The sequence below is a fragment of the Phalangium opilio genome, unplaced genomic scaffold (genome assembly GCF_054372755.1).
Source record: "Phalangium opilio isolate 3A_F unplaced genomic scaffold, DU_Popi_V2 ptg000042l_1, whole genome shotgun sequence".
NCBI lineage: Eukaryota > Metazoa > Arthropoda > Arachnida > Opiliones > Phalangiidae > Phalangium > Phalangium opilio.
In genome coordinates this window covers 4148106-4211382 of record NW_028324166.1, presented here as the reverse complement: position 1 = coordinate 4211382, position 63277 = coordinate 4148106, and the positions used below count along the sequence as shown (strand labels likewise).

At 36.3% G+C, this 63277-nt stretch overlaps 4 protein-coding genes across 7 annotated transcripts; 3 read left to right on the top strand and 1 right to left on the bottom strand.

Annotated features, from left to right (window-relative positions):
* The first annotated feature begins 2700 nt into the window (after positions 1 to 2700).
* Positions 2701 to 3391, top strand: LOC149678507 (uncharacterized). Its single transcript, XM_089837164.1, has 2 exons — positions 2701 to 2974; positions 3144 to 3391. The coding sequence occupies exons 1-2, from the start codon at positions 2709 to 2711 to the stop codon at positions 3358 to 3360; spliced, it is 483 nt and encodes a 160-aa protein (XP_089693290.1). The 5' UTR covers positions 2701 to 2708; the 3' UTR covers positions 3361 to 3391.
* A 13049-nt stretch (positions 3392 to 16440) lies between these two features.
* LOC149678505 (protein O-mannosyl-transferase Tmtc3-like) lies at positions 16441 to 44458 on the top strand. Of its 4 annotated transcripts, none has more exons than XM_089836440.1 (23): positions 33482 to 33885; positions 33945 to 34970; positions 35035 to 35187; positions 35814 to 35925; positions 36815 to 37152; positions 38318 to 38454; positions 38636 to 38717; positions 39445 to 39559; positions 39630 to 39760; positions 40134 to 40279; positions 40359 to 40605; positions 40686 to 40837; positions 41546 to 41623; positions 41770 to 41907; positions 41978 to 42071; positions 42240 to 42457; positions 42521 to 42593; positions 42657 to 42743; positions 43006 to 43079; positions 43202 to 43322; positions 43389 to 43490; positions 43551 to 43634; positions 43698 to 44458. In XM_089836440.1, exons 5-23 carry the CDS (start codon positions 36901 to 36903, stop codon positions 43896 to 43898), a joined length of 2532 nt encoding a protein of 843 aa, XP_089692566.1. In that variant the 5' UTR covers positions 33482 to 33885; positions 33945 to 34970; positions 35035 to 35187; positions 35814 to 35925; positions 36815 to 36900; the 3' UTR covers positions 43899 to 44458. The 4 variants fall into 4 exon arrangements, with proteins under 4 accessions (XP_089692567.1, XP_089692566.1, XP_089692565.1 ...); XM_089836439.1 differs by having other exon boundaries at positions 35035 to 35231; XM_089836441.1 differs by lacking the exons at positions 33482 to 33885; positions 33945 to 34970; positions 35035 to 35187; positions 35814 to 35925 and adding an exon at positions 16441 to 16648.
* LOC149678506 (uncharacterized) lies at positions 23770 to 24988 on the bottom strand. The gene is made up of 2 exons (XM_089836438.1): positions 24099 to 24988; positions 23770 to 24034 (listed from the first exon to the last, which is right to left on the bottom strand). The coding sequence occupies exons 1-2, from the start codon at positions 24723 to 24725 to the stop codon at positions 23834 to 23836; spliced, it is 828 nt and encodes a 275-aa protein (XP_089692564.1). The 5' UTR covers positions 24726 to 24988; the 3' UTR covers positions 23770 to 23833.
* Positions 44459 to 44994: 536 nt separating the features above from the next.
* LOC149678504 (coadhesin-like) lies at positions 44995 to 49584 on the top strand. Its single transcript, XM_089837163.1, has 7 exons — positions 44995 to 45852; positions 45939 to 46112; positions 46246 to 46431; positions 46508 to 46693; positions 47327 to 47497; positions 48204 to 48235; positions 49024 to 49584. Exons 1-7 carry the CDS (start codon positions 45789 to 45791, stop codon positions 49120 to 49122), a joined length of 912 nt encoding a protein of 303 aa, XP_089693289.1. The 5' UTR covers positions 44995 to 45788; the 3' UTR covers positions 49123 to 49584.
* The last annotated feature ends 13693 nt before the right edge of the window (positions 49585 to 63277 follow it).

Here is a 63277-nt window from a genome sequence, read left to right as displayed (position 1 = left end):
ATTTATAGTGAAACGTTGCCTGAGAAAAAACAGTAATTTTCATTCTCTTCTATTTAATGTTAGAAATAAATATTTGAACGTGCTGTGAATGTGATGAATCGTTTCTATTGAAACTCAATTCACAATTTATAGACCTGCAAAGATTCGATGGCTGCTGAGATAAGGGATACGAACTGATCAAGAAAAATGATAATTCATTATTCCGAATCTGCCTTTTAAAAGATGTTGCACATATTCATTTAAATACGTTTACTAATGAAAATTTTTTTTGAACAATTTCTTAATTGGGTGATAGAAACAATAACAATTTTGATCTCATTTATGTATTCGATTTAAATATTTCATTTAAGTGTTTTTTCTAACGTATTTTTATGTTTTCTCAAAGATATTACCTATAATTCTAACGATTTTAATACCAACTTTGAATGTTGAATTTAGTTTTATCTCATTATGAGAACTTCTTGACGTATCATCAATCAATCATTTTAATTTCTTACAAATGTGACAAGGCCAAGATTTTGTACCAACTTTCGTTGCTTAAAAAAATTCAACCTATGAGCTGAACCCATTCCATAAACCACGTTACCGAATGACTTTAAAATGGAATTTAACCATTTTCCACACGTAAATTTTTACATTTAAGACTCAAAACAAGAATAACAAAAACCAACGTGTCAAAAACAGTACAAGTGTTTTTTTACGGTTTTTCTGAGCCTACATGTTTATCAGGTATACATTTCATCGATTTCCGGTTTTACATGATATAAGCACTTGTTAGCCTAGTTATATTTGGTACTTAAACAGTATGCTATTGATCGAAATTTCATACGCACTTTGGCTCGGGGATTAAGTGCAATCCATTTTATGATCATTAAACGTGTTACAAAGACATTATTTTAACAAGACTGTTGCTAACCTAAGAGTGCTTTTAAAGATTTAACACGTTGTCCAATGAAATTGTGAGGAGTTTTGGGAAATTTGGTGTTGTAGGTTAGTGATTTTTGATAGTAAAAGCAGTTTTTGTATTGCTTTGAAATTTTTTAAATTAAAAACTTTAACTCTTTAATACCATTAATAGACCACAAACACAAAAATTGTAGAACCTAAAATAATTGCTTGAATAATATTGCTAAAATTAAAAAGCTTTATTAATGCAATTGTCAAATAGAGTCATCGCTCAGAAAATAACTATGATTTAGAAATATCGGAAATTAATACAACTACCAGTAGTTCAAATACTTTTGCTAATTTATAAGTGTTATGTGCAATCTAATTCAATCAATATACGAGTGGACAGAAAATTCATTGAAATTCTGATTACAAATTATTATCTGGAGATGAAGTATTACCATGAAGAGAAACAATATATTATCGCCTATTTAAGAGCTAGGTAATAACATGAGACTTTGATGGTCAAAAACTATTTACATATTAATCTCTTGAACAAAATTTAATTTTCTGTTAGGAACTTCATTTGTTTATGCGGATGCAAGTTGGGAGATACAATCCATAAATTCGTTGTAAGTACCTTTAGTAGCATTTTGAGTTTTTGTAGGCTTTGTTTGCCCCATAGTTCCTCTTAAAACTGGGTTTTGAGTTGAAATTTTGGTATTCAATAAGCCTCAACAGGTTTAAACTCGTGTTTCCTATAAGCGAAGTTTGAGAATATTTGTTTAGGAAAATTCTGACTTGGCAAATAAATTAATCCTTAATAAGACTGAGGCATGCAAAAAATTAACAGTAAAGGAGTATGCCAATCTCTCCGATAATGTAAGTACAAAGCTAGAAATAAATTAAAAATACCGAATCAAAAATTCTACTTCTTTCCCGAAATTTACTATTTAAAAGTGCATATATTTTTTTTTCAGATTTTGCACATTCCCAGTAGAACTTTTGCTCTTGGCAATGTTTTGGAAAACCGGTATTCGAAAACCCGAAGAAGTGACTTGCCAATTTTCTTTGATTATGAGGAAGCCATAACTATTTCTAATCCAGTCATAAAAGAAACCACAAGTCTACAGTTCTTAATGATCGACTGGAAAGTTAGTAAATTTTAGTATTTCTATTATCCAATAATATAAAGGTGGGTCTTCAAAGGGATAGGTACCCTTATCAATTTTTTGACGTAAAAGTATTACAATACATCAAGTTTAATTGAAACAGGCTGGTATTCTTCTGCTATCCGCTATTTTACTCTTTTGTCTCTTGATGTGGAAAACCAGGGATAAGGGTGACTTCAAAAGGGGAAGAACATTTCAGTTTTCAGAAATGGTTCTGTTGCTATTGGAAATTCTTTCCACATTTTTTGCAAAACGTAATAATTAGTATTGAATGTTTAATGCAAATTTTTCACAATATTACGATGTGGATGTTCAGCTTTCAACGGACTTTCTAAGAACCTTCCTTGGATAATTTTGTGCGGTTCTTGGCTACTCGGAACCCTTCTTTTGTCCTTCGAAATTTCTGGACACATGAAAACAAATTTCGCTCTTAAAGAATATTTGGTAGTTGACAGCTTAAATGATGTTTTAAACATGTCGACTAAACGGATATATCTGTCCTTTGATCAATACTTCTCTGAGGCAGCATTTTTTTGCAACACGGAATTCCCAGTGAGACAGAAAGAAAGAATCAAAGATAATTTAAAATGTGATTTATGAAATTTCCCGTTCTAGCCCTCGTACGCGTACAAATATTTAGATCCTGAAATGAGAATCTGCAGGTTGAACATATTGGTGTATGACGCCATTCAAGTTTTCAACTGCGAATACGCTCCACCCATCGAGAATAAGGCGTGGTTCGGCTTAACTACCAAAGATGAACTGCATGATTTGATGAAGAAAGAGTACTATTGTCGCAAAAAGAACAAGTTGGAGTTTTACATCGGAGAACACAGTTACCGGAGAGAATGTTTTTTCATTTACATCAAGTCCATCCGTGTCAGGCACGATATCAAGGAAATTGTCATCAGATCGTAAGTGCTTTTCAGACGGATTAAGTAACATCAGAATTTTATAAGCTACACCGAAGTTTACATTAGAAGCCTCTTCAAGCTTCGCGATGAATATTTCTAAAAGTGGCTCTCTTAAGATACATACTCCGTTTTTAAATCATGAACCAATATTTAATTTTAACATTCACAGGGTCATGAATATTATGGAGCGCAACTTTATCCACTTTAAGTCAATACCGAAGAAAATCATTTATGAGATGTCGAAATGGAGGCGACCTCCGGAGGAATTGTCCCCTTTGACAATCAAAGTTGTCAGTGGATCTCTAATCTTGTGGCTAATTGGTCTTTCTATTTCAACCTTCGTATTCATCGGAGAAAAGTTTTCGATCAACAAAAATTATTACTAAGGAGTGCATATTGGGATTCAAATAAATTTACGGCGCTGATAGAAACCAACATTTTTCCAAGTCATATTAATGAATGCGTAAATAAAATACTTGTATAGAAATTGACGGCACAGTAGAGCAAATCATGCACCTCCATATATTTACTTATAAAAGCAGCAAAATTATGAACCCAGAGTTGAACATCGGGAAATTTTTCTGCTCGCCATTTTAAAAGATGGCGGATAATTGAGCTCTGAAAGCCATGCGGCAATAGCTATTAGCGAACCAATGTATTAAATTTTAGTGAAATCGGTTGAAAAGCGCGAACGTTATTCCGTAAGCGTTTTGTTACATTTCTGGTCGCCATTTTAAAGTATGATTTCAAATTGAACCAGAAAAGGCACAAAGCTGTTGGAAAAATTGTATGGATAACGTCACTGCAAAATTTTAGCTTTTAGGTAAAGTGGCTTGGGCTGGGAGTTGATTATCTGTCAGTCAATCAATCAGTGTGCCAGTCAGGACTATGACTTATATAAATATTAATCGATATATTTGTGAAATCAATTTGCAGATTTACTAACCACGTTGTCCTCAGAACGCCTTGAAGTTTTATTAGGAAATTATACATTAGTTGTAAATGTCCAACAGATTCAAGGCAATATTGTAAATTTACCCTATTAAACTACTGTAAATACATACATATTACCACAAGTAGAATATTACCTTTAGTCTCACTATTTAAAGCAAACCAAATACGTTCGCAATGGCATTAAATTAAATTTGTTGTGATTATATAATTCAGAATTTTTGAATGTAATGTACGCCACCATCATAAATGAAATGAATCCACGAAATATATTTGTGAAATCAATTCATCACTTACCTTTCACTGTATCTCAAAAGCCTCTTCATTTTAGACGCTCCTTAAAAAGTATCTTAATAATTCGTTGGAATCCTGAAAACATATTTAAACAAGACGGTCCAAGGGCTCGTAATAGTAGCCATATCGTACGAGTGAATAGCCCCTCTATACCCTACCTTAATGAGTGGATAACCCCTCTATACCTGACCCTAATGAGTGAATAGCGCTATCTTTTTCAATGCTTAAATGATTTACCGTGCATAAAATCAGAGTGAATAGCCCCTCGATTCCCTACTCTAAATAGTGATTAAATTATAACCGTATAAATTTACTTATGCTGTAATTCTAATATTCCGGCGAATCGAAGAACAGATAGTTTTTAGTGATAATCCCCTCGATGAGTTTACAACATAGACTTATGCCGATGCACACTTATCGCATCTTATAAATTTCTAACAAGGACTTATGCCCAGAAACTTTTGAAAGAGGAAGTTTAGTTATAGTGATTACGCATTTTAGTGATTATCCTCGAATTACCTTTAATTACCTAAAATGATCAAACGCATAACGCTCATTTAACACTATGTTAGCTCTATCTAAACCCACATTTGAATTTCACCGCCAAAACGTTCCAGTCAAACATAACATAGATGACGATAGCTACCGAACGAGAACGAAACACATGAGGAGCGCGGTAGGAAACGGGGAAAATCGTTATCTATTTAATTAGCAAATACATAAAAAGAAAATGAATATAAAAACCCCAAACATACAAATTCATAAGTATCCGACCCCACAGATAAAAATTCAAAAGTATCCGACCCCACAGATTAAGAGGTACCCCACCCCACATCACCCCGGCATTTTAGAGATAAAAATAAATAATAAAAAACTCGGAGTTTCTATCAAGTCTCTATGGTTCAGTTGGTAGAATGTCTGCCTATTGCGCTAGCGACCCGGGTTCGATTCCCGGGTCTGACCTGAAAAAATTTTAATTAAAATTAAATCTCTAACCGAGCCCAGTAACCCCTATGGGTGGGTTGTGGTAATATAAAGTTCCTTTTAAGCTAAAATCTGACGATAACGAAGCGACAACCCCGGCCACTACTACTACGACGACGACGGCTCGGGTCAAACTAAGAGCCTATCGTATACTACGATATGGCTAAAAAGTGGTGACTCAAACTCAAATGAAAAAAATTTATCGCTAACCCTAAAAGGTGTGATTTTTCCCCCTTTTAACTTGTAGATATGTCAAGTCATATCTTCAAGGGCCTACCGGCCCTGTAGCCCTTGTAGAATAACTGCTGTAACCCTGTAGAATAACTGCTATAAATATTTTCAATACTCAAATCATTATTTTTGCTTTCAAAGTAAGTGTTATATATTTCTTATAGTTATTTCTCTTTAAAAATATTTGAAATCTTGTACTGAAAGGTCACCTACAGTAATTTCAAGCGAGTGAAGGAGCTTTCATTGTTGTTATCTTGTTTTGAAAATTAGCAGTAGAGAAAATAAGTTAAATGTAAAAGGTTTGTAGTAAATACAGAAAGCCATAAGTTGTCTTAAACAAAATAAAAACTAATGTGTCTTTATGTAATGATTTCGTAATTATCGGGATTACGGCCCCCAAAACATTGGCCTCTAAAACAAGGAAATTGGTACGCAAAAGGAGTAAGGCATATCAGCCTGCCCATCTTGTTTAGACAATTTCAATAGCCTCCAATCTAAGGACCGTAATGAGCCTTTATCTAGCACGAGTGTACGTTAACGTTTAAAGGTAGAAGTGTGCCTAAGCTGTTAATATGAATGTATTTCAAAGTGTAATATCACAAATGTTTCCTTTTAATGTTTCTTTTATTCGTATCAAGTTAACATCGTTATTTAGAAGTAATGTTCAAAATGTCAACTCTTGTGCTATTACACTTTACATTATAAGCTAAGGCACACTTTTGGATTGAAGACTATTGGAATTGTCTAAACAAGATGAACAGGTTGGTATGTCTTACTCCACCTGTGTGGCAATATCCTTGCTTTTAGAAAATAATGTTTGGGACATGTACCTCCGAAACAGAATGTTTTAGACCAAATGTTCTTTTGACATTTTTCACCCAGTCTGACCCGAAGATCTCACCTTTTAAATTTTGACATGATTATCAGAAACATCCTGTTTAGGCAAAATTAACGCTATTTTTATCACATTTATTTAAGCTCGAGAGTTTGGTGTCTATACTTTTCAGTTTAATCCGAAACGATAAGACATCAATCAATGGAAGGAATCATATTAAGGATTACTATTCATTGCATCTTCATTCTGTTATTTCTTCTCGACTTTGATATCAAGTTAGTAAACCTTATTGTATATATTTTTCTTTCCATCGACAAATTTGTTGAAATCTATATCATATACGCGTATTTGAAATTGAAACAAACTGGGAAAACCTGAAATAGCTTTGAGACAGAAATTCATGGGTGTTTGCGAATTTCTGCCTGCCTTATTGATTTTTATCAGACTTTACTTTTAAACTTAAACTAGGCCTACCTTCATTTTGCGAAAGCAACCTGCGTCGCTAAAATCAATTTCAAGGGAGAATTACCAACTTTTCAACAATACTGTACTTGTGAAAATCGACTTGTATTTACAGTGAAACGTTGCCTGAGTTTAAACAGAAATTTTTACTCTTATACTTCCTTTAAGGTGAAACGAAATGGAAAACTTTCATTACGTGCTCTAAATCTTAATCAATATTTTTAATTTAATAGCAATCCTTGCAATGAGAAGTTGGTTACTATACCCAACTTTCGAGAAAGTCGAATTTAGTATCATCTCAATATGAAAGCGCGATATCAACTCTCATGAGAACTTTACTTATTACTAAGTATTATCAATTATCTGAATTTCTTCCAATAGCGAAAACTCAAAGAATTTGTACCAAGTTTCGTTGATAAAACAATTCAGAATAAGAGCTGTTTTAATGAACTAAAAACAATTGGAATTACCAAATGACTGCATTTTGTTTATTGATCAGTAATATGTTAACTTCCACTTTAAGGCTACAAAACCAACCTTTCAATAACAGTGTCAAGTATATTTCATGGTTTTATACGAGTCTAGAGGCTCGTTTAAGTACACCTTTCATTGTTTTATTTTACAAAATTTAAGTGCTTGTTTGACCGTTTATGTTGAATAATTAACACAGTATGGTATTGATCGAAACTTTGAATGCGCTTTCGGCTCGGGGATTTGGTGCATTTCGTGTTCGTCAAACGTGTTACAAAGATACGAGATTATCCAAACTGTTGCTAGCCTAAAAGTACTCTTAAATTTTAGGTCGTTGTCCAATAAAATTGCAGAGTTTAGTTTAGGGATTTCATAGTGAAACCTTTAGTTTTTAGGGGCGTTTTTTTTTTGGTTAGTTTTTGGATAGGTTTGAAATTCGTTCTATAAAAACTACGGGATTGGTTGAATTCCTACAGGCTGAGAGAGGTAAGGGTAAGTGGTTCGTTTTAGCAGACGCCACTAAAGCAATGGCGCATGGTGCAGTAGTCCTCGTTTTTAAGACTAATTAAATGCTAATTATCTTTTAATAAGAAAAAATTTATTTCTTTACTTAAACGTTTCCTTTAAATAATATCAGATAGATCTTAAAAGGGCTACGTTTCAAATAGCGTCATCGCTCAGAAAATAACTATGATTCAGAAATATAGGAAATTTATACAACCATGAGTAGTTCCATAAGTTAATTATACCTCTAAGTACACAAATCGCTTCCACTTCTATGGCAATAGTGTTTGTCTGGCTCCCTTTAATGAAACCCTATACTCTCTCCGTATCATTTATCACCTCAACTTCATAACAAAATTGTACTGCCAAGCCTAGCGTTTCTTTTATCCCTTTTAGAATGTTTCAGGACTGAAACCGCCTCTATCTCACGAGAGAGAGAGGGATTTGGGGTTGCTTAAGTAAAATTCGTTCCCCCCCAGTGCCTGCCTATACGAAACGTAAAACTCTCCTTTATTCCACTGGATGATTTTATTTTTCGTCTCGACCGCTTGGTGGCTGCACCGCGACAGAAATTTTAAAATTTTCTCTCTTCGGATCTTAGCGCTATACGAGTTCTGACGTCACAGTAGCCTGCCAAAGATGCCCAGTCGTTCCCCGAATTTGTGTACTTAGAGGTATAATTAACTTATGGTAGTTCTCATATGTATGCTGATTTATGTCCATTAATTGTTGAATAAAATTACATGCAATCTAATTCAATCAATCCACGAGTAGCCAGAACATTCGTTGAAATTCTGATCACAAATTATTATCTGGAGATGAAGTATTACCTTGAAGAGAGACGATATATTATCGATTATTTTAGAACTAGGTAATAACATGAACCTTTAAAGGTGAAAACTATTTACATATTAATCTGTTAAAAAAAACAATATTTTCAATTAGGAACTTCATTTGTTTATGCGGGTGCTACCTCAATGCTTCTGTCTCTAAATTCGTTGTAAGTATTTTTACCTCTCTGAGTGACGATGTCTCGGAGACGTATTACACTTGACTTTTCTCTGTGTGAGTGTGTCTGCCACCGCGTTCGCAGTAGACGTGTTCGCAATTTCCGGACCGAGCAGAAATTCGGAAAATTGTACTTCATTACGCTACCTACATACACCATGCATTCGACATTCGTATATACCCTAAATTTCCAAAACTTGTGAAAACGGGGAACGCTAGAAGTCAAAAGTAAATAATACCAATGTTTAAAATCATTTTAGGATTAACGTTTCTTAAAACGACTAAACTAGAATTAAGCTAAAATGCTGACGATTAAAATAATAAATATCAGTTATATTTATTTAATTATTTAAGAAAAATATCTTAATTGGGTAAACATCCCTCGTCTCAACTCGGAGAGGTTTATTTTCGATGATAATGGAGTGGAAGCCAATATATGTGAATTGCGAACGCGGTCCCGATATTGCAAATACGTTTGCTTCGATTTGCAAACTGCAAACTCTGTGACAGACAGACAGACACGTCTAGTGTAATACCTCTTCGTGAAGTCATCGTTACTCTGAGAGATAGAAGCAGCAACCCAGCTTTTATGATAGTGACCTTTCGGTCTGAAAAGAATATCTCATTCTAGCTATTGTGCCCGCATTCCCTATGCCCCCGCGCTAACCCCCAAAACCAGAGTATAGAGAAAATATTTCGATTTTGCACCCTTTCAAAAAGTCGGCTTCGATACAGCAGTACATCAAATTAATCCTAAACTTGAGAGTTTCAGCATCTAGCCGGGTGAATTATTTGACGATGACAATGTTGTTTCTTTGGCAATACTTCCCAGAGCGGTTCTCAACAAGGGCCCCGATAAACGAATCAAAACTGCTGCAAACTTATACCATAGCTGTAACGTATATTCTTTCGCAATTCTTTCCCATTACGATCTCCGAGCTGCTAGTGGATTTTGCCTAATTCGGTTTCTATCCAATCTTTATTTTTTTCGTGTACCCGGGGCTACAAACACACACACAGACACACCCTTATACAAAACACCATCGCAAAGCTAGGTTTGGTTACATAAGCAAACTTGAAATTTTGGTATGAACAAGGCTCTAAATTTTTAAAGTCGTGTTTCATGTAAGCGATATCATACTAAGTTCAAGAATATTTGCTTAGGAAAAGTCTGAATTGGCAAATAAGTTAATCCTTGACAAGACTGAAACATGCAGAGATTTAACAATAAAAGAGTATGGCAACCTCTCGGACAACGTAATTACAAAGCAACAAATAAATGTGTTTCGAATTTTTTAATTTACAAGTGTATACCATTTTTATTCAGATTTTGCACGTTGGTACAACAGTTTATCCTCTTGGTAGATTATTGGGAAAGACTTTAACGGAAGCTCGAGGAAATCACTCGCCAATTTTCTTTGATTATGATGAAGCCATCGTTATTTCTAATCCAGTCTTAAAAGAAACCACAAGTCTACAGTTCTTAATGATAGACTGGAATGTTAGTAAAATTTACATTTATTCTTTAACGAGTTAAATGCTTTAAAACTAAAGATAAGGATTAGTATAAATTCTACGTATCATGGATTCCCCATTAGGACAAAATGGTGGCCACCAAATACGCGTTACACTCGCGGATGGGAAGTGCTTCTAAATTCAGTCGGAAATGGGTAGGGCTGGAGGGAAAACGAACTATAGCTCTCTGGTGAATCGTGAGTGTTGAGGTTTGAAATTCGCCAATGCCCAATTTTAAGTACAAATTTCTCTCTTCCTCTCCTAGTCAGGGGTTATTTCTCTGCTGACTGGGCGCCTAAGGGTAATGCCTTGTGGAATCCATAATACGTTAGTATTTATACATATCCATGGTAGAACGGCTCTTCATGTTTTATTGTGTCTCAAAAAGTTTCGATATAATTTTCAAATTGACTTAGTAGTACGTCAAACCCTCTTAAATTTTGCCGCAGTTTTTGCAACCATAATTGTGAATTCCAGCTTTCCTTTTGTATTCAACCCTCCAGTATGGCTATAAAATTATCTCACGAATTTTTAGCTCCCCCAACTGAGAGCTTTCAATTCGAATATTATATCTAAAGGACGAAATATAAATAAAACTATTTATTCATTAGCAGAAGAATATAATACTTCTCTTCGAGAGAAGTATACCACAAAGCGGGACAAGTGTAAAGTCATTCTTCGCAACATCATTTTACATTTGGAGCACGGTTATAAATCGAATCTCATACGCGCTAAATAGTTCCCTCATTATTACTCTATTTGCGTTTAACTATTTGACAAGACACATTTGTGGATTTATTCCCACCCCAAGACGAGGTTTGAGGGTTGATTGCTGGGGATTTAGTGAAAAACAGTTATAGAATTCACCCTGGACGGTGCGATTCCCATCTGAAGTTTCATGAGCAGGAAAGCAAACAAAAAGGGTCAGCCTGGGAAGAATGACGTTACGTAACTAGAGAAAATACAGAGTGTAATCCTTCAATTATTCAATTGTTATTAGCTTATTTTACTGTTGTAGAATAAAAAATGTTTAGATTTGCTATTTTGAGTGTTTTCCAAAAGCATAATTTTCGTAACAAAGTTTTGATATTTGGGGAGTGACTCCATGGGGACACTCGAATTCGTCATGAGAAGTTTTTCTACACTGCGTTTTTCTAGCAGATTTTGTATTTTTTGATTGAAAAGTATTAAATTGCATCAAGTTTAATTGAAACAGGCTGGTATTCTTCTGCTATCCGCTATTTTTCTCTTTTGTCTCTTGATGTGGAAAACCAAGGATAAGAGTGACTTCAAAAGGGGAAGAGCATATCAAGTTTCCGGAATAATTATGTTGCTATTGGAAATTTTTTCCACATTTTTTTTAAAATGTAATAATTAGTATATTGAATAATTAACGTTACTTTCATAGTTTTAACACTGCTAAATATGACAATATGGATTTCTAGCTTTCAACAGACTTTCTAACAACCTACCTTGGATAATTTTGTGCGGTTCATGGCTACTCGGAACCCTCTTTTTGAACTTTGAAATTTCTGGTCACATGAAAACAGATTTCACTCTTAAAGAATATTTGGCAGTTGATAGCTTAAATGATATTATAAACATGACGACTAGACGCATATTTCTGGCCTTTGATCGATACTTCTCTGAGTCAATATTTTTTTGCAACAACGAATTACCAGTGAGACAAAAAGAAACAAACCAAGATAATTTGAAATGTGATTTATGATTTCTCGTTCCAGCCCTCGGATGCTTACAAATATTTAGATCCTGAAATGAGAATCTGTTTGAAGAACATAATGGTGGACGACGCCATTGAAGTGAACAACTGCGGAGACGATGCACCCATCGAGAATAAGGCGTGGTTCGGTTTAACTACCAAAGATGAACTGCATGATTTGATGAAGAAAGAATACACTTGCCACAAAAAGAACAAGTTGGAGTTTTACATTGGAGAACAAAGTTACCGGAGAGAATTTTTATTCATTTACATCAAGTCCTTCCGTGTCAGGCAAGATATCAAGGAAATGGTCATCAGATCGTAAGTGCTTTTCAGACAGATTAAATTACATCAGAATTTTATAAGCTACACCGAAATTCACATTAGAAGCCTCTCCGAGCTTCGCGTTTACGATGAATATTTCTGAAACTGGCTTGCTAACCGCTCCTCTTAAGATAAAGACTCCGTTTTTAAAGCTTGAAACAGTATCTCATTTTAACATTCACAGGGTCATGAATATTATGGAGCGTAACTTTATCCACTATAATTCAATACCGAAGAAAATCATTTATGAGATGTCGAGATGGAGAAGACCTCCGGAAGAAATGTCCCCTTTGACAATCAAAGTTGTCAGTGGATCTCTAATCTTGTGGCTAATTGGTCTTTCTATTTCAACCTTCGTGTTCATCGGAGAAATGTTTTCGATCGACAAAAACTATTATTAAGGAACACATAGGGATCAATAGACCATTCCATTATATACTTGCAGAGGGACCAACGCACAGGGAAGGGCCGCCATATGATGAGAGTTCCCTCGCACCAAGAGGCAACACCAGGTGGAGCTCGCTTTCGCTACACGCTGGAGGCTAGTCGACCTACACTGCCGCTTGCGGTGCTTCTTGGCGCGAGGGAACTATAGCCTAATAAGGCGGCCCGACCCCTGTTCTGTTTACTTTTTCTTTGGCAGTACAGGAATGGTCTATTACTGCGGTGATAGAAACCTACATAAATGATTGCGTTAATATAATACTTTGTTTGTAAACTAAAATTGGTGACATATTGGAGAAAATCAGCAGAAGGTTTATATCTGTGATATATACTAACATCAAAAGGACCCGGCGTTGCCCATCGGGACATTTTCCAACTGGATATTTGAAAAAATTGTTGAACACTGAACCCCAAGGGCTATAAAGTCCGTTTGTAGGACATGACGAATCAGTATACTAAGCTTTAATGAAATCGTTTGAAACGCGCAAACATTATTCCGTAAGGGTTTTCTTTTTCATTCCTGGTCGCCATTTTAAATATGGCGTCAAATCGAACCAAAAAAGCCATAAAGCCCGTCTATAGGATAAAAGGAACCAATTTTCTAAATAGGAGAGACGTCGGTTGTAATGGGCTAACGTTATTGCATGAATCCGCCGCCATTTTAAAAAAATGATGGCCAGAAATGTAAAAGTATGTGCTTGCTGCTAAAGAGTAACATCCCGGCAAAATTTCAATCTCTTTGGTGTTGCGGTTTGGGCTGGGCCTTCATTAATTGTCAGTCAGTCAGGACAAATATATTTGTGAAATCCATTTGCTGATTGACTAACCACGCTGTTATTTGGAAAATGAACATCAGTAGCAAATGTTCAGCAGTTTCAAGGCAATTCTGCAAATTTGCCCCCACGTAAAACTGCTGTAAATAGTAAATGCTAAATAGTTTCAAGGCAATCTTTCAAATTTGCCCCTCGTAAAACTGCTGTAAATAGTAAATGTTCAACAGTTTAAAGACAATCCTGCAAATTTGCTCCACGTAAAACTGCTGTAGATAGTAAATGTTCAACAGTATCAAGGCAATCTTGCAAATTTGCTCCTCGTAAAACTGCTGTAAAGAATAAATATTCAACAGTTTCAAGGCAATACTACAAATTTGCTCCTCGTAAATGTGCTGTAAATAGTAAATGCTAAATAGTTTCAAGGCAATCTTTTCAAATTTGCCCCTCGTAAAACTGCAATAAGTAGTAAATGCTAAACTGTTTCAAGGCAATCTTTCAAATTTGCCCGTCGTAAAACTGCTATAAATAGTAAATGCTAAACAGTTTCAAGGCAATCTTTCAAATTTGCCCCTCGTAAAACTGCTATAAATAGTAGATGTTCAACAGTTTCAAGGCAATCCCGCAAATTTTCCCCTCGTAAAACTGCTGTAAATAGTAAATGTTCAACAGTTTCAAGGCAATCCCGCAAATTTGCCCCTCGTAAAACTGCTGTAAATAGTAAATGTTAATCATTTTCAAAGCAATCCTGCAAATTTGCTTCTCGTAGATTTTCTGTAAATACTAAATGTTCAACAGTTTCAAGGAAATCCAGAAACACCGTGTATAATATATTTATATATCGTCACGCAATGGTTTAAAAAAAAATAAGATAAAACCAAAATTAATCAATAACTAGACTTCACAATCAGGTTAACTTCACGATAGGCAATTTACTTGTCCCCTATAATTAATTATTGCTGCAAATTAAAATATTTACATAGTTACAACATATGTTATCTGTAGATGATTCAATACAAATGCACGTAATAAAGGTTACATTGAATAGTTCATTGAAATGGCTCGAGTCGCATATTTATTTGCGTTTGCAAATTAATAGACCCAGGTTTCAAAAGTCTGTGGTTAAGAATAGGCTATCTGGTGTTTGATCACCTTGTTTTCACAGACCGAACCACTTACCTCTCTGAGCCTGTGAGAATTGAACCAATTCCGTAAGTTCTGGCTAACTGACGCCACTAAAACAATGGCGGCGCAGTAGTCCTCGTTTTTAAGACGAATTAAATGCTAATAAGAGATCATTTACTTTTTAATATTTTACCATTTATATTTACAAAAGGGACGCTCTTTTAAGGTATGAATTATAATAATAACTTTTCCTTTAAGTCCATATTATCTTATTTAAAATTTTAGATATGAGAGGGACTCAATCAAATCGAGGATTGTTTTCAAGGGCAAAAGGAATTGTATAATAATTTCTTCAATAAACAACCCTATTGGCCTACAATACGTTTTCCAAAGTTCAATTCTTAATTTCTAGAGTTTGAACTTTGGAAATGGTTATTTTGTACATCTAATGTAGGTTCTTGATCGAGCTAATACAATTCTTTGGATAAATAATTTAGTCCGTAATTTTCATGTGTCATTAAAATATAAGCGACTTTCAATGACAGTCCTACAGGAGCCGTATATAGCTCGAGTAGCACGTACACGATAAATTATGAAAGGCTCGTGACTACCTTCTATTAGAACCATTTGTGCAATCATAAGCTCATTAGACATGTACCATAAGTTTTTGACTGGTTACAAACGGGAACTTGTCATGACGTGACGTAGATGAAACGTCATAGATTCTCGTAAAACGATGTCTGGTAAGGGGCTTTCAAAGGTTTAGTACCGACTAAATAGGAGGATGGACTGCAAAACTAACCGAGGGTAGTCTAGAATTCTCGCTTGTCGTTCTCGAACTAGCTCGAGCTGTAAGTCTCTTGCATTACGAAGTATAGGTAATGACATACTTATGCAACATATCTTATAAACTTATGGTGTAATCAATATACTCAAGTTTCGAGCCAAACTATTGTAACTCAAACACGTATTTGTTCTGCAAACTTGGTGACAATCAGATATGAGTGTAAACCTGTGATAATTGATTACTGATCAAATATATTAGATCACTCTGTTTTCAATAGGAAACATACAAACATATATTTTTATTTGAAGAACTTATAGCAAAGGCACCCGGTGTTGCTCGTTAGTCCGTCGGCGCATTTTTAGGGATAGACTAATCTGCTGAATGTCTGAAGGTCTGAACTGCTGAAAATAGTAGAATTCCTACTATTTTAAAATTCTGCCATCCTACCAAACGCCAACTGTCTGAACCTTTTCGACTATTTTTCTGAAATGCCGAATTCTGAACAGTGAACTTAGAAATTAATGTAAGTAAGAGACCGACTGAACCTTTTTGACTATTTTGCTGAAATGCTGAATTCTGAACAGTGAACTTTGAAATTAATATAAGATAGAGACCGTCTGAACTTTTTGGACTATTTTGCTGAAATGCTGAATTCTGAACCGTGAACATTGAAATTTATGTATCCCGCATTTTATTTGTTATCTTGCTGTGATTTTTAACATTAGATCATCCCCCTTAATTTATGCCATGCAGACTTATTAGAAACACGGTGTATAAAAATGTAGATCACTCTGTTGTAAGTCAATAAGAAATATACTTATTTCTTCGAAGAATAACTTCTTAAATTTTTCATTTAGTGACATACGACCATTTGTCCTTAAGTTCGTGTGTCCTCATAACATTGATAGTTTTCTTTCATCGCGCTCTTGGAGCTGTCTCTTTTCTGCCACTAGGGAACTGTAGCGTAACACCAGTGTTACACCAGTACTACTCGCACCATTACCCTCGTACACTCTTCATTCCTCTCTTTTCCAGAGTAGACAGTCTGCTACCAAACCTTATCTCCTGTGAGTCCTTTTCTACTTCTCTCCGCTCTCGCCATTCACAACATGGACATTCACGAACGCGGTTTGGTCAGAATTCCTTTCCGCTGTCTGTAAAATGCCTTTGAAACGCGAGAGTTTATGGAGCGTACTTTGGACTTCTAAAAATGAATCCGTTACAAAATATTTGAAATGCAAACTTTAAGGTAGGGTTTTCAGTATTATTTTGCTTTAAAAATAAATTATTCACCAATTTCAATAACAATTTGTGCTTTAAAAAACCGAATAGAATAACTTCCTTTGACATTACCAGCTTTAATTTAATTTTACTTGTAAGGGAAAGTTTTTATAATATCTTGAAGTAATTTCACATATCTATACAAACGGGTGTTAAGTCATATCTACAAGAGCCTACCGGCCCGGGCCTGTAGAATACGATGAACTCGCAAGTCCTAATTAAATATGCGTGTCAGGTCTTTTTGAAAAATGGCAACTTATCATTATAAGTGTGCATGCATGGTGTAAATAAAGCCGCGTTTACAAGAGACACTTTGGAACCGTTTTCAACCGTTTTGGAAAGGCCTTACACTTTTTAAAAAAACAATATTTGCATTTTCTCGTGAAAGATCTCTGGTTTTATCAACTTAAAATTCTTTTTTGTACATTCCAAAACGGTTTAAAACGGTTTCAAAGTGTCTCGTGTAAACGCGACTTAAGTATTTCAGTTATGATAATTTATATGCAAATGTTGCATTATTTGTTGTTCTATTGCGATAACGAGTTTTCTGCCCCGAGTTTTGACATAAGGTTTTAAGAAAAGTGAAATCACTTCAAAATCATGTCGGGTGCCAATCAGATTGAATACTATTGTAATTTGCAAACACGTGCTCTAATCGCTCGAGAACTGAAATGCGATAACTCATGATTAAAACAAGTTGGGAAAACCAAAATATTACCTCTCCGAGTCGGGGAAAAGACTAGTATAAGACTCAATATCGAAATACTAGAGCAACATTTTCTCGCTTTGTTTTGTCTAACGAGGCTTAAGCCATTGAATAGTTTTCTCTACATTGTCAAAATATATAATCATCCGCTAATCCTAGGTTTCATATCATTCTACAGGGCCGGTAGGCTCTTGTAGATATGACTTGATACTCTTTTGTAACGTTAAAGCAAAATTCACATGCTTTTACCAATTTTCCTATGGAGATTAACATGGGGTTTTTCGTGATATTTAACCACCTCTAACTGAAAAACTAGAGCGAAGTTACTTTTCGGAATACTCTTAATTTAACAATTAAGTATTCAGGGTGTGCGATCGGCTAGTCTAATCAGAAAAAGTTAAGTCTAAGTATGTTAATTTTAGTTAATTACGGAAGTATTGCTCTTGAGTTAAACGTCAGGTTAACCTGTTAGCGCGCTGATACCCATTTCTTCAATTTCCAACCAGATTGAGAACAAGGGAGGGCCTAGCTTTGTGCCTGATAACAAGTAAAGTTGACATTTTCAGTTTGCTTCATTCTGTGGAAGTTGAACCTATAGCGCGAGCAGCCTGCGTCCGCGAGTCGCGTGATCCAGTAGGCTATGATCTTAAGAACTTGTTTTTGAGCAGTCGACGCCAGGGCCGGAAATAAGAAAAAATTCTTATAGGACATACGTCCAGTGACCCCCTGTTTGACTTGAAAATTTATAGGACATTGTCCACTGGAGTGTGAAAAATAGTGTCGAATCTCCATAATCAAGCTATCAAAACTTCTGAAAATTTATTGGTCAAACTGTCCAGTGACCCCCTTATTTTTTAAAAAAATTATGGGACATTTTAAAATTTTATTGGACAATGTCCAGTGTCCTGTGCTTATTTCCGGCCCTGGTCGACGCTTGTTTAGTATTTTCCGAGCTTGAACAACTTTATTTGGATTTTCTAACTAACTATAACACCCTTAGAAACAAATACTTTGTTATCAGGTCGAATTTTCGTCTAAAAAAGTAATTCAGTTAAATAATTACAGTTAATAGAGGTTTTTATATCGTTTGAAATACGTTTTTCGACGTTCTTTACGGCCAAGGCTTAGTAAGTCTCTGTAAAGAGCAGGGCCGGAAATAAGCATAGGACACTGGACATTGTCCAATAAAATTTTAAAATGTCCCATAATTTTTTTAAAAACTAAGGGGGTCACTGGACATTTTGACCTATAAATTTTCCGAAGTTTTGATACCTTGACTATGGAGAAGCGACACCATTTTTGAACACTCCAGTGTGCAATGTCCTATAAATTTTCCAGTCAAACAGGGGGTCACTGGACACATGTCCTATAACAATTATTTCTTATTTCCGGCCCTGGTAAAGAGTAGTCTTTATAGTGTCAACTGTCATTTCTCTTTAAAGATTATTAAAAAAGCTAATTTCCAGCTCCAAAGTTTTTGGAATTCTGTTGTCTGTAGTCTGCTTCGTATCCTGCTAGAAACATATCCTAGATTTTACCGGATTTACTGGGCCCTTCCAATTTGAAGTAAAAATGTTATATCTATTCAATTTCTTAACGTGTTGATACTTGAAATAGAGTGTTTTCACCTTGTGAAAAGTTAGAAAACCTCAAAATACTACTGGAAGTGGAATGATGACAAAAAGTTTATTGTGTTTTCGCTAGGTAAGTTAAACGAGTGGTGTTTACGTTAGCTCAGTTAATTCAACCTTCCCATATGAGGTATACAGGGTTTCATTATTTGTTAATCTCACTAAAATTCTACTAATTTGAAGGTGTGTGATATAATTCCTGAAACTCAACCAACGCATCATCATTCGTTAAAACAGTTTTTAATCCTAATGCTGTTACCAGAAATACATGAACCGAAATTATCGGAGACATATTCCTCTAACGCTAGAGGCAAGTTCTCTCTGTTTCCCCTCCTTAGGCGCCGTATTTTATAGCCCCCTGTTAGAAATACAATCATCTCTGATTCAAGAGGGAGCTTTGAATACGCTACCTAGCGATTGCTACAAGAAGCTTTGTTTATACACAGACTAAAAATATACTGTGGGAAAGTGTCTCTTTTAGTCTTTGTAATAATGGCAGTCTGCTCTTCTTGTAGGGATTAGCCAGAAGTGAAAATTTAATCAAGTGCCATATTTTTTAATCAAAATGTCGGGTAAAGAGGTTTATACGCAGTGTAATTTGTTTTTAATGAACAAACCAAAAGTTAAGCGTAAGTCCGTGGTTTGCAACTTAATTAAAACGCAAGAAAACCCACAAAAATTTGAACTTTCCTCTAAGCCTTTGATCAAAACTGTTAATGTAGCAACGCAGTACTTTTCATTGCCCTTAAATATTATAAACAAGGCAAAAACAATAGACAAATCTACTAATACCCCTGCTAATAGCAAAGCTAATAATGATCAGAAACGCGAGAAAATAAGTGTTTCAACAAAAACTGCTTCTACTCAAACATTGATTTTAAGCTGGCCACTTTTATTTGAGCAAGTGGCTAAAACCGTTGATCTTTATTTTTCATCAGAATTGTATTATCAGGTATGTATTTTCTATTTTATTTTATTCTTTGACTGATCAATTGAGTAATTTTGTTACCAATTATTGTTAGATGAAGGAAGGCTACAACAGCTCATCAATTATGCAAATAACTACTAAACGCAGTATCAGTCTTTTATCTGGAGAATTCGGCGAGGAACCTATCACTCTACTTCTTTGGGGTGATGGGCAGTGTGTTCTTAATATAATTTTTAAACGCCCATTTAAGTTTAATATTGTCTCGGATGGAAATGTAAATTTTGACACTTTAATTTATACAAGTCATCACTGGTCAAATGGGTCATGTGTTCTGTACCGGAATTAATGCCGCCATGGTTGAAAATGCAATTTGCACATTACCAAAGAGCTTAATTACTATTGATTATCCATTTACTCGTTACCAATCCACAAAATGCGATGTCTATTTTGAGTTATTGATAGATGAACAACCTTTTAGAAAAAGGAAAAAGATTCAATGTAAACATTGCTGGTATGTAGGAAATTGCATAGCCAAGAATAAAAAGCGTAAAGCTATGGAATCACCAAACCGAAGGTGCAAACGACAAAGGCTCTCAAGCAACTTTCCTATCTCTAAACTAACACCAAAAAGCAAGAGTGTGCGGTTATCCCGTATACGGAACAATCGTTCCTTTTTAAAACAAACTGTAACAAAGCTAAAAGAACAATTGAATCTTAGAGAAATCACTTTAAATTGTGAGAGCTCGCAAGAAATGTCGAATATAGTTCAAACTATAAATGAAAAATTCAGCTCAACCCTTGATGAAACTCTGAACCAGTCTACTGGCAAAACTCGGGATATTCTAAAGGCATCATGGGAAAAGGATTCAATTCAAAAACATTTAAAAGACCAAAGAGATTTTTTTTCGCAACAAGAAAAATCCATGAACTCTCCTCACGTCCGGAAGTGGAATGCTATAACTCTAAGGATTGCGTTAGTGGTTTCCAGTCGAAGCCCAGCAGCTTATGAAGCTTTAAGAAGCTTCAAAATTTTAAATCTTCCGAGTATGTCCACTTTGAGAGAAAATACCAGAAAACTTAACCACAAACCTGGGGTTAATGAAGAATATCTTTTAGAAGAACAAATTAAATATGAAAAATTTAAAGCTGGAAAGTTAGCTAAGGGTGAAAATGTCCCAACTGGAGTCGGAATTCTTATATTCGATGAAGTGAAAGTAATTGACAAGATAATGTGGAATAGCAAAACCCACGAGTTTGTTGGATTTGCTATGGATCAAAATGACTGGCCAGAATTAACAGATATATATAAGGATTCAACACCACAAGCACCTTCTCCCACTCATTATATCCTACAATATTTATGGAGAGATTTAACTTCCGGGATGGATATTATTGGGCCGTATTTTACTTCCTCCGGTACTTTTCAATGCAAAAAATTAGCTACAACTTTGTACCAGACTCTCGAGGCTTTTGAATTGTATTGTTTTAAATGCATTGGAATAGTTTGTGATGGTGCGGCAGGAAATCTTGCTCTCCTGAAAATTACAATGAGAGTGAATGGTGCTTTCGGGTTTAAAACTAATAGTGACCAATCGTACGACTTTTCCATCGATCCAAGTTTTCAAAACCCTTTTTCTGAAACACCAAGGTTAATACACTGGATAATTTGTCCATCCCATGAATTAAAAAATTTAGTTGGGCAACTCTACGCATCTAGGGCAGATGGACCAAAAGATGTTTTGAGACATGGGGTGTCCTTTGGCTGGAAAGATGTTGAAGATGTTTATAAAAGAGATGAGGATAGAACCAAAAATGGACAAATGACAGTAGCTAGGCATTTGTTAAAAAGTTACATAGAACGAGATGCTTGGACTCGCCTAAATGTAGCACCAAGTAAAGTCCTCCAACAAGAAGAAGTATTGAGTGAACTGTATGGATTTGCCCATGGAGAAACTAGCACCGAAGAGAAGAGAAATAGTGCTAAAGAAACATACAGTTACTTAAAGGCGTGTAATCAACTGTTTGAAAATGGTACACTGAGAGCCAAAAGGGTAGAGGATCTGACTTCTAAAGTACTGCAGTCCATGGAAAAAGGCTATCTTTTTTTTGAAGACTGGTTAAAAGAAATTTTAGACAATGATCCGGATATAAATTTGAATAAGTCTCAACAGACTGTATTCATATCCTGGCAAACTTGGGACTTATTACGAGTTATGTTCTACGGATTTAAGGGTTTAGCCACAGAATTTTTTAACCTATGCCCAGGTTACTTCTTATCGTTTATAAGAATCACTGGTAGCGCAATTGAAAGTTTGTTCTCTCAAATTAAATACGCGGCTGGTGGGAAAATTACAAGCGCATCTTATGTTAGCGGAAGAAGAGCCGTAACAATTAGAAGGAATGTGCAAGGAAAGAATAGTTCAAACAAATATCATCGTGATCAATTGCTACTAATTAATGAAGTTGATTTAACATCTAATGAAAAACTGGACTAACTAGATATATAGAAATATTTGCCTAAAATACTTTTTAAATTTAAGTCTCTGGATTATTTCTAACCATTCAATTTAATTATGAATTTTGATATTTTTCCTTATTGAAGTGTATTTTAATAAAATTATAAATGTAATGAAATTTGCAAATTTTTTCATAAAATTTGTACTAGTTTTATTTAAAATTTTAAATCCAAAACTGAATAGTTAATCGTAAACAAAATTTACGTCAATTTTTTTTTCTTATTTCTACTAGACCTTTTCTCTACTTTAATATCACAAGAAGATTCAAATTCATTAATCAACCTTCTGTTTACTTGACTAGTCTCACTTAACTTTCCAGACCTTCTAATTTTCTTATTGGTAGAAATCTCTATAAAGGCTACATCGGAAGTGCTGGCTACATGCTTAGTTGGACTAATATCACAATTTGAGGAACTTTTATTTTTGCAACGTTGAAAATTTTGAGAATTTTTCGGATTCGGTTTAAAGGACCACCGACAACAGAATCAAAATTTTCGTGTTTTCTGTACAGGGTGATAGATTTTATATCAAATATTATCACTCTTAAAGGATTTAATTATTAAAAATTTATTTAAAATGTTATTACAAAAAGTTAAAATTGTATAGGATAGCCGCTCAGATTTTAAAGATTCTAGGTTTAACCCCCGTGCAGCGCCTCTCTAGGGAATTTAGTGTAACTATCGACGCCAGCTGATCGTAACTTCCGCTCATTTCTAGGAGGTAGACCGTAGCTCCCGCGAGTGCGCGTCGGCCCGTCGGGTCTAGCGACTCTAGCCAAGGCTTACAGGATTTGTCAAGGGAAATTTTTCGGATTATGTTAGTTTTTTCTGTTAAACAACTTGAACATCCAAGAATCGCGCATCGTCTATTGTAAGGCATCGCAAAATAAATCTCGATCAAATGGTAATTAACTAGCGATAACGGATAATTGAAAAAATTAGCCGAGGCCTAATACCACAAGACCGCCGCCATAGAATGATAGAAATTAGATCAGTCAGCGGAAAACCGGGAATGAAACTCGACGCGAAAGAGATGGCGCTACACGTAGGTTCTTTCTGGCGGTCTAACTAAACTTTTTGTTGGGGGGTTGAAACTGTATCTTTCGTTGTTAATTACCCAATTAAAATTTTATCGTATTCTGATGAAAATTGGAGATTAACCATTTTTTGGTGTCCTCTAAATATTTTCATGGTTTTTAAACAAATTTTTTCTGGTGACTGTTCTCCTTTAACAGTTGAAGTTGAGATCCTGTTTTTCCCTTGTTTTTTCACTATATTCTTTGATAGAATAGTTTTCTCACTTTTTATTTTACTCTTTCTTTTTCGTTTTTCTTTTCCCGTTTTCTTCTCCTTTACACTATATAGTTGGTCTCTCAAGGTATGGCCCCCTTCCCTCGCTTTAGGTTACTTGAGATAAATTCCTGAATTCTTGCGTGAATCATCTTTCTTGTCCATTCTGTGTAGAAATTGTCAATACCTTGTTTATCCCAATCAACACATTTAGGCAAAGCTTCGCGAAATAGTGTTTTGGCGTTATCACTTTTAAGCATCTCAAAGCTCTCTTCAGCACAATTCTAAAACAATTGTATTTCAATTAGATTACTTAATCAGAAAAAATTACAAAAATAGCAACGTTACCTTAATCATACTTGATCCATATTTCATTAAGGAATTTTTGTTGGCAAATTCACAAACCTTTGAGTTTACCAAACGAATGAATGGAAGTAATGGTTTCTTTGGAAAGACCAATTTGCCATTGTCTCTAATTTTTAAATCAATTGGTAACTCTTCCTTTTCATTATCGGTCATTTTAATAAATGATGCACACTTTAGTAGGTTGTGGTCAAATAGCCGCTTGGATAATGAATTTTTCAATTGCATTGAAGTTAAACAAGTTCGCTTAATAATTTCCCCGAGACAACCACCCCCAAGCCTATAAAGGGCAGAATCTGGTTCAGCAACTAGATTTATGAAGTAGTTCTGATCATCATCTTTTGGTTCAACAATCACATCTGCTTTGAGTTTGTTAGGAAATTTTTCGGCAATTTTACAAAATGTAAGCGTTTCAGATGTTAGAATATTAATAAGCATAGCTTCATCGTGACCAGAAGTTTCCAACATATCAAGTCTTACATTTCTTGCGTCATTGAAGTAATTGACTGTCAATTCTGCCATTGCTTTGTTACTTTTAATTTTTGAATTATCACATTTAGCATTCATTTGTGTTCCATCACTTGGGTCTTCATTTTTCTTTGGTCTTCTCATTTTTCCAGGCAGCCGCGTAGTTGGCCTAAATTTCTCACACAGACTGTTTTAAATTTGAAGAAGTTTTTCTAAGTATTTAATTATCCTATCCTCTGCTAATAATCCAAAAAAAACCTCTTTTTTTTGAGAAATAAATGGTCTTGAAAGGTTTTTTAAGTTAGTTACTAATTCTTCCACGTTTAACATAATTGCAAACTAACCACCAACCAACCAGTGCACCACTAACCACTAGGCCTAGGTTTGCAGACGACGTCACGACGATTTTAAAGGACCACCGACAACAGAATCAAAATTTTCGTGTTTTCTGTACAGGGTGATAGATTTTATATCAAATATTATCACTCTTAAAGGATTTAATTATTAAAAATTTATTTAAAATGTTATTACAAAAAGTTAAAATTGTATAGGATAGCCGCTCAGATTTTAAAGATTCTAGGTTTAACCCCCGTGCAGCGCCTCTCTAGGGAATTTAGTGTAACTATCGACGCCAGCTGATCGTAACTTCCGCTCATTTCTAGGAGGTAGACCGTAGCTCCCGCGAGTGCGCGTCGGCCCGTCGGGTCTAGCGACTCTAGCCAAGGCTTACAGGATTTGTCAAGGGAAATTTTTCGGATTATGTTAGTTTTTTCTGTTAAACAACTTGAACATCCAAGAATCGCGCATCGTCTATTGTAAGGCATCGCAAAATAAATCTCGATCAAATGGTAATTAACTAGCGATAACGGATAATTGAAAAAATTAGCCGAGGCCTAATACCACAAGACCGCCGCCATAGAATGATAGAAATTAGATCAGTCAGCGGAAAACCGGGAATGAAACTCGACGCGAAAGAGATGGCGCTACACGTAGGTTCTTTCTGGCGGTCTAACTAAACTTTTTGTTGGGGGGTTGAAACTGTATCTTTCGTTGTTAATTACCCAATTAAAATTTTATCGTATTCTGATGAAAATTGGAGATTAACCATTTTTTGGTGTCCTCTAAATATTTTCATGGTTTTTAAACAAATTTTTTCTGGTGACTGTTCTCCTTTAAAGAAAGAAGAAAAATTGTTTGGCTGTCACCATGGCAACGAAATTACCCACGATTCCAAAAATATTTTTCTCGCTGCCGCGGGAGGGTAAAATTTACTAAGCTTCCTTCTAGACTCCCTCCCCATTCACTCGGAGACATTGCCTGTGGCGAAAAAAAGCCTCGTAGATAATTTCGGTTCATGTATTTCTGCTGTTACGTAATCATTTTTTAAACTATTTGTTACCAACAGTGGATTGTTTAATCCATAAATAGAAGTAACAGTGGTGCTGGTTAATCCAGGAGGACAGTGTCGTTATGTAATTTTATTAGTGAAATAATTTTTATGTTTATATCAGCGGAGATTTTTCCAACGTACCCACGTGGGAGTCAAAGAAATACGCTGTTCGCCAATCGGTTACACGCTATTTCCACAGTCCACATTGCCGTTTGTTTATTTGTCTAAATTGTTATGAATTATTTACGCATTTGATGTAATTACTGACATAAAAGCCAAACTATAGAATAGCATCATTCATTAATTATTTCATAGATGTTCTTTCCGTTACCGCAAATTTAGCAAGGGTATGATAAAAATTGAACGCAATGTGTTGGAATAATCAAAAACTCCTCTAAACATTACAATAAAGGTCAATTATTTATTCAAACTCTTTTTATAACCTAAATGAACACTGTCGAAACACAATCCAGCTTTAATTTAAACTTAATTAAGTATAATTAAAGTGAAATTAAACCAAAAATATACATTTTTCTGGATAAAAACTGAAATAACTTTTAAATAAACTATTTAAATAAGATTAAAACGACCCAAGCCGTTGGTAAAGCCAAATGTTTAATGTTTTCTATTTCACGCTCAAATTAATTTAAATTTTAATTAAAGTACTTTAATAGGCGTGAAATCCAAAAGTTTAGGGTAAAATAGATAAAGTTCGGCAAGAATCAAAAACCACACCTAACATTTCAGCCTGTTAAGAGTTAACTACCGCCTTAAGACTGAAGTGACAGATATTATACAAAAATGTCTTGGTTTGAACCAAGGCCGAAAAACAAACGATATGAGTGAGGTTTATCAATTGACTGAAGTTTCAGATATTGCAATTTTTCTTTAATTATTATTATTATTAATTTAATCCTTAATCACAATTTATTTCTATCAACTGATTTTACTGTTAATCGATTTATTCCCTCTAAATTTATTCAAAAAATTGCATATCTACGCTTTTTCAAGAACAATTCCATTTTCCGAAAACATTTTACCATGAAATTATTTTGAAGGGATTTCGTATCGGTGTTCACTAACATGTAAGCACCTCGACGGACATAGTTTTAAATGTTAGTGGCTTGACAATTAATCTTCAAGTTTGCACCACTATCTTTTCAACGGTTACAATTTGCTGAGAAGACGGATATTCGATAAAAGAATTTGTTTTGCACGGACTAATTAATAAAATAATGCCGTTTACTTAAGACATAGGAACAACGTTTGTCCCTTGTGGTTTCTTTTAGTAGGTAGCGCTTCTTTCATGGACTGGAAATATATTATATAGGCATAACCAAGGTTAGGGTAAAGATTCTATAAAAAGGAAAACGTCTCAGTACCAATGATATTTATATTCTTTTCCTTCGGAATTAATACATAAACAACTCCATTCTAAACGAGTTATGCGAAGCCCGCCCCTTCCAAAATTTTCTTAGTATATAAAATTTTGAAATTATCAGTGCTTGCAGTGTATGGGTCATCAGAGCCGTCTCAAAACACGCGGTCAGATCCAAATCTTTCCACATTGTAAACGGTACGTGACTCTCTGGACTTTCCTGCCAACCTTGATAATCTATGACTACAAATTGTTTGCTCTTTTTAGGGAGTCAGCAGAATATTTCAAATATTCATTATTGATCCCTCAATACGTATTCCCTTCAAAATAATTAATTTCATGATATAATATTTTCGGAAAATGGAATTGTTCTTGAAAAAGCGTAGATATGCAATTTTTTGAATAAATTTAGAGGGAATAAATCGATTAACAGTAAAATCAGTTGATAGAAATAAATTGTGATTAAGGATTAAATTAATAATAATAATAATTAAAGAAAAATTGCAATATCTGAAACTTCAGTCAATTGATAAACCTCACTCATATCGTTTGTTTTTCGGCCTTGGTTCAAACCAAGACATTTTTGTATAATTATTTACAGAGAGTATATAAGTTCTATGTTAAATTTTATTCTCTGATGCACACCACTAACCCGATAACGATTAGCCCTTTCACTGATCTAATTGCTACCATGATGCTTTCTTCTATTATAAAATCTAAATCTGATTATTTAAACGTGTATTTAACTTTCGGCTCACTCTGAACCGTTAATGTCCCTTCACTACAGACACGATAATCAAAACCCAAAGTTTACTCCACCTCAGGTCTCAATTATTTACTCTTTGGTTCACTAAGCCTATTGCGGATCAAACTTGATTTACCCGACATAATCAAGGCCTTAGCTTTCTTCTTGAAATAACTAAACCAAGGATTATTCTATATACAGATGTAGTATAGCTTAAGTAATATGTAAACAGCCATTTCAAATAATAATATTAAAAAACATCCTTGGAATATCAAAATGAAACAGAGCTTTAAAGCTACAAAAGTACTAAATGCATCGTAATTAAGAAAAAGATTTCCACATATTCACTTTATATTATGGAAAAAGTGAAAATTAAGGTTCTGTAGGATTTCTTAACACATCAAAACAAAGCGAACTGCTAACTCGGAGCACTAGTGTGACAACGGACAGACACACACAGACAAAAAAATAGACTGCTTTTTAACTCTTTCCGTATTAATTTTGAATTGAGAAAAGAGATTATCTTAAATATTAAAATAAATATAATTAGTATTTAATATTTTCTTCGTTAGTTGTTCGCCTTATTGAGCGTTACATCGTTTTAAAAAAGAATAATTAAACAACCTTGAGAGACTTGACTAATATTGACGTTTGAATTGAAGGATATGACTGTTGTTTCGCCTTACTGAAATAGGTAGTATATAAAGGATTCGAATCGCAGCTGTAGATAAGAACATCGCAATTGCTTGAACCTTGGAGGAAGACCCCTCCATTGGAAGGCTAGACGTTTCTCGTAACCCTAGCCGATCGCCGCGTATGTCTTAACCTTAAGGATGATGGTGGTGTTAGAAGCCAGGTGTACAGACTGGTGTCCATGTGGGATGGACAAAAACAAAGACCAGAAGATGGTGGTGTTAGAAGCCAGGTGTACAGACTGGTGTCCATGTGGAATGGACAAAGACGAGAAGGTGGTGGTGTTAGAAGCCAGGTGTACAGACTGGTGTCCATGTGGAATGGACAAAGACGAGAAGGTGGTGGTGTTTAGAAGCCATTAAGTACAGACTGGTGTCCATGTGGAATGGGCACCAGTAAGTACAGACTGGTGTCCATGTGGAATGGGCGAAAGACTAGAAGATGGTGGTGTTTAGAAGCTAGTAAGTTCAGACTGGTGTCCATGTGGTGTGGACAAATGAACAGAGTTGTTAGACAGGCAATGGAGTAATAGCCTGTAAGTGGAATACAATTTCCGGGACTGTAAATGCGGTCTGGAAATTGAATACACGTTTGCTCCGATTTGCAAACTGCGAACGCGGTCACGTGGGTGTAACAACGGACAGACAGACAGACACACAGACACACAGACACGTCGAAATTAGAACCTCTCCGTGACATACGTCACTCGGAGAGGTAAAAAATCACCTGACCCCTGTGATCCCTAAGTGAAAAATCAATAGTTTTAGTTGCACCACGAGAAAAGCGTCTGAACCTCGTGTAAGCGATAAAATAGTAGAAAGTCGAAACATGTAAAAAAAAGTAAATTAATAGGCCAAGCTAGATAAAGATTAACTCATAAAAAATAAATTAGCTTACTAAATAGAGGTTTCCAGTATCGTGAAAATAGTAAGATAAGTTAGTACGGTTTTAGAGTTCTCACGAAGAGTTCGGTTGTAACGCTTGTATGAACAATCACGATTTTAACTTTTAATCCTGACTTAGTCTTAATGACAATAAAAGTATTTTAAGTTAACCAACGACTCATTATGATTATAGTACTAACTAACACGAGTGTCCAGTCAAAAGGGACCACACAATAACGCGGCGATTTACACTCCATTGTCCAAATCTTATATACGTGTGAAGAGGATATGCATTAGTAAACCTAGAAAATCAGGATATTTAATGGAGACCCCGTGGTCTAAAACCAGAATTTTATAAGAGTTGCCAAATTTACAGACGCAGAAACGTACGAAATTTAGTATTTCTCTAAGGAATGTGAGTAATATTCTCTAACCACATAAGGACAATAGATTCTATAATCTAAAAGTTTTCCTTATAGCTCCCCAAAATTAGATTAAATGGTACTTTTCATCTAAAACAATTCTGTTGTAGATCTAAATCCCATCAAGAAGTGATATCTAGTTTATTAGGGAGAAGGTATAAATTCACCACATTCCCAGCTTTATCTCCAGTCCTAACGTAGGTCCGGAGTTAATCCCTGCCTCTAAATTACAACCAGCATCTCATTGGTTCGTCAGCGCGACGTGAATGAGTACGAAAATTACGTATTTTCCGACTGAGGAGAGGCGAAATAGCGCGCCCTCCTTTACCTCCCCCCTTGCATTTTGAAAGAGGGACTGGGACTATGGCGCGCGAATACTTAGGCATCTTATACCTTCTCCCTAATAAACTAGATATCACTTCTTGTCCCACCAATTAGTCTGAAATATATAAGTTACCCTTTTATTCAAAAATATTGCAAATTTTGATACGAGCGAGTTTTTTTTTAAATGCCCATAAGTTTTTTCGAAACAAATCCGGAACTACCGATTGAAGACCCCACCCCAAACAGCGTCTGTTTAAGCTTATATTGAAATATGCAAATTTTATTATTTGCTTAACAAAACGTGCTCTAAGAGGAAATTTCCCTGCCTATTCGGCTTTACTCTTAGAATGCTCCGTAATAATTCACCACGTAAATCAGTTTTCGAGACCTTCTAAGATTGCGCAACTTTGGTCTCTTCAGTTGTGTGATTGACACCCTGTTCGTTCGGGGAAGGGATTTCTCGTTTGGACACAAAACAACATTGATTCTGATCCCAAGGGGGATATGGTCCCTATCTACTTCCAAATCAAATCTCTTGACAAATCTTGTTTCGATGCCATAGACCTTTTCGATTTCAGGATTAAGCCTAACTTTGCCTTGCCTTTCGAAGGATATCAGTTATGGAAAAGTAGATTACGTGCTTAGGTTGTAGTGTTAGCACTTGTGGATTGATGCTACGATTAGCTAAATATTTGTATTAAGTTCATCTGATTATAGTGGTTAGTTAAATCGAAGCACCTTCTAATGATCACCACTACATACCACTTTGTAGTGCTTGGTTTGATCAATTTTAGATAAACGCTGTGATCAAATACTACTCTATCGAATGGTTGATGATCAAAATGTCTCATTTGATCAAAATTAAAATGAAGCAAACATTTGAATTTCACTAATCTCAAGAAATGAACAAAAATTTATTTGTGTCAAAAAGAATTGATACCAATATTTTTTTCTTATATTATAACATGATTTTTCTGACCACTATAATGTTAATAATGACTAAAAATTAAAGATACAGAAGTGTTCTTATATAAATACTTAGTGCAAGTGCAAAAAGAAAAATAGATAAATTTTATAATTCGAAAACTATTACATTAATAATAATGATAACTAATTATATAGTAAATTTTAATTCGAACCTGAAAAATTAAATACAGAATGGTGAAGGAATCAGAGCAGGATATTTAAACAAATATTAGGTAATATAAACTGCCTCGATTTCAACTAAAAGCGGTACTTCCTTTGAAGACAGGATAGGTTTTCCTATTCTTTCGTAGAAGATGAAACGAAATGGCCTATTGGAGGAGATGAAGTCGGGTCTCAGTCCTCTCTGTCACTGGCGGCAAAATAAATTAGTATTGGGTGCTCTCAGGGGACAAAGAGCGCGACCTGTCATCCACATTTACTATTTTTTTCGAAATGGACATGGCCTAAGCCTAGTGGTTCTGAAGCAACCAGGCGGAAAACCGTGAAAGATACATTCGTTACTGTTTATATTTCAGCTACAAATTGATGTTGACGTTTCAATTTTTGGAAGAACTGTACGATAAATTTAAAGGCCCATTCATACTAACCTGAAATCTATTGTCAACGGCGGTCAACGGCGGAGATTATTAGACTATTAAAATGGTTTCCGTTTAGTGTTTCTTTTATTCGTACCAAGTAAGCATCGTTTTTCAGAGGCATTGTTCAGAATTTCCACTCTAGTGCTATTACACTTAGAACTAATTTTATATTACCAGCTTAGGTACATTTCTTCCTTTAAAAGTACACTGATGCTAGAAAAGACTGGTTATCGTTCTTAGATTGGAGGCTATTGAAATTGTCGAAACAAGATGGGCAGGCTGATGGTTGTACTCTCCATGCGTGGCAATTTCCCTGTTTTAGGGGACAATGTTTTAGATCCCATGTTCTTTGACAATTTTCTTTCAGTCTGACCCAAAGAACACGCCTTTTAATTTATGACATACGTAACTTATCAGAAACGCCATAGACACCATTTTAGGGTAATCAGAGTAGGAAAAAAGGTGATGTAAGGAATGATTCGGCAAATCAGCCCCAACAAAGTACGAAATTCAGTTTTTTAGCATCGAAATCGAATAAAAGCAGATTCGAAATTGATAAGACTTCATCGGAGCTAGCAAAAATATTGGGAACAGAGAGACAGACAAGAAACCCATCCAGAGTCATTGTTTCGTCTCAACTAAACGCTTGTTTTTATTATTGATCTTTCTTTAGTATGTTTATAATAGATCTGTCAATCGATCTGACACTAGCACACAATGCAAATAATCATTATAATTTTTTATGTTGATACTTTAAAATTGGTTCGAAGTGAAATGCATTTTAAAATACGTCTCTGTACACTGTAATGTGCATGCTCAGAGGTTGCAGTTTTCCAGTAGTGTATACTGCCGAATATAGACATAGATTATGCATTATGACATACGTTCGCTCTTATAGAGAGTGAGAGACTCTGATGGAAAAGTTATGTTGACGTTCCTAGAAGTGGTGTATCGTTCTGCGGGATGTCCAAGAGGGACTAAGCAGTTATCCGTAAATCCCATACTAAACCTATAGTATACCCAAGCCCGGCATTCGACGCGCGGTCGATACGTTTTTCAAAGTGAGTGAGAACCAATACTCTGCATTCAACCTCCCACGGTGCAATATACAGAGCGTGCGAACATGGGGCGAATAAAAGATGCATTTCATGGTTTGGACTTGAAACCATCGTTTAGTTTACAAAGAGGGATGAAAAAGCGGCGGAAGGAAAGAAAGGGAAACGAGATTTATGGACCCGATGGGATTACACCAGATAGAGTCTGTCGCTCTCGGAGACCAAAATAAGCTCAGGATATCTCAGACCTGATGCATGGGGGAAAATAATAAAACAACTCCGAGGAAAAACTTCCAAGAGATATATTTAATTTATAAAAAGAGAAACCTTGCATTCAGTGAGCTATGTTCTTTTATTCTAGGAATTGTTTCGAGAAGTTTTGTATTTTACAGTTTGTTTCTTGTATCTTTAGAGTTTGTTGCTTTGTATCTTGAATGTTAATTCTAGGTACAGTAGTACAACAATAGTTTATTTTCATGAATATATATTGTGTTTCTGATAAGTCTGTTAGAAATTAAGCGGCTTTTTCTTAGGATCAAGCTGAGTAAGTGTGTCAAATAACATGGGATCTACAAATTTTAATTATGGAAATAAGGGCTCCCAAATATTGGTCTCTTAAAGTAGGAAATTTCCGTACTTTAACAGCGTACCCACATTTGTACCCATTTAATTGAACACTTTCACCAGATAAAGGATTCAGAATGTTCTTAGATTGAAGATTATTTAAAACTGGGATGTCTTAGACCACAAGTGTGACAATTACCAACCATGACAAAACTAAATGTTGTATAGACCCTATCTTGAGACTCACTTTGACTATAGGAACGCACCCTTTAATTTATCATACAGTAAGCGCAAGTGAAAATGTTCCTTAAGGAAACCTCTTAGAGTCTTAGTTTCATTTCAGGTGAATTCTCATTAATTCTTCCGAACAAATATTGAATTACTACGTTGTTATTTCAGTAGCCTACATCTTACAATCAAATAGGCTGTCGGTGTTGATACCCTCTATAGAGTATCACATCAGTTTCGTTTCCCAACCAGAAATAAAGAGAAACGTTCGATCGATTTCTTCGCCGGAAGAAGAAACCACTAAAGTCTAGTGGCTTCCCTAGTTTGTAAGGAACTGCCAAGTTAAGTAGTTGCGGTCGCTTCTGTCTTTTTCTTCAACCGATCCCTCAGGTTAAAAACCAGAGAAGTAACAGGGGAAACGTGATCTTCGAAGCGGTGAAAGAACAGAGAAGGTTCATGAAATATTGAAAGCTAATTCTGCATTGCGGAAGAGAATTGCACATTTGAAGGGAAAGGGCCATGTTAGAATATATCTTTTTTGTCTTTCGAAATTTCACATAACATATTTGAATATTTTAAATTAAAATCATGCAGAAATCTTAAAATAAATTAAAGGGGTTTATGTACTGGACAATGTGTTAAATCGGGCATGTTAAGAACTTTACAATGTGTTTCTGATACGTTTACCATAAATACATGGTTCACGTATCCAGATTTAAAAAGCACTATTTAGTTAGAATTTATCATTATTTTATGAACCCGAAATGAATTTCTTACATGATTTATACTCTTTATAACGTGTTTTACAGATAAAAATATGTTGTTGGGCATTTTACCTATGAAGTGAAACTTTTCAAACAATATTTTAGACAATTAAAAAACAACCAAGAATATTTTTTTCTAAACGTATGCGGGGTTAATGAAATAATCTTAATGAATAATCACTTTATTGAGTGTTCAGTAAAAAAAACCTTTACGAGTCTGAAAAGCAGGCATCTGCTGTCATAAAATGACCTTTGTACGGCGAGAATGGTCTGGAAAATTTAATATTTTTGAGTGCTCTAGTATTATTTGGTCTAAGGGCTTAATCCCTCCATAAGGTATATATATGGAATAGCCCAAGTTGCGGATATCAAGCCAGGCAAGCTATATAGTGTGATACAATAGTATACAAGGGAAGATAAATGAATCCAATTTTTGATTAGATATCTTGTCATCACGGCCCCCTGGCTGTTCTGGCACCGCGGGGCAGATTCAGGGCGGACGGTGAACGTAATTTCTATGCTAGGCTTTCCCAAGGCTCCGGAAAAATAGCCAGTCTGAATCATTTAGACACCATGCCCTCGCTGGATCGTAGAGTACGTTGCCCATTCATAGACTATTCAACGAGCTCCAAAGTAGAGTAAGCCAAAGTTCTGGAACCATTGATATTCGTACAATGCAATTCTATAACCATTACTCTTCAGAAATGCTAATTACTATTTGAACTATTTGTATCTCTACAGTGTTAAAGTAAGATCAGTTAAGTTACATTACTGGAGGCTACACGTTAAGCCTATGTGTGAAGCAGATTCAGACGCAAATCCGTCAGATCGAGGGGTCCGACATTACGCGAAATCCCGTTCGCTTCTCGCAAAATCTTTCACACAAAATCACGAAATCTTTGAAGAAATAACTAAATTACGAAATCAAAGATTAAATTCCGAGATCTTTGGCGAAATCATGAAATCAAGAAAAAATCACGAAATCTTTGGAGAAATCGCGAAATCAATGAAGAAATCACGAAATCATTGGCAAAATCGTGAAATCAAAGAAGAAATCCCGAAATTTTTGGCGAAATCAAGAAAAAAATTACGAAATCTTTGCGAAATCGTGAAATCACGAAATCTTTGAGAAATGATGAAGTCGCGTACGCTATTTTGGGAATGTCGGACCCCTCACGTCAGATTGTTTTAGTCGTTCAATAATATTACCTCTATTACAGATGACTAATTACAGATAAAATAAATTAGCAAACCAGGTGCAATTCTTGACAGTTAATGGCGTGTGTTAATCTGATCCCTTTCGCAGCCTTGCACAACTCTAAATTACAAATGGTAATAACGTGCATAACATACTAGTTGGACAGAAAACCCGCAGAGTCTTTGATAACTTCGTAATATTCAGCGAGCTTGTAGAGTCTGCCTAAGGGGGGTCCTTATAAATGACATTCTTTTGTGGATCTAATATATTAAATCAGTAATTCGGTCCGCTTGCCCTTCTTGATATTGCCTGCCATGACGAGATAGACTTCAGACGCGGACTCAAGAGTTGGAGGGGAGAGGGGATGAAACTGGGGTAATAAAGGTTATTGCACGTCAGGAGAGCACGCGACCTATAATACCTAAGTCGCAATTTATCACCGTAAATATCAAAAGGCGCCCGCAACAATGTACCAATTTCGAAAGAAATATTTTTCTAAGCGGTTTATTGCATTCTCTCTGAATTCCAGACAGGAGAATCAGCCTGCAGGGTTCATATATCTTTTTAAAAACTGATTTCCCTGACATATCCAGGTTTTTCACCCCCCCCCCTAGTGTAAGGCCACCTAGTAACTGCAAGAGTGTGTTTTTCGAGACATAACTACGGGATTGGTTATTATAAGTTGTGGCAATTCTTTCAGGGCAAACTTGCTTAGACCTCGCAAATTTCCCTGAATTTTACAAAAAAAAATTATAAATTTCCTTGGGTTTTTCCTGAATTTTACTAAAAAATTGTGAATTTCCCTGAGTTTTCCTTGAATTTTCAACTCTTTAAATTAATTTAATGACTTCAAAATAATTTAAAAAGGCCTTTTGTAAACAAGAACCTTCTTTTAAAAGGATTTGCAAATAAAACATTTATTTATTAAAATGTTGTATGTTGCCAAAAACCTCGAACAGGTGTCACCACACTAACTCCACGTCAACCTAACGTTAATAAACATTTACCAATTTCTATTTTCAGAATATCACAAATCATATCATGAATTTTGAGAAAAATTTACTCGGACATTATTGACTTTTACACGTTTGTTCGGCAACTGGGTTACCATGGAACACGTAAAGACTAGAAAACGTCACTGGGCGGTGCTAGTATGGCAAACGTTTGGATGTTCTCAATCGAGACATATCTTAAACAGCTTCATTGTGACCTTATCAGCATTTCTGTGTTACTTCAACGCCTTGAATTGTGAATTAGTTTTCGATGACGTCGCGGCTATTAAAGAAAATAAGGACGTTAGAAACCGAAGCCCAGTTACAAATATATTTTTCAACGATTTTTGGGGAACGCCTTTAACTAAGGTACGTAGAAGTGAATATTTATTTATTTATTAATTTGATAAAGTGTAGGCAGGGATAGATATAATTTTAGAAGTAAGAATGGAGAACGGTTGGTATTTACTTCAGTCAGACTCATCGCCCAGTATAGAGCCCCTCCCTTCAACACGTAACGAAAAGTTTAAATTATCTTATTGGCTTACTTAAACTACGTTTTGAGGACGTTGCTGACGGGGACGGCAAAAAATACGTAATTCCTTTTTACCTCTATCGCTATGACTCGCCTCTTCTTTCATACCCCCCCTCCCAGGGAAGGGAGTCCGGGACTTTGACGAGCGCCCAGATTACTCTGTTCTCCATTCCTACTTCTAAAATTAAATCTATCCATGGTGTAGGTCAAGATGTGAGAATCAATATCTTAGGTCATTTTGTATTAGACTTAATTTAAAGTTAAATAAGGGCTACAATAACTCAATACCTCAACTACAAGTAGACATTTAAGTGATTTGCTTCATTGGTTTTTTGATAAGTGTGAAATTATCGTCAATGTTAAAACTGCAATTACCAGCAGAGTGTTTCTGATAAATCTTTCATAAATTAAGTGGGATGTTATTTGGGCAATTTTGAGTCGAAAATGTTCAATGACATTTTGCCACAAGGGCCACTGTTTTAGAGGTGTGATTTGAGTATTTTATGGATGACCCCTTAAATTTAATTAAGAAACTGAAAGACAATGATTTCTAAGTCAATTAAGGGGTCATCCCTAAAACACACTATTCAAATCATAGCTCGAAAACAGTGGCCCGGACGGCAAAATATCATTGAACATTTTCGAGTCAAAATCGTCCAAGAACATCCCCATTCATTTCTGCCAGACCTTTCAGAAACACCCTGTATTTTGAAATTTATTTACTCTGTGACACGTTGAGTGTCAAAGATCCATTTAGAACCGCGGTGAAAGGTTCAATACTTCAATTCGGTTTATCGCGTTTACTGTTAAAGGACGCGACAGTTAAATACACCCACACTACTTGTATTGATTTGCTCTCGATACTTCATTCATTTAAGACTTAAATAAAAAGCACTATTGGTAGAATAAACAAGGCGGCCTAATGTTTGATTGTGGGAGTCAATCGATAACCTTAATGTTATTTTAACGATATTGTTTCCTGATATTTCTTCATCGCAGGATGAGAGTCATAAGTCGTACCGGCCCCTTTGCACGCTAACATTTCGCCTAAACCATTATTTACACGGTCTGGATCCTTTTGGATATCATTTAACCAATGTCGTCTTGCATTGCCTCGTATCCATTGTATTTTACAGGTGAGTTAAGCTAAATCATTAAATATTAACGACGTACTTAACGTCAGCGAAGAAACATACTAGAATCATTGATGTAATGATGTTTTTGCACTAGCTACTCTTACGTGGGTTTTTAGTAGCTGTTAGGACTCGGTCTATGAGTTGCAACATTAACACAGTTTGCAATTTGTTTATTGCGCAGGTTATGTCTGGTTTTACTGACAACACGAACTAGCCTGATTTCTGCGGTGCTATTTGCAGTTCACCCTATTCATACTGAAGCCGTAAGATTATTAATAAGAATTTAATAATATAATAAGCCTATAATTCGCTCCATAAATCTGACTCTCCCGTATTGCCTTCAGTATGGGCACTGTAAATGAGAGACAAAACAAGTTGGGAACACCATAATATTACCTCTCCGAGACAAATGGAATATTATTTCCCCTTTATTTTCCCTGAATATGCATCTTTTATTGCTATTTAATGATAAGCCACTGCCGTTTAAATTATAATTATTTCATGCGTATGAAAAAGGTCTATTCACAACTAGGTTGGCATTTAAACAACATTTCAATAATTTTCCCAACATGATTGCATATGTTTGGTTAAGGATGAGTGTGAAAATATTCGAGGCTTTATAAGATGTGCTACTCCCATTTATAAAATGTAGGGCCAGTCGATACTAGCGCCACCTACCCACCAGCGCGCTGGAAAGCCTAGCGTTAAAAATAAATAATACTGGAAATACCAAAAAAACACGTGTTAATGTAGATAGTTTCCCTAAGCGTCTTCTGCTTGATGAAAAACAATGTATGTTTTCTTTTGTCCAGTACTTTTTTATGTTTTACCTTTGTCTAATCCCAAGACTTCCATCACTTAACCCATAACTCTAACTGAATACTTTTTCAATTCAGCGCCTTTTATCAGTTATCAGTGTTAAACCTCTTCATGACCTTAATTTTGACCAGGTCTAATGGGCCAAAAAAAATTAAAAAGTTATTTTAACAGGTAACTGGAGTTGTTGGGCGAGCGGAATTACTATCTGCCTTTTTCTACCTTTGTGCCTTGAATTTTTTTATCAAATCATGCCAAAAGAACAAAACATTTAAACGAAGAACTTCGGGTAAGATTACTACGAGTAAACAAAGATGGACAACTTTACCCTCTGAACAGCTTCTGTGTTTTCTCTTCAGGTACAACTTACAACTATTGCCTCTACACAATTTTCTTAACTATTGCGGGGACACTCTGCAAAGAACAGTGCCTGACTGTCTTACCAATATGTGCCATATACGAACTAAGAGCTTTTTATTTGACAACAAAAGTATATTGAAAGATTATACTAGGTGTTTCTGATAAGTCTGCCATAAATTAAACTGTGTTCCTTGGGTCAGACTGAGTGAAAAGTCTCAAAGAACATGTAGTCTAAAACATTTAGCTTTGGAGGTAAGGGCTCTCAAACATTGGCCCCTGAAACAAGGAAATTAACACTTGAAGAGTAAGGCATATCAGCCTACCATCTTGTTTTGACAATTTCAATAGCCTCCAATCTAAGAAAGTTAAAGACTTTATCTAGCAGAAGAGTACAGTGCGTTAAAATGTAAAGTAGTTCAAAGTGTAATTTATGAAGCACTTATCAGAAACACCCTGTGTATATTGGCATTTTGATTGTAATCTAATTGCTAATTTATTTTCAGAGTGCCCGTATAAAACTCAGACACAAGTCGAAGAACAAACATTTTCAAACAACATTTGTCAAAATCGGAATTTTAGCGATTGGACTAGTGACAATCATATTTTGTCGACTATGGATTATCGGTTCGAAAATTCCAATTTTCAGTCGGTAAGCTAGCATGAAGCTGTTTTACTGTTCATCTCGTCAAGAGATGGGTATAGTAGAAATTAAATTTTTTATTTTTCAGTTTTGATAATCCAGCCAGTGTTGCACCGTTCACCACTCGAATCATGACTTACAACTTTCTACTTGCCTTAAACTCCTGGTTACTTATATTTCCCTCAACATTGTGTTGTGATTGGACATTTCAAAGTGTACCCCTTGTAGAGGAATCAAGCGATATTAGAAACGTAGCTACGATAGTGTTATATGCTATTTTTGGATGTCTGTTATTGAAAACTTTGATCGCCAAACTACATATCACTATAGTCATGGTAAATGATGTGACATAAACAAGCACTTGTACAGCAGTCGTCTGTGGTAATTTAACGAGTTTTCATTTATACTTTTGTAGGGTGTATCAATGACTGTTTTGCCTTTTATACCCGCTACTAACTTAATATTACCAGTTGGTTTTGTGTTGGCTGAGAGGGTTCTGTATTTGCCAAGCATGGGATTCTGTATTCTAGTCGCTTATGGATACCAGCTTATCAATAAAAATCCAAAGTAAGTCCTACCAGCAATGTATAGGGAAACAGCAATTAGTATATCCCCTCCTTTTCTCATTAATATGTCAGCCAATAGAAAAGTGTTATATTTTCACTAGCAACATATGTACGCAATGATAATTGAAACGGGATCCATATACTTACTGCATGGTTCCGTAGATATTTATACATAAATACCAACACATTATGGATTCACGTCTCTTACGTTCCACAAGGCATTTCGCTTATACGCCCGTTACTCTTCGAATAAATATGATTTCCAAATTCCAACCCCCCTCCCAACCAATTGTGAGTGAGAGGGAAATTCGTATTTTTTTCTCTCTGCGCATGGGCGAAATTTTAAACCCACCACTCAGGATTCTCCGGAGAGATATAGATCGTCTTCCCCACGTGCCTTAGCTACTTCTTACTCGATTTACATCCGTCTCACATCGGGTGTAACGCGTATTTGGTGGCCACCTCTTTGGCATAGTTTTGAATCCATAATGTGTTAGTACTTAAGCATATCCATGATAGCACTGTAGATATAATTGTCAGTCAAACCGACGATTGTTAGAACCACATTCTGTTACCTTTCCCTCTAAAGGCGAATACCGTTAGTATTAAACGCCTCTATTTCTTGTACTGTACCTGCATCGACATCAAGTTCTGTCTACCGTCCATAACTTTATGAAACCGTAACTCTTTTCATTTATTTTGTATTCAGAAAGACTATTTGGAAAGTGTTCATGAGTTTACTCCTTGTTACTTTCGCTTCCAAGACAATTATCAGGAACGAAGATTGGTAAGTTTCACATTTTCAATCTAGAATTCCAGGTGGTGTACGTTCCAGGGTAGAGTGCTGTCCATATCCTTATTTTTAAATTAATATGTCGCATTACGACGACGTAATTTTATGAAAGTTACTAAATAAAAACAAATTCTGCTCAGGAAAAATGAAAAATCCTTATTCGCTTCGGGTTTGAAATTGTTCGATAAAAATTTGAAACTTCTAAATAACTACGGACGTGCATTGGAGAATATGGGGAAGCATGAAGAAGCTACAATTTACTACAGAAAAAGCATTCGGTGAAAACTTAAATTGGTTTCATATAAGATAATTAAATTAATTATAAACTAATGTTAAATTTTTCCCAAGGATTGAGCCTAAGGATGTAAGGGGTTATTTAAACTACGGCAAAGCACTGAACTTTCTTGGACGATACGCGGAAGCGGAAGATATATTCTCAAAGGTAATAACAAATTTCTCAAGGGTGTTTTTGATCAGTCTGTCATGATGGCAGAATTATCTTGAACACCCTGTATTTTGACACATTCGGATCTTAAAATGACATATTTTTAAGTATCTAATGGATATTAAGAGTACCATAAGGTTTAAGTTTTAGTTTTATTTTATTTAGGCAAAATGTTTGCTTCCGAGGACTGGTGACCCTTTACCCCTGGACTTGAGACTCACCACAAGCCACTTGAACGTGTTCTTAAACTTAGCGGCGTTGATAGCGAGAAATCAGAGTCGATTATCCGAAGCAGACGAAATATTTCGGGAAGCTCTGAGTCTCAGATCGGATTTTACAAAGGGATACATAAATAGAGGACAACTACTACATGTCATGAACAAGTATGTTGCCAATATTAACCTCTTAACCTTTTTATTTACATTAACTATGCAACTAAACAATAGAACCGAAGAAGCGGAGATAATGTATTCACGAGCCATACGCGACGAAAAAAGTAACGCTGATTTGTACAACAATGTGAGTGAAATGCAAACTCTAAAATATGATCATTTATTGATTCACATGGTGTTGATATTACAGTATGGTCGAATGCTACTCGATTCTGGGCGAACGAACGAAGCTCTGACTTATTTAACCAAGGCCCTGGACATTGAACCAGAAAATATGGTGTGTAATACATTTTTGACCTTTGACTTTTTTCCACGTACTCAGCCAATAATGAGAAAAAAGTGTCTTGGTACATTGATTCTGAGGCTCAGTATTTGGCCAAAGGTTCAGAGTCATTGGTTTAACTCCAACGGAGCGAGATGGAACACGGTCTTTTATTAACTTAATAATACAGCTTGTACACCAAGTTCTTTCCATAATGGCTTACATTCGCTTTTAAGCCATTTCACAGAATACTCATTCATTTCATTCATCATTTTAGAATACCCTTCTAAACCTGGCATTTCTCGCACAAGAAACTAGGTCATCTTGGGCCAAATCATACGCCCTAAATAAGTAAGTAGAACTACATAATATGAGGAAGGATAATATGACAAAGTTATCGTTGAATTCTTGTCCATCATGCGGACTGGACCTTCCTATGGAAACTTAAGTAAAACCTACAATTTTCTTTGCAGGCTAGAAGAGGGTGCTACCAAAGGTAGTCCAAATGAAACCCTGTATTTCCGAATCGGGATGGCGTGTTTGGCTCACCAAGATAAACAACGTGCCGAAAAGTGGTTCAGGAAAGCCATAACAGTCAGTTCATTAAATACTGTTAATATTGAGGGCTACTAATTACAATTCGATAAATGTTCAATTCAGGTAAAACCAACATTCCGAAGTGCCCTCTATAACTTAGCTCTGCTACTTTCTGAACAGAGGAGATCAAACGAGGCAATATCTACTCTAAGAATTTTACTAATGGTGACAAAGTTAACTGAATAGTTAAAATATAGTTACTAAAATATTTGTTACCTGATTTAGTATCACCCTGACCACATTAAGGGTTTACTTTTATTTGGAGATTTACACATTAATCATGAAAGAAACCTTTTAATTGCCCAACAGGTAAATTTATATCAAGGCTATTATTTTAATAAAAAAAACCCACTGAATTTTAATTCATTGCAGTGCTACAAAAATATACTAAACATAGAACCAAGTAACGCGAAAGCTTTGCACAATCTATGCGTCGTATTTCTCGAACAAGGGAACTTATTAGAAGCCCAAGCTTGCTTGAAAGAAGCCAACGAACATCATCCTGACGTAGAATACATCCAGAACAATTTAATCACCATTGGATTATTACTGAACAAATCAAACGAAAACTAAAGTATTCAAGAATAGTAACATTTAGTTTGGAATTCATTGTGCTTAAAAACTGGAAATTCTCGTGATACCTTGATTTCATTCAAAGAATTAGTTTACTTTAAAAAATTTGTATACTCAATTACGTCGAAAAACCTGAGATTTTACTTTACTTCAAAAAAATTTTCAGTCATTTAAAATGTTAGCTCAATGATGTTCGATTCGTTCAATTTGGAGCTTACGTATTTTCTTAATATAGAGAATAAGAAACATGCGTTCCTCTAAATTGCTTCTGACATGCCCAAGTTTTAGCTAGGAACATCTGGATTTTGGACTATTTCTTTTATAAGCACAGAAATAAATTAACGCTGTAGCAAACCCTATTTGATAAGAAATGATGATCGCGCCTTTGTCCGAACTTTTGTGTTCACATTTATCTTTGAAAACCATAACTTAAGAGATCAAAATACCAAAAAAAAGTAATTCTAAAAAGTGTCTCTACATGAAAATGTCTATATATTCTGATAAATATTGCTTACCCTTGAAATTTTTAACGTATTTGAAATAAAGATAATATATCCCTATTTCTGAATTTGTATTATGCAATATATTTGTCAAAGAATTAGGTCTGGTATTAGTCATAGTATCAAATTTCTGGTAGAGCCGATTTTAATAGAGTAGATATGGGTTCCCAAACATTGACCCATAAAACCAGGAATGGTAGAGTGGTTACATCGAACGGCGCCAATAAACAGAACGCTTATATCACCACACTCAAATGAATCTTGGTCCAGCGTAACTATGGTTTTTTATTTTCGTTGTCATTCGGAAAATTTCGTGAAAACCATGCTTAAGCCAAAAGTCCTGACTGACTGATAATCAGCGCCAAGAATTAATTTACTATAAGAATGCCTAAGTCACTAGATTTTACGCTTCTACTCTTACGCCGGTGTTAGTGGACAAGTAAGCCCCACCCCTTTCATGTCCGTCATTGCTCTGCGCTTTCCTATTGGATCCCATGGCGATAGGTCATACAGACGCGATTGACGTATTCCAAATTGAAAAAAAAAACCTCGAGCATAGTAGACAGAAAATGGAGGCTGCCAGCGGTGCTGAAACGGTTTGGAAATGCTTTTTAATTGCCATTAACAAGTTAGTTAAAGGTTTTGAACCTAACTTAATGGATTTTGAATACGTGTCTCTACGTGAAAATCGTTCGTTCTATAATTGTTTCTAATCGAATCAAGTGTACTATGCTTATGATTTCGCGAGTTCCAAAAACCAAACCAAGGCTTAACGAAAAGGTAAAAGAGATGGATAGTGGAAAACAGAGTAAGATAAAATATTAAGTCCCGCCTTGGTTTCCAGCCTCCCCCTCCCATGAGGGGGGATTGTCGACTATCACGCGCGCACTGGACGCCTTTTTAGGCCTTCTTATAGTAAATTCCTTCTTGTCAGCGCTCAGCCCTTAACGCTACACCTTGAAGGGGGAAAATTTGCAGGCACGCCTAAAAAGACTTTTTAACTATAGCCCGGGCTTCTTATGACCACAAGAAGCCGAGTTTAAATGGTTTTCGTGAGAACTTCTGACTAGGCAACCAACGACCATCATTATGGTTGACTTTTTCAGGGGTTACCCAGAGTTATTTGTTATTGCTGGATTCAATAACGGAAATTTTGTTAAAGGGATAGTAACGAACTATAAATTATTCAGATTTTTACATATTTTATCGTTACATATTAAAATTAAAAATATATGCCAAGTTGCCAACTTATCAATAGTTCCTGTTTTTGGTTAATCAATACATGTACTACATCCGCTGCATATTTTAAAGTTTCCGCTCTTAGACTGTAATAACATGCAGACGCCCATTATCGTATTTGTTATAAGCCTAAAAAGACGTTATTTCAACAATGACCAAAGTTTGGAACCGATTAACAACCGTAGCTTTTACGCTATTTATATTTCTTCCCTCATGTAAGTGTTTGTTCAATAGTCTATATCTTTATAAGTATAAGTCTTCACAAGTAATTTCAGGTTATCCAAATTCCGGTTTTCAACAGTTCAAACTCAACAATGGGGTGAATGGAGTGACTTTGGACCGTGTTCAAAAACCTGCGGAAACGGTGTCAAGTTGAGAACCAGGGAGTGCGAATTGGATTATGATTATGCAGATGGATGTGAAGTTGGAGGAACAGACTCAGAAACGATCATCTGCAAACTACAAGAATGCTCAGGTGCATATTATATACTATATATCTTGAGTTGAAGCGTAAGTTCATAAGATATGAAGTCTTATCTAAGAGAGCTAGAGCTCCACAGAACTATTTCCTAGGAAATAATTATTATTTTCCACATTTTAATTCACAGTCGGACGCTGGGGAGACTGGGGTAGCTTTGGTCCATGTTCAAAAACGTGTGGAGACAGTTCTATCAAAACCAAAACAAGAAAATGTGTTCGTGTGTCATTGGGGAGAGGTGAAAATCTAGCCAATGAATGTACAGAAGGAACGGTACAATCACATGACGACGAGTGTGATGTTGAACCATGCATAAGTGTGTTTTTACTTTACCAAAGGTTTTAACCATAAGAAATCTTTCTTGAGCACCAACTTACTTCTTTCCTACACAGTTGATGGAGGTTGGGGACCGTGGTCTGAAGAGTGGTCTGAATGCGAATCCAGGAACTGTTGGGTCAAAAACGGAATACGATACAAGTACAGACTTTGTGACAATCCCTTACCCGCAAACGGTGGAAAAATGTGTCAAGGGCCTTTGGTAAAGGTTCACCCTTGCAATGAGCCAGTAAACTGTCCCAGTAAGCAATTTTTGCATTTTAAACCATTTTTTTTACCTGAGTGGTTTGAACAGTTCTCAATCAAGGCAGTTAACCATAATTAAACTATAACGTTAATGAGACTTTATCTAGCTGAAGCGTACTTTAAATGTAGACTTATGCCTAAGCTGGTAATGTAAAATAGTTCAAAGTGTAATAGAACAAGTGTTTCTAGCTATCATCGTTATTTAGAGGTATTATGCCCATCAGTTTAGTTTGTGTAACAGCACAAGAGTGGACATTTTGAGTAAATTAAACATTAACTTGAAACTGTTGTGCCGTTACACTTTGAACTACTATACATTACCAGCTTAGTCACACTTCAACATTTAAATGTACACTTCTGCTGGATAAAGGATCATTAACGTTCTTAGATTGAAAGCTATTAAAATTGTCTAAACAAGATGGGCACTCTGTTATTTCTATCTCCTATGTGTGCCAATTTCCTTATTTTAGGGAAGAATGTTTGGGGGCCCTTATCTCCGAAACTAAATGGAAACAGTCCCATGCATGTTCTTTGATTCATTAATGTTCTAAGATTGGAAACTATTGAAATCGTCTAAACAAGATGGGCAGGCTGATATGCCTCAACCCGTGCTTATCTTCTCTTTTCAGTTGATGGCGGATGGAGTGAATGGTCGAACTATACCTGTGTCAAAGAGGACGATGTTTATTTAATGCGGCGAACAAGAAACTGCACAAATCCTGCACCTAAATATGGTGGCTTCAACTGCGACTTCGGTGGGGATGTTGAAATTATTTACCGAGAGTTTGAGATGAGTAAATGTACGTGATTTTAATATATACGTTTAAATTCTATAAGAAAAAAAATACATCTCAATCATCGATCAATTGCCGAAGTCACAGCCCAAAACTATTTAAAGGACGAGTTCAGGTTGCATAACATTATACCTTAAAGGAACGGCCTTTTCTAAATATAAAAAGAGAATATTAAAACAAGAAGATTATCTCTTATTACAAAATAATTTGCATTTAATTGTCTTAAAAATGAGGACTACTGCGCCATCCGCCATTGGTTTAGTGGCGTCTGCTAAATCGAGCCACTCACCCCTTACCTCTATTAGCTTGTGAAAACTCAAACAATACCGTAGGGGTAAGTGGTTCGATTTAGCAGGCGACACTTAACCAATGGCGGGTGGCGCAGTAGTCCTAGTTTTTAAGACTAATTAAATGCTGGTTATTTTGTAATAAGAGATCATTTACTTTTTATATATATTTATTTATATTTAGAAAAGGCCGTTCTTTTAAGGTATAATGTTATGTAACCTGAACTTTTCCTTTAAATTAATAACAGTAATAATTTCTCGACAGTAAAAGTTGAACCGTTCATCCATCTTCATTACGGACTAATTTTGTTACAGCACAGCCCTATAACAAATAGCATTTAAATGAAAAAAATCATCTCAGCTGTGTTTTAAAATTAAGGAAAAATAATAAAACTTAGTTTGACAATACACATTTTTTTTTGCAGTTGAGAAGCATTGCCCTGGATTTGCAAAAGACGTAAGACATTTTCGCATTAATTTTCTTTCAAACCAAACTCTACTTCTAGTAATCTTAACTTGTTTTCAAAATTATGTTTAAAAAATAACTCTTATCATAAATTGATATTCACCATTAAGTTCATGTTTCTAAACGGGATCTATAGCGGGCTAGTCTGTCCCCCCTGCTACCTAAAATACATCTAACCCCATCCCCCATCATCGTATTAAATTATACGAGACACTAACACCGTGGAAGTCTTTCCTTTAGTCAACTCTTAGTATGACAGGCGAGATATCTATCGCTTAAATTATAACTGTGGTAAAAAACTTAATAATAATTATATTATGATGGCTTAATTGTGAGATATCCAGCTCAGACGAATCTCATTTCCAGTTGGGTCATAGACTTGTTTGTCTATTGTCCTGTTTTTCTTAAAAACCTAAAAATATCAGTAGTGTGAGGGGTGGAAAAATACCACGTGATTCAGGTAAAAACATAGCTTGGAGATAGCGGGATAACAGCCCAAGATCAAAAGAGAGACCCCAAACTAAAAAAAAACCATCATTTAGTGAAGCCATTCTCATATATACTTCTTTCAATCCAAGAGGGGGCTAGCAGGAAAATAAAAAGCATTTTTGGGGATCGATTTCGCTTAGGCGTTGAAGTAAAGAGAGAGGGCAGGAGGCGTTCCAGCAAAGACCTAAAGATGGACACTTAAAGAGGATTATTCCCTTATGCTAATATATGTCGCTAGTGTCTGTTGAACCTAAATATTATTCAAAAGTTAGTGTATTTTTTTTGCGCAGGTGGTGGTGAGTAGTACAACATCTAAAGACGAGGAGGAGGATGAATGTTTAGATTGCGAAGCATATGATGATGAAATGGTGGCTTATGAAGACGAGTAATGAAAAATCAAGAATCTAGAAATTTCTGGGGTATAATATGCAGCAAGCGCACTTAAAAAATTTGCCTGATTGTTACCATAATCAGGGATATATTTAATTTTAGAAGTAGGAATGGAGAACGGTTAGGATTTACTTCAGTCCGACTCATAGCCCAGTATAGAACCCCTCCTTACAACACGTAACGAAAAGTTTAAATTATCTTAATATTGGCTGACTTAAACTACGTTTTGATGACGTTGCTGACGGGCACGGCGAAAATACGTAATTACTTTTTACCTCTGTCGCTCGTTATGACCCGCCTCTTCTTTCATACCCCTCCGTCCCGTGGAAGGGAGTCCGGGACTTTGACGCGTGCCCAGATTATTCTGTTTTCCATTCCTATTTCTCAAATTAAATCTATCCCTTACACAATATTATATTTTGGACCAAAATTATGAAAATAAATAAATGATGGAAATTGAGTTCGATTAATTTTTTCAATTTGTTTCACTTTTTTGGATAGATAATTTTAATAGTTTGAATAGTGCGGGTATTAATGTAATACAGGTGTTGAGCTTTTTTTCACGTTTTTAAGTGTAAAAAGAGCTTTGTTTGTTTAAATTAAACTCTATTATCCTTTATTTATTTCCTGGATGTTAGAATTTAAAAAACAGAGCACTTATTAATAATAATATTTATTTCGTAACCAACTTTACTGGCAACCACAGAGGCATAACAGCCTATATGAAGTAGTTAGCGGGATCTAAAATACATCTATTAACAAATTATAAAATCTAAATAAATAGTTACGGAGGTATGGGTTCCCAAAACACATTTAGTTACAGAGATATGGGTTCCCAAAATACATTTAGTTACGGAGATAGAGGTTCCCAAAACACATTTAGTTACGGAGATAGGGGTTCCCAAAACACATTTAGTTTAGATACGGGCTCCCAAAACACATTTAGTCACAGAGATATGGGTTACCAAAATACATTTAGTTACGGAGATAGGGGTTCCCAAAATACATTTAGTTACGGAGATAGGGGTTCCAAAAATACATTTAGTTACGGAGATAAGGTTTCCCAAAATACATTTAGTTACGGAGATAGGGGTTCCCAAACACATTTAGTTACGGAGATAGGGGTTCCCAAAACACATTTAGTTTAGATACGGGCTCCCAAAACACATTTAGTCACAGAGATAGGGGTTCCCAAAATACATTTAGTTACGGAGATAGGAGTTCCCAAAATACATTTAGTTACGGAGATAGGGGTTCCCAAAATACATTTAGTTACGGAGATAGGGGTTCCCAAAATACATTTAGTTACGGAGATAGGGGTTCCCAAAATACATTTAGTTACGGAGATAAGGGTTCCCAAAATACATTTAGTTACGGAGATAGGGGTTCCCAAACACATTTAGTTACGGAGATAGGGGTTCCCTAAATACATTTAGTTACGGAGATAGGGGTTCCCAAAATACATTTAGTTACGGAGATAGGGGTTCCCAAAACACATTTAGTTACGGAGATAGGGGTTCCCAAAACACATTTAGTTACGGAGATAGGGGTTCCCAAAACACTTTTAGTTTAGATACGGGCTCCCAAAACACATTTAGTTAAGGAGATATGAGTCCCCAAAACACATTTAGTTAAGGAGATATGAGTCCCCAAAACACATTTAGTTAAGGAGATATGAGTCCCCAAAACACATTTAGTTAAAGAGATATGAGTCCCCAAAACACATTTAGTTAAGGAGATATGAGTCCCCAAAACACATTTAGTTAAGGAGATATGAGTCCCCAAAACACATTAGTTACGGAGTACAGTGGTTGCAATGTACAGACTGGCCTTGTGACATTTGGGGTTCGATTTGGCGTCATATTTTAAAATGGCGGCGCAAAAAGCATTAAAAATGGCTTGACGTGCTGCTAGTTTTGGTAGAAAAAGAATTTATCTGATGAACAAAGTTTTTTATTATTTCAAAAACTAATTGCTCCAGAATAAAAACGGATCTTATTTTAAATATTTAAATTAAAAAATATATAATAACTTATCTATTGACAGAGTTCCTGCATTTGGTTAATCAAGGAACTTGAAAGTTAAAATTCGTTTTTTACCTCTCCGTGTGACGTAGTCCAGGAGAGGTTCTGTAACGGCCGTGTCTGTGTGTGTGTCTGTCTGTGTGTGTGTCTGTCTGTGTGTCTGTCTGTCTGTCCGTTGTTACACCCACGTGACCGCGTTCGCAGTTTGCGTATCGGAGCAAACGTGTTCCCAATTTCCGGACCGCATTGACAGTTCACAGAAATTTGGAAAATTGTATTTCTCTCCGTTGGCTACTCTATCCTTGAGTTCTCGCACCACCATGTTTCGTCTTCGTCCATCCCACATGAACACCAGTTTGGTGCTTTTCTGGTTTCCAACACCACCATTTTCTGTTCTTTGTCAATCCCACATTGACTCCAGTCTGCACGTACACTGGCTTCTAACACCACCATCCACTAGTCTTCCGTCTATTCCACATAGACACCAATCTGTATCATTGGCTTCTACTCCATTATCATCGTTTGGTTTTAGGATATACGCGGCGATCAGCTAGGGTTACGAGAAACGTCTAGCCTCCCTAAGGTGGGATCGCCACCAAAGGTTTTCGCAATTGCGCTTTTTCCTTACTATTATAATGGAAACGAATCGTATATATACCCCAAAATTTGAAGAAAGCGGGCAAGAGGGGTAGCCTTCACTTTAAACGTCAATATTAGCAAAGTTTGAGAAGATAATAGGTATAACTTTATTTTAAACGATTTAACTATTATTAATGTTAATTATTGAAGATTAAAATAATTAAAAATAATTATATTTATTTAAATATTAAAGATAAACCTCTCGTGCAAAGAGAGAAATTAAATCATTGCCTCCTATATCTAACAAGGCCCCGTGCATGCGATATATTTCCTTCATTGCCTCCTATATCTATCAAGGCACGTGCATTGTGATATATTTCATTCATTGCCTCCTGTATCTATCAAGGCCCATGCATTGTGATATATTTCATTCATTGCCTCCTATATCTATCAAGGCCCGTGCATTGCGATATATTTTTCAAAACAACAACCAAAATGGGAAGCTGCTCTCAGAAACATAATAATTTTTTTTCTCTGTATAGGGAGCTAACAACTGGGTAGGGGGAAGAGATAGTCGGACGTCACCCAGCCCCCCTCTGGTTGGCATTTTTTTCTCTGAATAGGGAGCTAACTACTGGGTAGGGGGAAGAGATAGTCTGACGTCACTCAGCCCCCCTCTGGTTGGCATTTTTGCGCGTAGAATACCGTTTCCAACCGTTAGGGGGGATGAAACTCCAGTAAGAAATAGAAGGGTGATATATTTTTCAAAACAACAACCAAAATGGGAAGCTGCTCTCAGAAACATAATAATTTTTTTCTCTGTATAGGGAGCTAACAACTGGATAGGGGGAAGAGATAGTCTGACGTCACCCAGCCCCCCTCTGGTTGGCATTTGTTTTCTCTGTATAGGGAGCTAACAACTGGGTAGGGGGAAGAGATAGTCTGACGTCACCCAGCCCCCCTCTGGTTGGCATTTTTTCCCTGTATAAGGAGCTAACAACTGGGTAGGGGGAAGAGATAGTCTGACGTCACCCAGCCCCCCTCTGGTTGGCATTTTTGCGCGTAGAATACCGTTTCCAACCGTTAGGGGGGATGAAACTCCAGTAAGAGATAGAAGGGTGTGACGTTTCAGGGTCAGAACTGTTAGCTCCCTATATGAAATGAAAATATGGATAATATCGCGCTCCTTCTTTAATGGTATGAATCCTTGCCTGTCTATTAATATTGTACGTAGGAGTAATACGTTTTGAGCGAAGTCTAGAGAGGATCAACATAAGCGAGATTGTTTCGTAATAAAAAATATACTGCTTCCACTAATGGGTTTATACTCCTTGTTACTGTTGTATAGAGTAATCATGATAAAAGCTTAAAAAATTACGAGAGGACAGACCTTTTTTATCCTCTTGTTTTATTCTTAATAAGAATATAAAACATTTATTTTGTATCAAAAAATTTTTTTTGGTGATAAGATTGCTCTAGAAAAATCCAAACGGTTAGGCATTGGTAAAAAAGACATGTGTAAGCTATTTGCAGAGATGATAATTGTTTTACATGTTTTAAATAAGACTGAAGCTTCCACTATTGTGTTTATGCTCCTTGTTTGTTTGACTGAAAACCATCTAGGTTTAGATAACAGTTCGAAAAAAAAATCACAAAAAATGATATTTTTTAAATCTAATGAGATAACGCCCACCTAGTTGAAAATTGACCTTTTTAGTCCACGGGAGCCATTCTTAATCAGAATTTCTATGCTAGTAGGTTGTCAATTAAACTACCGGTATATTATTGTTGTTGGAAGTTGGAGATTAAGTGAAATTAAGTGGTTGTAAAGAGCCCGCAGGTTTTTGCCGCTTCTTTTTGTGAGTATTTGATTTTTGTATGTAAAATGGAGGAAGATAATGTTGAGAGTAAAGATGAAATGCGGAAGCGCAAAGCGCGGGAAAGGATGAGGGCAAAAAGATCAGACCCTGAGTTTAAGAAGAGAGAAAATGAAAGGAGAAGAGTTTTAGCAGCTCAGAAAAAAGCTAAGGTTAAATGTACAGGTTCTAGTACGTCTAGTCCTAGTACTAGTTTGCCCATTACTTCTATTGCTCCGTCAGTTGGCCACGATGGTAGTAAGGTTGAAGGTACGGTTTCTAGTATTTCTAGTCCTAATTTGTTTGTTGGTTCTATTGCGCCGCCAGTTGGCCACAGTAGAATGAAGGATAATGTATTAGACGGAAGTACAAGTGAAGTTTCTAAAAACGTAGCGTTAATTACTGCCGACGAAGCGATGAATTTAGTTAGTAATATTTCAGATAGTTCTGTAATGGTAGCGAACGATGAACAAGTACCTTCTACGTCTCATGGTAATGTTTATCCGTTAGAGAGAATGAGAATTTTGAGACAGAATGAAGAGTATAGAATGAAGGAGGCGCGATCAATGGCGAAAAAGCGGGAGAATGAGGCTTATCGTGAAAGGGAAAATCAGGTTGGCATACTTACCAAGAGAGTTAAAAGGCTTGATGAGTGGTATAGAGCAAGCGAACGAGTAAAGGACCAGTTGAGTAAGGCTAGTAAACGCCAAGATGCAGAGTACGTTGAAGCTGAACGTGTTAGAAATCAGTTGAGTAAGGCTAGTAAACGCCAAGATGCAGAGTACGTTGAAGCTGAACGTGTTAGAAATCAGTTGAGTAAGGCTAGTAAACGCCAAGATGCAGAGTACGTTGAAGCTGAACGTGTTAGAAATCAGTTGGGTATGGCTAGTAAACGCCAAGATGCAGAGTACGTTGAAGCTGAACGTGTTAGAAATCAGTTGAGTAAGGCTAGTAAACGCCAAGATGCAGAGTACGTTGAAGCTGAACGTGTTAGAAATCAGTTGAGTAAGGCTAGTAAACGCCAAGATGCAGAGTACGTTGAAGCTGAACGTGTTAGAAATCAGTTGGGTATGGCTAGTAAACGCCAAGATGCAGAGTACGTTGAAGCTGAACGTGTTAGAAATCAGTTGGGTATGGCTAGTAAACGCCAAGATGCAGAGTACGTTGAAGCTGAACGTGTTAGAAATCAGTTGAGTAAGGCTAGTAAACGCCAAGATGCAGAGTACGTTGAAGCTGAACGTGTTAGAAATCAGTTGAGTAAGGCTAGTAAACGCCAAGATGCAGAGTACGTTGAAGCTGAACGTGTTAGAAATCAGTTGGGTATGGCTAGTAAACGCCAAGATGCAGAGTACGTTGAAGCTGAACGTGTTAGAAATCAGTTGGGTATGGCTGCCAGTCGTGCAAATGTGGAGTTTAGGAACCCTGAACGTTCTAGGAATAGATTGTCTGTGGCAGAAAGAAGAACAGATCCTGTGTTTATAGAGCAGACGTATTTTGAAAGCATAAAAGAAGGTCCAACGTGGCCATGTGAAGGGTGTTCAAATCTTTTTTTTAAAGCATCGGGTAGCTTAGTTCAGTCTAGAGTGTTTTTGGCAGTTCCTGGGATTCATGGTCGTGAATTGGATGACAAAGTATTTTTATGTAGTGCTTGTAATAAAGCTGTCAAGAAGAACGAAATCCCCAAGTTTTCCAGAGAAAATGGATTTGAATTTCCTGAAGTTCCGTCAGAACTAGTTAATTTGACTAATTTGGAGGAAAGGATGATTTCACCACGAATACCTTTTATGCAAATAAGAAGGTTGGGTTGTGATCAACAAAGGGGGATTAAGGGAAACGTGGTCAACGTTCCTATAAATGTCGAGTCTACAGTGTCAGTGTTACCACGGTTACCTCGTGAAACAGATACTGTTCAAATTGAGTTTATGAGGAGAATGCAATATAACACACCATATTTGTATGAAACTGTTAGGCCTAAAAAAATGCACGAAGCTCTTAAGGTTTTGGTGAAAACACCGTTGTATATTAAGCATGGAATATCTGTAAGAGTCGATATATTGGATCCAATTCCAGAAGAACTTGAATTTATTGTTGACGAAAATGACCGTCAGTTAAATCAGGATGATATATTAAGGGAAAACCCAGTAGGGTCAGTGAATTTAGCGAACGAAAATGATAGCGATGATATGTGGAATGAAGTCAATGAAGCTAGCGAAGTTAATTTATTACCAGTTGGGAATCAAGACACGTTGTTAGTGTCATTGTCCGATTTCCTTCCCACTAACACCATGCATGTTAAGTTTGCTCCTGGTGAAGGTCAAACGCCAATGTCTTTGCTCTATGACGAGGACGCTGAGGAATTGTCATTCCCCAGTATTTATGTCGGTCAGAAGAGAAACCTTAAGGTTAAAGGTAGGTTTGGGGATATTGCCAAGTGGGAGCTTCGTAATGTTGATCGACGTTGTGCCAAGAATGTCTCAAAATTGTTTTACGCTTTTGTTAAGTTGGAAACAATGAAAGTAAGTGAATCTATACAAGTGTGTATGAGAAAAACCAAGAGAAAAGATGGCTCTAATTACACTGCTGGGTTTTTATCGTCTGCTGGTGCACTCGATTCAATTGTTAAGCAGGATGATGGTTTTAGAGTATTAGAAAATTTGCAGTCCTCGCCTTCATATTGGCAGCATAGGCAGAAAGAGTTAATGGCTATGATTAGGCAGCTTGGTACGGCTACCTTTTTTATAACGTTTTCAGCTGCGGAAGGCAAATGGCCTGAGCTTTTGAACATACTGAGAGTGACCTCAGGTCAAGAACGCTTAGCGGATAATGAAATTAGGAATTTAAGTTTTTCGGAAAAGGCCAAGTTGATTCAGAATGATCCTGTTACTTGTGCTAGATATTTTGACCACCGTTTTCGGGCTCTGCTTAAAGCTTTGCAAAAACTAGGTCCCCTTGGTGTTATTGAAGATTATTACTTTAGAGTTGAAATACAGCAAAGAGGGTCTCCCCATCAACATGGGTTGATATGGATTAAAGATGCGCCTAAGCTCAAAGATGATTTGTCGAATGTTAAAGAGGTAGAGGACTTTATTGATAAAGTTATTTCTTGCGCTGGTAAATTGAACGATGGTAATGGGGATTTGTTAACGTCTTTGCAAATGCACAAACACACGACAACGTGTAAGAAAAAGGTAAATAACAGTTCAGTTTGTCGTTTTGGAATTCCATTTCCTCCCATGCCTAGAACTATTGTTTATGATCCGAGTTTAAGAGAACCCGGTACTCTTGACGAAGAACTGAAATGTAAGAGGAATTCCAAAAAATTGAATGAACTTTTGCAATCGAAAGAAAAGGAATTTTGGGTAGATAGTTTCGAGGAGTTGTTGGCAAAGTTGCGAATGAGTGAAGAGGAATATATTAAGGCAGTTACGTATGACATAAAAAAGAAAGTTGTTTTATTGAAAAGACACCCTAAAGATACTAGGGTTAATCCGTACAACCCGTGCACTTTGCGCCTTTGGCAAGCGAATATGGACATTCAGTTTGTACTTGATCCTTACGCTCTGGTTATGTATATTGTGTCTTATATTGGAAAATCTCAGCGTGGCATGTCAATGCTTTTGCGTGAAGCTGCTAAACGAGCACAGTCAGATAAATGTACGGTAAAGCAAAAGTTGAAAGTGATAGCAAATCAGTTTTTGAATGCGCACGAGGTAAGCGCGCAAGAAGCGGCATATAGTGTTTTACAAATTCCAGTCTCTAGATGTAGTCGAGCCTGTATTTACGTTAATACAAATTTGCCCGAAAATCGAGTCCATATTCTCAAAAGCAAAAGTGAGCTTGAACAGTTGTCAGAAGATAGTATGGACGTTTTCGCTTCTGGAATGTTGGACCATTATGTTCAAAGGCCAGATGATTTAGAGGCAGTAACGTTAGCTCAATTTGCGACGTGGTACGAGTTTTCCAAAAGTCGTAGAGTTGCGAAAACCCAAAGTCATATTGATGACAATGAAAACCTTGAAGTTGAATGTGGTAAATGGTTGAAACTGAAAAATGATTCAGGTTTTATTAGAAAACGTGGCCATTCTAAAATTATGCGGTATCGGAGATTCAATTTAGTGAAAGAACCCGAACAGTATTATCGTGAGCAAATAATGTTGTTCTCGCCTTGGCGCGATGAGAGTAGGGACATTTTGACAAAGGATCTGAAATCAGAGTATGAACTTAAACTTGAGATTATAAAGGAATGTAGAAAAGAATTTCATAACGAAATTGACGAAGCGGCCATTGAACAGGCTGTCCGAGATTTCGAAAGTGAAGCTATTGAAGCTGATCTTACTAATATTCAGCCTGAATTGGAACATCGAAATGAATTAGATAGATCTTTAATTGTTGAAGATTCTGAATTTCTAATAAATACGGTTCAGGAGTCTATAGGAAATATTACCCGTGATATTCTTGATGGTAATGCGGAAAGAACTATTGCTCCGTCAGTGACGTTAGTCAATGATTCTGAGTACAATGTACTTGTTAGAATGCTGAATGTGAAACAGAAAGAAATATTTTATGAAGTTCTGCATCATTTAAAATGCAAGGAATCGCCTTTACGGCTATTTGTTACCGGTGGCGCTGGTGTTGGAAAAAGCGTTTTGATAAGTGCCATATTTGAAGCTGTTACTAGATTTTACAATAAGCAGCCAGGGTCTAATCCCTCGGAAGTTAAAGTTTTGCGATGCGCACCTACGGGCAAGGCTGCCTTTAATATAGGTGGCGCTACTTTGCATAGTACCTTTTGTCTACCGGTTAGTCAATTTGCCGGGAATATTTCCAGGCTAGAAAGTGAAACTCTTCACAATTGTAGATTGATGTATGGTCAAGTGAAATTGGTAATTATTGACGAAATATCAATGGTTGGAGCTAAGGTTTTTAACCGAGTTAACGCGAGATTGCAAGAGATAATGGGTTGTCCAGATTATTTCGGTGGTGTATCTGTACTGTTAGTTGGAGATTTTAACCAACTTAGACCAGTGCGCGATCATTTCGCTTTTCAAGGTCAAAGTGATACTGACAATCCCTATGCGGCGTTAATTGGTAACCCAATATGGGAAGAATTCCAGTTTGCAGAGCTTGAAGAAATTATGAGGCAAAAAGATGACAAAAGGTTTGCGGAAGCTTTGAACAGAATGGCTGTGGGAAGTATGAATCAGGATGATATTAACTTTTTTGTAAGTTTAGAAGTGAATAGAGAGCGTGTACCGCCAAAAGAAGCGATACATCTTTTCCCTACTAACGTTGAAGTGAACCAGTTTAACGAAGAGATGCTTTTAAACATGAATACGGAAAAGTCTATTTCCGTTTCAGTAGATGTTGTAAATGGTGATCTTACTAGAGAAGTTAGAAATAACATTCTTTCTCAAGTCCAAACGTTGGCAACGTCTGATACGTATGGTCTGCCTAAAGAATTAACGCTCGCTTGTGGCGCCAGATACATGATGACTAACAATGTTGATACGTCTGACGGACTTACAAATGGGGCAACAGGTTGGTTAAGAAAAATAGAGTACTGCACAAATAGGCTCGGTGAACAAATTCCGTTTAGGGTTTGGATTGAGTTTGCTGATGCTAATGTTGGAAAGTTGTTGAGACAAAAGAGTCATGGGTTATACGAGCAGAATAACTTTAACAGGATTTGGACTCCTGTCGAGAAAGTTACTAAGGCATTTAGTAGAAAATGGAGGCAAAATAATGTTTCGGTCTCTAGGAAACAGTTTCCTTTGGTCATTTCTGAGGCTATTACGATACACAAGAGTCAAGGAGATACGTATTCGTCTGTAGTAGTGCATTGTAATCAAAGAAAGAAATTAGAGAGAGCTCATTTATACGTTGCTTGTAGTAGAGCGAGAAACGCCTCTGGTTTGTATATTGAGGGTAAATTTCAAGTTCCAAATGCGCCTAAAAACAATCAAGTTGGATTGGAACTTAAAAGATTACGAGATACGAAGAGTATTGCGTTACCGTTCTTGAACGAACCGGTTTATATTTATGTTCACAATGTGCAGTCCTTAAACGCACATTTGGAAGATATTTTAGCAGACACCGTAATAAGAAATGCCCAGTTATTATGCTTTGTTGAAACGTGGAAGAAAGAAAATGATGAGTTTCATGTGCCATCCTTTAGGGAAGTGGGTGGTATTTATCTGCCAAGAACGGCACGTAGAATTGCATTTGGCTCTTCCATTCATTTAAAAGATACACCAGAAAATGTAGTTAACGATTTGAATAATAGGGTTTTACGAACCGATAGACCTTTCAGAAATTCGCATGTGGAACGTTGCTGGTTGGATGTTTCCATTGAAAATGAACCGATGACTGTTGTTTTGTTGTACAAATCGCCTGGAGCGAGTTTGAGATCAGTTTTTGAGGATTTTAATCCTTTATTCGATATTAGATATGATGCCTCTATTCCGACAGTTGTTGTGGGAGATTTTAACATAAATTTTTTAAAAAGTAAAACGGCACTGAAGATGTTCTTTGATTCCTTTGATATGACACTTATGCCTGGCCTTGAAGATAAAGTATCAACAGACTATCATTGCCAGTTAGATTTAGCGTTCGGAAACAAACTATTCCGAGACAGATTCGAGGCCTGTTACAGAGAAACTTACTACTCTTATCATAAAGGAATATGTTTTGTTAAAAAGGAATAGGGGTGTCTGTTGTCCTAGCTGTAATAGCGTTGTTAATTAATAGTTGATGGAATTCCTAGCATTGTTACCTCGTCTCAAGAGAAAATACTCAACAGATTATCATTGCTAATTATATTTATGCTTTGAAAACAGAGCTTTATAGACCGATACGAAGCCTTTTATAGAGAAAACTATTATTCTTATCACAAAGAAATGTGTTTTGTCGAAAAAAAAAAGAAGTTAAAGGTGGCAAATCTTGGTGTCTAAAGATATATTTATCAAGCGACTATTCATAGTAAAACCAGTAGTAGATAAAAGTGGGTGGAGAGGGTGGCTGTATCTACTTGGCTTACCCGGGAGGGTCTTACCCTGTAATTAATTAATTCGAGCGGTGGCGGTAAGGTAAGATGAAGCGTCATACCCTTCTATCTCTTAGTCCGCCTACAAGAGCGCGACCAAAGGGGGGATACATAGTCTACTCCCCTCTCTACCGCCACTACTCTATTACACGTCATGCCTGTATAAAAATACGTACATGGCTTGCAAAAACGCCCTTTGACTCTGGGGTTCCATTAGCTAACTTGCTTAATGGCTTGCAAAAACGCCCTTTAACTCTGGGGTTCCATTAGCTAACTTGCTTAATGGCTTGCAAAAACGCCCTTTAACTCTGGGGTTCCATTAGCCTACTTGCTAAATGGCTTGCAAAAACGCCCTTTAACTCTGGGGTTCCATTAGCCTACTTGCTAAATGGCTTGCAAAAACGCCCTTTAACTCTGGGGTTCCATTAGCCTACTTGCTAAATTGCTTGCAAAAACGCCCTTTAACTCTGGGGTTCCATTAGCCTACTTGCTAAATGGCTTGCAAAAACGCCCTTTAACTCTGGGGTTCCATTAGCCAACTTGCTAAATGGCTTGCAAAAACGCCCTTTAACTCTGGGGTTCCATTAGCCAACTTGCTAAATGGCTTGCAAAAACGCCCTTTAACTCTGGGGTTCCATTAGCCAACTTGCTAAATGGCTTGCAAAAACGCCCTTTAACTCTGGGGTTCCATTAGCCAACTTGCTAAATGGCTTGCAAAAACGCCCTTTAACTCTAGGGTTCCATTAGCCAACTTGCTAAATGGCTTGCAAAAACGCCCTTTAACTCTAGGGTTCCATTAGCCAACTTGCTAAATGGCTTGCAAAAACGCCCTTTAACTCTGGGGTTCCATTAGCCAACTTGCTAAATGGCTTGCAAAAACACCCTTTAACTCTGGGGTTCCATTAGCCAACTTGCTAAATGGCTTGCAAAAACACCCTTTAACTCTGGGGTTCCATTAGCCAACTTGCTAATTCAAACAAGGACGATCCTTGATTCAAATTGCAATATTCCTGTGTGGAATAAGGAATTCTGTGTGAATTCAAACAAGGACGATCCTTGATTCAAATTGCAATATTCCTGTGTTAAATAAGGAATTCTGTGTGAATTCAAACAAGGACGATCCTTGATTCAAATTGCAATATTCCTGTGTGAATTCAAACAAGGACGATCCTTCATTCAAATTGCAATATTCCTGTGTTAAATAAGGAATTCTGTGTGAATTCAAACAAGGACGATGCTTGATTCAAATTGCAATATTCCTGTGTGGAATAAGGAATTATATGCTATTCAATTGTTTTCAGGTCTCATTTGGTTTCATGGCGCTACCTACTGGGAGTTCAGTATCAACGAACGTTGTTGTTGTCCATCAAGTTCTGTTGTCTAGATGTATGTTAATGTCAGGAATTTGAACTAATTGAGGATTTCTAGGCGACTGATAGTGGATTCAAAATTGATAAATTGCGTTTAATTGAAAATAATTTACTGCTTTAGTCGATGTGCGACCAAAATTACGTTCACAACCATTTCCCAAACGATCCCGTTTAGTAAGTCTTGGTCAAAAACCGAGCTTCGGGCAAAGTCACTGGATGTATGGTATAAAGTGACGTTCACAGCCATTTCCCAAACGATCCCGTTTAGTAAGTCTTGGCCAAAAACCGAGCTTCGGGCAAAGTCACTGGATGTATGGTATAAAGTGACGTTCACAGCCATTTCCCTAACGATCCCGTTTAGTAAGTCTTGGCCAAAAACCGAGCTTCGGGCAAAGTCACTGGATGTATGGTATAAAGTGACGTTCACAGCCATTTCCCAAACGATCCCGTTTAGTAAGTCTTGGCCAAAAACCGAGCTTCGGGCAAAGTCACTGGATGTATGGTATAAAGTGACGTTCACAGCCATTTCCCAAACCATCCCGTTTAGTAAGTCTTGGCCAAAAATCGAGCTTCGGGCAAAGTCACTGGATGTATGGTATAAAGTGACGTTCACAGCCATTTCCCAAACGATCCCGTTTAGTAAGTCTTGGCCAAAAACCGAGCTTCGGGCAAAGTCACTGGATGTATGGTATAAAGTGACGTTCACAGCCATTTCCCAAACCATCCCGTTTAGTAAGTCTTGGCCAAAAATCGAGCTTCGGGCAAAGTCACTGGATGTATGGTATAAAGTGACGTTCACAGCCATTTCCCAAACGATCCCGTTTAGTAAGTCTTGGCCAAAAACCGAGCTTCGGGCAAAGTCACTGGATGTATGGTATAAAGTGACGTTCACAGCCATTTATTTCCCAAAAGATTGTGAGAGAGGAAATTATCTAAACGTAGTAACATTGGTGCGAGTGTAAATCTAAATGGCATTTTGTCTTCAGGAATGTGTGCCAATTCTGGGATATTTGCATGATAGATCCACTAATGCAGTAAATTACTTGTGACGTCCTTTTACGATATGAAAGTATCTTTATTCAGTTAATATTGGGTTGGAAATCCCTATTTGTTTTAAGTACCAACATTCATTCCTCTAGAGAACAGAACTTATCAGGAAGCAACAATTATCACCAGGGCTTCATTATTGGCTTCTTTAACATCTGAAGCCATGATATTAAATTTTGTTGTTGAATGTATGTTTTTGTTGTTGAATGTATGACTTTGTTACTAAATTATTGATA

Excerpts from the sequence above, each read along its gene's own strand:
- LOC149678507 (XM_089837164.1), top strand. The coding sequence starts at position 2,709 with ATGAGAATCTGCAGGTTGAACATATTGGTGTATGACGCCATTCAAGTT. Across the intron at positions 2,975-3,143 it reads AAGGAAATTGTCATCAGATC|GGTCATGAATATTATGGAGC; the intron begins GTAAGTGCTTTT and ends TAACATTCACAG.
- LOC149678506 (XM_089836438.1), bottom strand. The coding sequence starts at position 24,725 with ATGAGAAGACCAAAGAAAAATGAAGACCCAAGTGATGGAACACAAATG. Across the intron at positions 24,035-24,098 it reads ATGGATCAAGTATGATTAAG|AATTGTGCTGAAGAGAGCTT; the intron begins GTAACGTTGCTA and ends CAATTGTTTTAG.
- LOC149678505 (XM_089836441.1), top strand. The coding sequence starts at position 36,901 with ATGGAACACGTAAAGACTAGAAAACGTCACTGGGCGGTGCTAGTATGG. Across the intron at positions 40,606-40,685 it reads TACATATCACTATAGTCATG|GGTGTATCAATGACTGTTTT; the intron begins GTAAATGATGTG and ends ATACTTTTGTAG. Across the intron at positions 42,072-42,239 it reads CGGAAGATATATTCTCAAAG|GCAAAATGTTTGCTTCCGAG; the intron begins GTAATAACAAAT and ends TATTTTATTTAG.
- LOC149678504 (XM_089837163.1), top strand. The coding sequence starts at position 45,789 with ATGACCAAAGTTTGGAACCGATTAACAACCGTAGCTTTTACGCTATTT. Across the intron at positions 45,853-45,938 it reads ATTTATATTTCTTCCCTCAT|TTCAAACTCAACAATGGGGT; the intron begins GTAAGTGTTTGT and ends GGTTTTCAACAG. Across the intron at positions 46,694-47,326 it reads TGAGCCAGTAAACTGTCCCA|TTGATGGCGGATGGAGTGAA; the intron begins GTAAGCAATTTT and ends TTCTCTTTTCAG.